This window comes from Eumetopias jubatus, unplaced genomic scaffold (assembly GCF_037043125.1).
Source record: "Eumetopias jubatus isolate StellerSeaLion01/CBP00866 unplaced genomic scaffold, mEumJub1_p1.0 scaffold_3, whole genome shotgun sequence".
Taxonomy (NCBI): domain Eukaryota; kingdom Metazoa; phylum Chordata; class Mammalia; order Carnivora; family Otariidae; genus Eumetopias; species Eumetopias jubatus.
Window position 1 is genome coordinate 188,796,322 of NW_028274809.1, and position 60,948 is coordinate 188,857,269.

At 44.6% G+C, this 60,948-nt stretch overlaps 1 protein-coding gene across 1 annotated transcript; it reads right to left on the bottom strand.

Moving 5' to 3' along the window:
• Nucleotides 1-19,169: 19,169 nt before the first annotated feature.
• On the bottom strand, nt 19,170-60,621 carry EFNB2 (ephrin B2). Its single transcript, XM_028111996.2, has 5 exons — nt 60,337-60,621; nt 38,270-38,553; nt 23,003-23,095; nt 22,154-22,267; nt 19,170-20,854 (listed from the first exon to the last, which is right to left on the bottom strand). The coding sequence occupies exons 1-5, from the start codon at nt 60,456-60,458 to the stop codon at nt 20,466-20,468; spliced, it is 1,002 nt and encodes a 333-aa protein (XP_027967797.1). The 5' UTR covers nt 60,459-60,621; the 3' UTR covers nt 19,170-20,465.
• Nucleotides 60,622-60,948: the final 327 nt, after the last annotated feature.

Here is a 60,948-nt window from a genome sequence, read left to right on the forward strand (position 1 = left end):
TGACCTGAGCCAAAGGTAGATAGATGCTTAACTGACTGAGCCACCCAGGTGCCCCTAAGCTTTATTTTTTATAAAAGTAGTTTTAGTTTCAGAGCAAATTTGAGGGAAAGGCGCAGGAATTTCTCATGTAGTGGCTAAAGGACCCATATGAGATGCGTCTTTTGCAAGTGTTTTTCTCCCAGTCTGTGCCTTGTCTCTTCAGGCTCTTGACAGCGTCTTGCACAAAGCAGAACTTTTTTTTTTTTTTTTTAATGACATCCAGCTTGTCAGTTATTTCTTTTAGGAATCGTGCCCTTGGTTTTGTATCTGAAAAGTCCCTGACAAACCCAAGGTCATCCTCCTGCTATGTTCTAGCAGTTTATACTTTTGCCTTTTCCATGTATGTCTCCGATCCATTCCAAGTCAATTTTTAAGAAGCGGAAGGCCTGTGTCTAGTTTCATGTTCTTGCATGAGGATGTCCGGTGGTCCCAGCTCTTGGTGGAAAGCCGGTCTTTTCTCCACTGTATTGTCTTTACTCCATAGAAATTTGGGTTTGAAAAGGGCTCTTTAGACCCAACCTCCAGAGTTACTGTTTGGTTTATGCAGTTACAAATAAAATCTTCTTGATTTCAACAACAATGGAAACAAATGAACAACTAAGAACTCCCGCCCAATGTCAATGCCATTGGTGATTGCAGATGGCTCAGCCGTATGCATATCCGAAAGGAAAAGTTCTGTGGGCCAGCGAGCCCGTATCCAATTCATTCCCTGCTGTGTGTGCCCACCTTTTTAAAATGTTATGAATTGTTTTGAGGAAAGTCAAATGAAAACACTTTTGCTTTGAATATGTTAAAGTGAATTGAAAAAGAAATGGTTAGTACATTATCTTTACAAGCATTCTTTTCCCTATTTCCAGAGGAAATATGTTCATTGACAAATAAAATTTCTCTTATTTCCAGTTATGCCAGTGACTCTGCAGTTTCTCCTCTGCCCTGCTCTGTTGCGCTCTGCCCCCAAATATTTCAGCACCTCCCAGGATTCAGGGCTGCATGGGCCCCCGCAGGGCTCTGATATTTACTGGGGGGTCCTTCCCCACTTGGGGCCGGTTCCCTTCCTCAAACTCTCTCTCTCTGCTTCCTAAAGGCCTCTGACCCCTGCTGACGTCCTCGTTGTGAATACTCTAACACAGTTTGGCCAAGTCCATTTCTGTAGAGCACCCACCTAGGAGTTCATGAGTGAATTATAACCCCCTTACATTCTTGCTCATTCGAGCCAGTGTGCGCGGTTACCTGAATAATAGACAATAAAGCAGTAAGACAGATTGGGTACGTAGCAGATGCTCAGCCATGTGCCGGGCGCCTCGCAGTAGGTCTCGTGCTCTCCTCTGAAGTCTCTAAGGGGTCTCTTATGACAGAAGCAGAAACTGAGGCTGGTGCAGGTGGAGGAACTTACCTCTCTGGTCACAGGGAGTGGGCGACTGAGCTAGGATTCCAGCAGCCGGTCTGACTGCAAAGCCCCTCCTCGTAACCAAAACCATGTGTTCAAGCCATTTTTAATATTGCTGCACAGTGACTTTCCTCCTCGAAGTTTTTAATTTGGGAGCTGGAATGTTTGACTCTCCTAAGTCAGCGGCATCTCCACCGGAAGCATCATATCATCTGTACTGCTCCCGGAGAAGCAAGGAGACTCCCCATCCTCTCTCCGGAAGAATGTGGGGTACTACTAATGAGAAGGCACTTGTATTTCTACCTCACATTTACTCTAATATCTTCCGAACCGTATTTCAGGATATTTGGTTTCCTTTGATAATTCAACTTCACTATAATTGGTTTCTTTGGTGTCCTATGCATTTTATTTTATTTTATTTTTAATTATAAGATATCTATTATATATTTTACAGTACCCTATTATTTGCAGGTGTACATCATGGTGAGTTGATAGTTTTGAGCTCTACATATTTTATGTTACGGGTTTTAAGATGCGGTTTTTCTTCGGGCCCCTCGGGCTTCACCAGATTGCTGAAGGAGTACTCGGCTCAAAAATTGGTCAGGAACCCCTCTTTCAGGACGCCCGGGTGGCCCAGTCGGTTCAGCATCTTGCCTTCGGCTCAGGTCATGATCCCAGGGTCCTGGGATCGAGTCCCACATCAGCCTCCCTGCTCAGCAGCGAGTCTGCTTCTCCCTCTCCCTCTACCCTTCCCTCCACTCGTGTTCTCTGTCTCTCTCACTATCTCTTTCAAACAAATAAACAAAAATCTTTAAAAAAATAAATTTTAAAAAAAGAACCCCCCTTTCTCTGCCTCCCCTGGGCATAGAACTCGCACCGCTCAGCTGTGAAGCAGTCTTCTTAAGAGCAGGCACCTGGTTTCTCCTTCCCAAAGCTGAGTGCCCCCACAGAGCTGAGGCCTGGCTTTGCAGCCGCAGGGATAAGGCCAGCAGTTTGCAAGCAGGCGGGTGTCCCCTGGGAGGGTGGCCCTGCCTGGGCTGAGTCACCGCACCCAAGGCCCTGGGAACTGACCAGTTAGGGACACTCGCCTCCCTTTACAAACCCCGGCTGCTGCTGTATTGCTCCGTATCTCATTCTGACTTCTGGTTTCCCAGACTCTGTTGGACTCCCTGCCCCTTTTCCCCACTTCTTATTCTCGAGTTTCCTTCTCTGCTTTGTCTCGTCTTCTGGGGCCTGACTCCTGGCCACCACAGCTCCCATAATCTGCTCCCTGATTAGGCCGTCTCTCTAGAAATCACCTTCTGACCGAGCCGACCCGACCTGACGGGGAAGAGTGCTGGAATAAGGTCGTCCCGGGAAGGGAAACGTGCAGCTGATGGCGAAATCGCTTCTGTTCCCAACGGGGGGAAATGCCGTGTCTTTTCTTCTTTTTCTTCCCTCTTTACCCATTTCTCCTGCCCCCAGCCCTGCCTCTGGCAACCACCCATCTCTCCTCTGTTATTGGTGAGCTTGTTTTGTGTTTGTTTTATTTCACATGTAAGAGAGATTAGATGGTACAAAGATACAGTTTTTGTTTGATTTTGTTTTCTGTTTCAGTTCACAGATCCCCAAATAATATCCAGAAAACCAGCCTGGGTGTCAAACTCCAGCCATAGATAACTGGAAAGAGGACTCATGTTGCTGGGGTGGCTCAGCGAGGGCAAAAGGGCTTCTGAGTACGCTCACCACTCAGTGTTTCTCTAGCAAGGCTACCTCCCTTTCAAGCTTCTTTAAACGCCCCCTTAGTGAGCGTAGGAGTTCTCCAGGAGGGTATGATGTGCACTGAACAAATTCCTCCGGATGACCAGGACATGACCACCATTTTCCTTCTTCTGCTCCGGCCAACTGTAAAACAGGTTCCCATTGTTGTTGAGTGACCCAGTGTCCACCGAGGTCCCCACCTTGTGATGGTTTTGCCCACGGTGGGGCGACTGTGGCCGCTGCCTGAGAGGGGCCCCGGGGTGCTGTCGGCCCCCAGCATGGAATGGAAGGCTCTGCTGCTGGTGCCCGGAGACCGACCCGGCATTGCCAAAGCTGGGCCTTCAGAGGCAAGCCGGACGTGGTACCTGGCTGGTGGTCGGCTCACTTAGACCTTTTCTGAATTGGAGTGAGGCCTTGTGCTCTCACCAGGCGACAGAGATTTGGGTAAAACTGCTCTTTATTTTGTACGTTGCTTTGATTGCAGTCCCTTGCCCAGGCAAGACTCTGATGGGGGCAGGGGAGGGCTGGGCCAAGGGACTCTCTGGAGGCCGAGTGCTATGTCCTGAATCGCGCCTCTCCTTGGCACCTTGGCACATAGCCTGAATCAAACTGGGGAGCCCAGTCTCTTTCTGGTTCTCCAGCGATCCTTTCCTACTGTCGTAGCCGCTCACAGAAGCCAGACCAGCAAAGGACCTTCAGTTAAAAAAAAAAAAAAAAAAAAAAGCACCTAGGATGCATGCCTGTCTGGGATGGAGTTCAGGCACCGGCCTAGATCCAACCCCACGTGTGAGCGACAAAGTACAGTCTTGGAACCGAGCCTCCAGCTGTCCTGAAGTTCAGTTAAACAAGACAACAGTGTTGGCTGAGCCTTTGGGGGAGGTCTTCATAACAGAGATTGTGGTTTCTATAAAATAAAGAAAGGCTTGTCAATATTCTTTCCATTGGCATGTTGTGCTAATAATAGATTATTTGGAAATGGTGTCAGTGGTAAGTAATAGGCAAAGTTATTAAGACAAAACCCCGTGCGGGCTTCTCATTTTCTTTTATGCGTTATAATTGCAATTTTTCATGGATGCCTTAAAATGAGAAGTCAAAGAAAGCAAAAACGTTTATTCTCAGTTAGGGCTTTTAAAAAAAATTAAATAATTGTTTCAGAAACTGTAGGTTTTGCAATATATGCAAATATGGAATCATTATGTTATGTATCAGAAACTAATGTAACATTACGTTATGTATCAGAAACTAACGTTACATGTCAGTCATGTCCCAATAAAAATAAATAAATAGAAACTGTATCTTTCCCTGGTCACTACATCTGCTCTATGTAAACACAACAGCAACAATAGCAATAGAAGTTAGCAGTCTTACCGTAGACAGTATTGTTTTATGTGCTTTATTAGTCCATCTAACCATCACAACAACCTTATGAGACTGACACTTAGTTCTCTTGCTTTACAGATAAGGAAACCGAGGCACAGACTGTTAGAAAGTTGTACCCATCCTAAGGCAAGATTTAAAAAAGGATAGCCACGTGGGTGCAAGAATATCGCTCACTTCGTTAACTGCTTCGAGACCTCAACTTAATGCCCATATTACCCTGACCTCCTGTGGGGAATCACACAACTCCTCTATCAGTGATTTTCAAACTGTGGGCTTTGACCCACAGGAAGTAGGAGGAAATTGTGAAATCATGTAATGAGTTAGAATTTTTTTTTTTTAAAGCATACGATAATGGTAAATGTGATCTCGTGAAAACTCTGGTTTCAGTTGTATGGTGTGGGGGTGTGCTAGGTGACGGCGTAGTGCGTAACTGGGTTACAGTCAAAAGAACTTGACAGTGTCTCCAGGGGCCGGAGCTCTTGCTGAGTTAACTGGAGGCTGCCTGAAAATGCTCAGCTGCTTCCCAATCCTGGTCTGGGCTAAGGTATCATATCCCCTTGCCTCTGGAACACGGTGACAGCTATCTGTCTGCTTCCTTCATGGCGAGAGCGAAAGGAGCATATTATCTTCATGGCATGAGCTAAACACAGCCCCCAAGAGATGAAGCTGCACACACAGCGTGATGCGCTTCTGATGATAATCGCGAGGCAGCTATGGCAACAAGCTTGCCCTTCTCCCTCGGCTGGCTCCTCCTGAGCAGATCGGCACCGGCGTTTCGCCCAGCGTCACCTTCACTAACCCGGTGGGGAGATAGCAGCTGTGTAGGAGCTAACTTATGGGGAGATGTCACAGGAACCACAGCCCTAACGGAGACGCTACTACACCCTCCCTTGGGCACCCAAGGACACTGAGCCAGAGGTTTGAAATCCTCGGGGTGATGGGCTGAGCCTTCTTCATCCTGTATCCCTCGTGCTCCTGATGTAGACGTCCGCAGGGTCACAGATCATCGTGCATTTGTGGTTTGCTTTTGGTGTGTGCAGACATTTTGAAACAGAATTTGAGCAGAACCATTTAAAAAATAAAATTAGGGTCACCTGGGTGGCTCAGGTCATGATCCCCGAGACCCAAGATTGAGCCCCATGTCGGGCTCCCTGCTCGGCGGGGAGTTTGCTTCTCCCTCTCTCTCTGCTCCGCAACCCCCACCCCCCGTGCTCTCTCTCTCACTCACTCTCTCAAATAAATAACATATTTTTAAATTAAAATTAAAATTAATAATTACTGCAAAGAAATGCATACAAAGTACATAAGTCCTACCTAGCAAGGTTTGAGACTTGATGCATTCATAATCAGCAGAGATCTGAGCTAAGAAATCCAAAGCAACCCTGAAGACAAAACTTCTGACCTAGTAAGCCCTATTGTTTCAGACTGATGTTGCAATCTGACCCGCACACTCCTTCTGGACTCAGCAATTCCTCCTGGCGTGCTGGGTGCGGCAGAAGCATGGCCTGTCCCCATCCCCAGCCCTTGGTGGGAACGGCTTTGTGACTGTGTGTTTTTGTTTCCAAGTTATCATAAAAATTGCAAGTATGAATCATTGGCAGAAAATTTGCAAGGAAATTCCCGGCTCTTACCAGGTTGGGAGATACGAAAGAGTGAGACTTCTGGCCAGGGCACCACTTTCCTGCTCACTGTCCTCTCCAGAGACGAGATGCTGCCACCCAGACAAATTCAGGGTAGGGCAAAGCTTTTCCTGGCTTTGTTGCATATCCCCTCAAACTCTATGTGTCTTCATTCTTGTCTTTATAATAATACCTGCCTGCATTTACTTAGCCAGCACGTGGTTTCACATGCTCTTAGAAAGTGTGGCATCTACGTCAAATCTCTCATTTGCAATGCTCATTTGATTCCTGGAACACTTCCCGAGGTAGGGACTTCCATCATGCCCGTTTTATGGTGAGAAAACTCAGGACGGCAGAGCTTGTGGGAGATGTCCAAGGTCACCAACAGTGAAGGTTTCATCTGTAATGTGGGCCAAGTTCTGTTGAGTTCCAGTCTCTTGTCACTCTGCTTGACTGTCCACGTTCCCAGCTGGCACCCATCAACCCAGGACAAAGGAACAGCCTGCTACATCAAAACTTTATTATTGGGGCACCTGGGTGGCTCAGTCGGTTAAGCATCTGACTCTTGATTTCAGCTGAGGTCATGATCTCAGAGTCCTGAGATCGAGGCCCACGTTGGGCTCTGCACTGAGCGTGGAGCCTGCTTAAGATTCTGTCTCTCCCTCTCCCTCTGCCCCCCCTTCCTCCCTGTCTCTCTCCCCCTCTCTAAAACCAACACAAAACAAAAAACAGAAAAAAACTTTATTACCTACTGCCTCACACACTTGGACTTCTCAGCGTTTTTGTAGGACAATGTAGCCAATGTTTCCATCTGCCCGGATGACATAATCCCTTCACCCAGTGTTAAAGCACCATTTTCTAAAAATAGGTTCATGACTCTGAAACCAATATGAAAATGGGCACACATTAGAGATTACACTTAAGGCATTAATAAGGGAACTGGTAAGAGGCAACAAACAGCTTACGAGAGAAGACACAGGACACAATTTTACATCAGGAATATTGAATGAATGAATGTGCCGATGAAGGCAAAGCCAGCCTCTTCCACAGCCGAGGAGGAAAGCCCGTCGAGCTCCTACCAGGGAGGACTCATCTCCCTGTCTTTAGTCAACACTGCATCGCTCTCAGTCATCTGCAGCTTAGAGAGTTAGAAATCGGGCAAGGGCACGGAAAGGTGTGAACGGGATAAGCTGAACGGAGTGCTCTACTCCAGGAGTCTGCAAATCCAGGCTCCCACCTGCTTCTGGAAAGTTTATTGGGACCCAGCCTCTCCCCTTTGTTCCCGACGGTCCCCAGCCACCTTCGACACGATGACAGTGGGATGGCGTGGCACAGCAGAGAGCGCAGGGCCAGTAAGCCGTAAGGTTCGCTATCTGGCCCTTTACAGAAAGCATGTGCCCGAGACCATGTCTGGTTTCCTACTGAAACCTCTTTCTTCCTCATACCGGCGAAAGTTCACAGCTTCGTAGGTTATGGAAAGCAGGTGACGAGCAGTCCAGGAATTTCCTTCAGACCAATAACTCATTACAGGAGATACTTGGTGTATTAGCTGGCTAGAGCTGATGCAACGAAATACCAGAGACAGGGTGGCTAAACCAGAGATGCGTATTTTCTCACCGTTCGGGAGGCTCAAGGCTGAGGTCAAGGTGCTGGCGGGGTTCGTTCCTTTCCGAGTGCTGAGAGGGAAGGGTTTGTTCCTGGCCTCACTCCCTGACCTGCAGCTAGCTGTCTTCTCTGTGTCTTCACATGGTCTTTCCTCTGTGCCCAAATTTCCTCTTCTTGGGAGGACCGGTCCTATCGGATTAGGGCCCCACCAATGGCTTCACTTTAATGTGATCGCCTCTGTAAGGACCCTGTCTCCAAGTACGGTCCCACCCGGAGGTGCTGGGCGTTAGGACTCCACATACAGATTTGGGAGGGGACATGACTCAGCTGACAGCGTTTAGTTCGAGGGGACTTTGTACCCTCACCACGAATACTGTGAAGATGGGCAAATCCTCTACCACCTCTGAGAATCCCACTACTGTGGTTGCGTCCGGAGGCAAACCTATCACCAAGCCACGATTTCTGGAATTCAGTGACTGTTTGTGAATACCTCCCTCACTCTTCCTTGTGTGTGGAAATGTTCTGCTCTCCGGCTACAGCTCCAAAAATGTGGAATATTGGCGGACGAGCAGGAACGTGAGCACAGATACACTCAGTGTATTATATTATTTATATTTATATTTATATTATTGTATTTCGACTTACGGTATAAACCAAGGAAGACGAGGTCTTACTTTGGGTCTGAATCGGTAACACCTTAATATAAAGTATATGTTTTGGCTTAAATAATGGAGGCATAGCCATGAGGGGCCCACAGAATTTGTTCTTTCCTTATTCTGGAAAAAAATCGCTAATGGTTTTCCCGTTCGTTTAGAGACATCTGAAGATGCTGTATATGTAATGTAACGTTAATAGTGGTGCTCCGCCTGTCCATTAGAGGTATGGGCTTAAAAAAGCCAGCAGCCCAAGTTCATGTGTGGTCATAGCAAAACCCATCACAGAGCCAAGACTTCAGATCAACAGTTTGAAATACAGAAGCACCGTGCAAAGATCATTATTAAGTGCCTATTATCTTCCAGGACTATTTACGCGTGCTATTTCCACTAATCTTCACAATAGCTCTTCAAGGTGGGTGTTAATAGACCTCTTTTCATTGATGAAGAAACTGAGGTATCCGGAGGTTAAGTAGCTTTCTCAAGAACATGCAGCGAAGAAGCGGCAGGAGCAGATCCCCACTGCCATCCCTTACCAATGCAAACTCACGGTGTTCAGCTATCTTTCAAGAAAGCCGAGACGTGATGGCACGGTATTTTTTTGCAAGAACCCTACCTTTGTGTTTCAAACCCAACCACAGTAGTGGGATTCTCTGCGCAGCTTGGCTTGAACAGGAGGGCCACGGCTTGCAGATTTTGTACAGGAAGTAGGGAAGATGTGATGAGCAACATCGCATGGAGCTGCATTCCACCGGATTCCCAGCTCGGTGGGGGGCGGTGGGGGGTGCCTTGGCTGGGCCAAGCCTGCTCTTCTTTGCAATGTGATCTATTTCTAATGTGTTTTGATAATGCTCAGTTTAAGCCTCCTGTGGCTCACATCCACAGAACACGAGCCCTATGAGCTATTTCCCTGCATGTGGAAATTGGCAAAAAAGAAAGGGGAGGAGCCTGAGAGAGAACAGACGGACTTCATTTTCTCTCTTCTTGGTTATCACCATTACCCACTGATTGTGTGTGCTGAAATAATTAAAAGCCTCGCCCAGTTTCTCAATGCCTCTAAGAAAAAAATGGATGTGCGTATGGTGTGAAACAGAGGAAGGAAGAAAAGAAAAACAAATCCTGCTTGTCTTGTGCTCACTGCTCTGGGGAACTAAAGCCAAGAGCCAAAACCAGCCACATCTGGACAGGAAAGGCATAGGTTGAATGTTACAGAGAAACTCCTATTGCCAAAAAAATAGTTCTCTATTGACTTGCTCTAAGCTGACATTTTATTGGGAAAAACAAGAAAAACGGGCATTGTCTTCAGAAGACATGAGTTAAATAAACCATGTGTTTGGTGAGCAAAGCCTTCCAACCTCTAGAATCTGTTCATCAGATTGGACAGTTGAAATTTGACAAGGAGAAACTGAGACACTAACCAGGTAGACCTCGGTGGGTGTGGTTCATGCCAAAGCCAACTCCAAGGTGTAGCACTGGGATGAAGGGGGCCAGCCAGGAGGGATGCAAGCCCAATCCCTGGGGAGGCCCCGGGGCACGTGGCCTGGATGGTGGGGAGGGAGGACAAAGCCGAGGGGCATGAAATCCACTCAAAAACAACCAAACCCTTCTCCTAAGGGCTCATCCATTTGCTCATCCTCTGCGTGAAGTCCCTGATGTGTTGACTGAGTCTCTATTTCTTAGCCATCCATAATATGTGCAGACAAGTAAGGCCCAGATGGGCACGGAGGAGGCCGAGAGAGCAGGTGTCTGTCCATAAACGGAGACCTTTGAGCCTCATGCAAGAATAGGTGGACAATCACACACGCAGCCTGACCTAGGGAGTTCCAGCTCTAAATTCGAGTTCTAGCTCTAAGGAATTTTAAATTATTGTCCAAGAAAAAAATATACTACATGCATATCTCCTCATACCCATCGCTCCTCCTTATCCGGGAACTGGAATTATGTTAGAGTGTTGGCGCCCTTTCACTGAAGACACTGAGACCGGGACAGAGGAAACATCAAGCTGTTATCAGCCATGTATTCGTCAGCAATCTTGCATGCTTGTTGGGAAAAAAAGGGTTCTTGGGCTCACTCCATAGTTCTCATGGAATCTGGAGCTGCACCCTCTAGACCTAATTGCAAGTGAGGCTGAGTAAAATAGGAGAGTATGCAAATTATATGATGAGATCCACTGTCTCTGCCTCAAGACGTATTGTGTGTAGGAGCTTAAAAACCGACTTTTGCGAGTGGGCGCTGATTTAAAAGAACTGTGGCATATTATATGGTTGTTAAAAAAAGGGGAAAACTGAATGTACCAATGAGGAAAGATCTCCAAGATGCATTATTTATTTAAAAAGCATCATGTAGAACAATGTGTATAGTGTAATCTCTATAGAGATTTTTTAAATGTGCATTTATATGTAAGAATATGCATACAATATTTTTCTGAACAGATAGACTAGATTCCGTTTATGATGGTTACTTTGGGGGATGGAGGAGGGGCTGGGAAAGGAAACATAATTATATGTTATTATATTATTATATAATTATTAATTATTTTTAATTAATATACAATATTATCTATTAATATATATTAATTTTTACTTTATTATTTTTAAGGAAACATAATTTTTACCAGATGTAGGTACAGTACTATTTTTGTCCAAAATAAAAAAGCTAAAACGATAAATTTAACAGACTGATTATATCATGAAATTCTTGTTATTCTTCTCAAGATTGATCATGATATTAAGGTTACATGAAGAGGATTCCTTTTTACTTAGAGGCTAAGATGTGGGAAGGAAGTGTCAGGATGTCCGCGACTACTTTCCAGGGCTTAGCTAAAGAATTGTGCGTGTGAGGGAGTGTGTATGTGTGTGCGTGTGTGTACTCAGAGCACGGACATAGGTGCAAAAGGGTAACTGTCGCATTTACATGGTAGATATATGCGACTTTGTTGTTCTTATCTTTCAACTTGCGCTATCTCTCTCAATTCCCCAAGTCAAAAGCTAAGGAAAGTAAAATGAAACAAAGTGACAAAAAGCATACCACTTAAGAGCAGAGAGGCTCATAGGTCTCCCGTCTTTCTACCTTAGGGTTGATGTAGATGGAGTCCAGAAGTAGCCGTAGGAAAATGCCAGAGATCAGACCTCAAAATCTGAAATCAAGACACATCACAGAAAACAGTGGTGACGATGGGCTGCCGTAGAACAAGTTCTCCAAGAGGATTTCTGTGCAAGCCCATAAAAAGCTGGGCGACCTTATTAAGCAGAACCAGACTCTTTAAACTGCTTAATGACCATCGTAATCACGGTCCCCGCTTGGCTGGCAAAGTCACTTAAAAAATTCTGTTGCCCTGTTTGAAGCACTTTTCCGAAATCTGTTGTTAAAGTCAGCATCAACGAGACTCTTAAAACACAATGCACAGGGGGGATGAAAAGCCATGTGACTCGAATCCCTTCTCTCGTGAGTCCTGGAGGTGGTGGTGACTCAGGGAGAAAGTATGTCCCTGCAGGTCATTCTTCGGGAGGTGAGGTAGGCTGCTATTCCCGCTGCGTCTGTCTCTCCCTGTGTCGGGAATGGTCACCACACACAAAAGTTTATGAGTCCTGCTCACTGCTTTATGCACAGTCTCTGATCCATTTCCCACACTCCCCAGTTCCCTGCAACCAAAACCCAGACCCCGCGCAGGGCGGTGAGGGAGCCTGAGAGAAGGAGCCACCAAGGTGTGCTTGCCATTGTCTGCCACAGTGAATCTTCGCTTCCTCCTTGGAAATGGGGAACGGTTCTTCGACCACGGCTCGGAGACGTTTCTCATAGACCCACACGTGACTGCTACATACAGTATGAATCACTGACACACACGCTCCCGGAAAATGGTGTGTTCTAGTCTTTTCCTGACCCTTGGCTAGCAGGACGGGAGGAATAAATTCGGGCTCATTCAAGTGAGATTAACATGGTCATTATTTTTATCTAAAATATTTAAGGGAGTTGATAGGAGCTTCTTATCTCTCCTCCCCCCCTTCTCGAGTAGGACACTTGAAAGGGAGAGACCCGGGCTTCTTCAGGAGCAGCCCCGCATCTGCTCGTCTGAGACGCTTACGTTGCACGTAACTTGTAGGTCACTCTGGCAACCACCCCACATGCTCAGACTTCATTTTTTTTTTCCCTACTGTTTTTGAGCTCAGTGCTAACTGCTGCTAGCAGACGTAGAGCTCTCTGCCATTCTTTCCTCAGAACTGGCTACAAGAAACCTACCAATTATAGCCAAGAAACGGTCTTTCAAATACACATACACATTGTAATGTGGGCTGGAAACCAATTGGAAATGTTTTGATTTGCCCTTTAAGGCCAGAGGCAGGCACTTAAGGCAAACTCCTTAGATGTTTGGAAGAGCAGTTACACTAAATTTAGCATCCTAACCAGCCAGTTGGCCTATATGTAATGAAAGATTGAAAAGGAAAGAAATTTAACCCGCACGAACAGAAGAGACAGGTGGATGAAAAAAAGTCTACTAACACACTAATACTTTTTAGGAAGATGCTCCCGGAATAAAACATACAGTCGTTAGAATCGTTATTCCTTCCTTTCCTACACACGTGTGAGATGTGTCATTGCTATTCGTGAAAGAGCAGGGCTGCTGAGTGGACTCTGGGCTCCCCATAAGGAGGGATTTTGTCTTCCATGTCGTCCGGCCCCCCGTACCTAGCACACTGCCGGCCATACATGCAGTACTAACTAGATGCACGTGGGATACAAACTGTGTGTGTGTTTACTGGGCAGGAGCTTCGAGGCTTGTGGATAAGCATGAGTCCGCTGGTGTGGGCTCCTGGTTAGTGTCTCGGCCCAGTCTGAGGAAAAGACTCCCGCTGAGGATGGCGTCCACCATCTTCTTCCTGCCCGCGGTCCGCACCCTCTTCCTAACCTGTGCGCGTTCACCGCGGAAGAGCTAGACAGATACTATTTGCTGACTCGTTGTGTTTTTATAAGCTGCACTTCAAAACCAGGCACGTACAATTGAGTCAAAGCATAGGAAGTGCCCACATTCCGACGGTTGGCCTCGGTGGAGGGGCAGCGGTGTGGTCGGCCGGGGGACCTGCCAGGAGCCAGGAGCCCAGACTGAGGCGCCCCGGCTCTCCCGGGTTGTGGGCTTTCTCTCAGAGTCAATGACGCTTCATCACAAGGATATAAAGGAATCCGAACTGCACTAAGTTACACATGTACAACTTAGAAACTGGGAGCTATGTTTATTGAAGCCTCTCACATCGTTCTCAGCATCTTGAGTCATAAGCAGAAGTAGCCAGATGATAAAGCACCAAGAGACCAGATACTCAGGGACCCAAGTGAAAGATGTAGCAAGCCAGGACCCCCCTCCTGTTTTGTTTCGTTTTAATTTTCCCCACTTGCTGGAGCTTAGAACTAGACATTAATGTCTACCGCTTTTTTTTGGTCTTCCTGTAAGGTTGCGTTAACAAAGCCACTGAACACAGATGATACACCTGAAGAGCAATCTTGTTGGGTTTTGCTTAAGATTTCAGTTGATTTTAAGCAATTTTTTTTTATGACATTTATCTCCCCTACTGTTCCGGGACTTTTTAAGAGAGAGTCACCATGGCTTTAAAAACAAAACACAAAAAACTCCAGTCATTTTATTAGGTATGAATGGCACTTGGGAAATAATAGCTCTATTAGCAATTAAAAGATGTTTCTCCAGTCATACCATTCTTTGCCACAGACAACAGAAGCAGAAGTATAAGTAATACAGGAGGCATACATAACAGGGATGTGTTCTAGATCCCAGCATGGAAAGAATCAAATACGAAGCAAGTGAGTCTCAAGTCTACGAGGAAGATGAAGCGAAGGTGGGCTCCCTTAGCTGGTGGAAGAGACCGCCACCCACACCTTACCCCTTGCCTGGTCCCTATTTAAATACTATGAGGTATTTAAATAGAAGTTGGGGGTCTGCTTACCGTGACCCAAACATGTCTGTAAATAAAGAAAAAAGATCTACTTGACGATTAGGAATAAAAGGCCGAAACCACAAGAGCGCGGCTTCCCGTTCTACCGGTATGTATACATTGCTAGTTATTGGATTTTTTGAATTTTCTTTCCATGCCAGGAAGGGGTGGCGAGCAGCAGAGCCCGGGGCCCCATGTGGGATCTTGTTGGAGGCAGTGGGGAGATGGTCAAGTGCAGCCCAGAGGGGGTGGGGTGTGACTGTGAACCACTGTAGGTCTTCAGAGCTTGTCCCCCCAGGGAAGCCGGGATAAAGAGCAGCTGACATGAAGGCACTTTTGTACAGTTTGAAAGGCGGGGGTTTGCTTCAAATCCTGCCGAAGTTGAAAGCAACCTTCAATGTGTTGGAGTCCTACCCTCTCCCGTTAAGGGCCCCAAGGCACAGAACTGGATGGGATGTGCAGAGAGACCACAGAGCCATGGGTGGCAGAGAGAGAGCTGTGAGCGAGGTCTCACCTTCCCTGCGTTTAACACATTCAGCGGCGATCTATGATTGGTCATAAACTGGGTTGGTATGATTTCCCTTGCGCGGTGTCCTTATATATGGGCACTTTTTTTTTTAATGAGGGTCTTGGTTGTTTTTTAAAATATAATTAACTTCATGTGGAGAATTGTTTTGAAGAGGCTTCATTAATCAATGCATCACAGCATAAAAATCTTGAGGTGAATGCATCTTGAGCTTCTGGGGCAGAGTTTCATCACTAAAAAATTGATTCATCAATCTGGTGTGCTATGTTTTATTACAAACAAGTATATACTTTTTTAAAAAAAGATTTTATTTATTTATTTGACAGAGTGAGACAGCAAGAGAGGGAACACAAGCAGGGGGAGTGGGAGAAGCAGCCTTCTGCCGCGGAGCTGGGAGTCCGATGCGGGGCTCAATCCCAGGACCCTGGGATCATGACCTGAGCTGAAGGCAGATGCTTAACGACTGAGCCACCCAGGTGCCCCACAAATAAGTGTATTATTTTAATCTCTCCCCTGTCACTGATAAATGCCCTCCCTACCCAGAAAACCGAGTAGAATAGGCAAGACTCTTCCGTTACAACACTGATTATTTTGTCTTCAAGTACATTTGTAGTGTAAATACCCACAAACATCATCCCAAATCAACTGGAAACAAAAAAGCAGAACACCCAGATTAGTGTCTTTTGCACAGTAGCAATTATGTGTCCTTTTGAGCCACCTGAAGACCTATTTGCCACCGAAGCCAAGAGGAGGGTAATCATCCTTTTGAACACCCATTAGGGAAGTGACTTTTCCTCCTCTGGGTTGTTTTTGCCTTTGACTGATCCTTCTCTGGGTTGGCTCCAGAGACTGACAGCAAGGTGCATGACAACTAGTACTGATATATATATATATACACATATTTTTTTTTTCTCCTTTCCACTGGGAAACTTTCTCCCAGGGTTTGAACAGGCAACTGTTTTGCTGACAAGGACAGTGACATTAGAGAGGAGTGGACAGCAGCGGGAGGGGAGAGTACGTGACACAGTGACTGCAGGAGCAGGCTGACCCTTCAGACAGAGAAATAAGAGCATCTGCCTGTGACAAACTCTGCGAGAAGTTTCTGTAAGTTTCCTTCTCGCCAGTTTTCACTTTATTTCTTCCTGGAGTTTGGCCTGCCCAGTTTGGACAGCTTAGTTTCAAACACCAGGTGGGAACAATGACACGGTGTCTTTGGTCATTTAAATTGCAATAAAGGTGGCCGTGTCCGTTGAAAATGCAATCCTTGGCTGTTGTGCTTTTGTTCTGGGCTGGACTGCTCATTAGCGAAATGGTACAGAGGGTGGAGCATCCCGCTTAGTCACTGGGCTGTAAATTGTGCCCTGGGACTTGGATTTGCAGTGATGGGGCGGTTAGGTGCCTCGGAATAAAGAGATGGCGCAGACGGAGCTATCATTCTGGCATCACCTGAAACTGTGGGCTCCTGGAGAATTTTTTTTTTTTTTTTTTTTGTAAGGAAAGCATTTATTCCACCAACCTTTCTTTAGGACAAGTACGTCAGGAAGATGCCACCGAGATCTCTGCTTCTAAAACCAGCCTTTCATGGGAACCTCTGGGGTGAGGGGTGGGGGTGGGGTTGAAACCTACCAATTCTTCACCTGGCTGGGGCTGTACTCTGCAGCAAGTCAGTCTGGCCTGGAGCATCTGGCTCCTGGGTTGGGGGCCTTTCTCAACCCCACCACACCTGAAGTACCTCCCTCCTAAGGATGATCTCATCAGTGTTAAAGTTTGACAGAGAACATTGGACTTTTTTCCTTCCTCCTGGGATTATTCCATGAAGAACAACGAAGCGGTCTACGGCAAACTGCTCTGCTTGAATGGAAACTGGATCAATCTGGAATTAAGTGTTGAGATAACAGAAGTGCGTCTCCTTCCTTTTCCTCTCTCACCTGAATGAGGTCACGGCTCAGACGGTGTGATCCAGGTGAAACTAGAGATGCTTTCTGGTTAGGACGCTTACTTAGGACTTGATGAAACCTTACGATAAAATATTTGTGAAATGTGAGTTCGAGTTTTATGGGGAAACCAATGGGCTTCGTGGCCCTTTGCGAGATTAACAATCACATTACGTGCATGCCCTGATTTGAAAAATGGGCACAAAAATGCCCATGGGCAGAAGGTCCCGGATAACCGTAATTATAGAGAAAACAGAGTAGAGAAGCAAATTAAAATAACAAGCAAAAAGGAAAGAAAAAAGAAAAGAAAAAAAGAGGGAAAGGAAAAAACTTTGAAGGCACTTTTTCCATAGGAAAAAAATATTTTATTTTTTTAAGAACAAATTCAGTTTGAAACAGACGTGGAATGTGACCTCACGGGTTTCGTTTCTGGGGGCTGACTGCAACGTGGAAGTAAAGCGGACTGAAAACCTAGCACAGGCTATTAAAACAAAACGAATAAAGAAAAAATATTTATAACTCAAGCATAATACTGTGTTACTTACAAATTGGACAACGAAATTTTAAATAAATATCCATGGTACATAATTACGGCACAAATATGCAGCAATTTGGCAACCTTTTATACCATTTTTTCCTCATTACAGTGCAAAGGGGGGAATGACACTGCCGTTTAACAAGCTGTAGCTAAATACATTGCAAAATTCAGATTTTATACAAAACATCTTGCTTAGACTTTATAAAAAACCAACATTGCTCTATATACACAATCTGGGTAAGAAAAGCCATTTCTGTCTTGTTTCCATGTGTATTTTTATTAAAAAGGTGAATAAGGCTACTGTAACACCCCAAATCCATATACAGTAAAATCTGAACCTATTTACAGCATCTTCACTTAAACATTATGGTGCAAATTCCAAAGTCAGGTGACTAGGGATGATAATACAAGCAAGGCATTTACAGTAACTTTTCCAAAGCTGAACCAACTTCAAATAAAGGGACCGTTGGTAGATTGTCATATTCTGCACCAGACACAAAACAGACGCACAGAACACTTTTCAATTGGTTGCAGGTAACTCTTCATCAACTCATCTGATTTCACAGTTTAGCATAGAACCAAAATGTAGCCAACCGATGAGACACACATTTGATTTCATTAAAATCAGACCATTTCCCATTTTTCCCCTTGCCCCTCTCCCCCATCCTAAAGGTTAATTTTTGATGGCTCACAAGAAAATCTTGTATGGATGCACGTAAAGGAGAGGGTAGGGTGCTGGAAAGAATCACATATGTACTGTGGCTGGTCGCCATGACAACCCTCCACAGACCTATGATATATATAATATATACTGCAGATATATATTATACATATATGTACACATGTATACCACTCACCCACTCACACATACACACACGCACTTTGGACCAACATCATTTTCAGGTTCAGGAAATAGAGAAGGAATAATTTTCTGTGACAACTCATTTTTGCAGGTATTTACTGGAGGTTTGAGAACCTTAAAATGCTGTTGCTACATTTCTTTTTCCTCCCAATGCAGAAAGCAAAGTGTTACCATGGTAACGGGACTATGTTAAAGATGTCTATTTTGCATAGCACATAAAAAGTAGGTTTCCTGTTTACTCGTTTTGTTTCCCAGAAGGGAGGGGACGAAGGGCCTGGGAGGGGGAGGGGGAAGAGCGGAGGGGGCCGGAGCTGAACTTGCCGCCACAGCCCCTCCACGTGACCCGGTGGGTGTCAGCGAACACTTGAGCCGTAAGGCAAGGGGAAACACGACACAGAGAAGAAATGCCCGGACATCTTGCCACTGTTCAATATATGGTGCGGTCACGTCCATTTCCTGGTGTTTGGGGCTTGCATTTCCTAGTCTAGGTTCCGTGAGATGCCTTCAGAGGACTGGGTTATTTTTGTATTTACTCTCGTTATTGTTATTTGGGGAGTGATGATGTTTTTCCCAGAAGTAGCTGTCCAATTTTTCTTTTTTAAGCACTGAGCGTTGGGACCACGCAATTGCCACGAGTGAATTTCACATCCTCTGGTGTGATTTGTGTGCAATCTTAAAATATATATTAGTAAAAATCTTTCACTTTCTACCCCTTGTGTTCTCTATACCTATTATAAATACGTGCTATCTTCCTTCTCCCCCTTGACATCATCGATTTCCGGCTTAAGGACTCGAAGAGGTTCGCCGTGTGCTTCACCTAGACACAGAGCAGCCGCGCTGTGGCCTCGCTCAGTAGCCCTCCCTGGGCCAGCACAGCACCTCCCAAAACCAAAGTGTCGGGGAGGCTCCAGGGGGGAGGGGGGCGGGGCAGGTGCACTGGGGGGGGAGGGGGCGGGGAATCTGACCTACCTTTTATATAAGAGAATTCCTCAATAACATCAATGATGATGGAATTACAGCCTGTTTGACCTTTGGCTTTTCAACTTCTAGGTCAGATTTGGCTCTCTGCTATTCTCCTAAATGCTTTCCCTGTGTTTAATAAAATGTGATCAGTATAGCAGCTGAGTCTGCTTTAAACATCATCCAAAGCAGACCGACTCTCCTACAGCTTCGAAGCTGTACATCTTATTGCCAGTACCACAACAGTCCTGCCCAAATCTGTCATCAGCGGCCCACTGCCCCCTTCCCTCCTGGCCTGTTCCTCTCCCAGCAATGCCCCTTTGTTCTCCCCAGCCAAGAGGGACTCTGGTTTTCCTGCACGTTGCCATGTGATCAGAGCGGATTCCTTCAAAGGCACCCTCCTCCACTGCGAGTGGTGTTGTTGCGTCTCCTACTTGCCTCTTAAAATCTCAGCCAAACCAAAGTGCTGTGCTACCTAATTGGGTTCTCCCCCACCCGACTCTGCTTCGGAGGCAGCGGCGTTGAACTGCATTTGCAGACAGCCCTTTTCCCTGGCCCGCCCCCTTCCACGAACTCCTCGTCTTCCACGGCTGCCAGCCCAGCCTGGCGTCTGGCTGCAAGGCTCCTTATTAGCAAACACAACTTCGAGAAGCATATTACCCATTCCGCTGTAGCTGTGGTTGCAGGTGCGTGGAGCAGGAGACCCCCCCAACGTGAGTGTTCCAGCAGTGATGCAGAGTGTGGAGGGGGAGCCAGAGAACGGCAGGGGGTGTGTGTGTGGGGGGGTGCCACGGTGAGGACTGGAAGCTGGACCTCTTGCAAGCCTCCCCCAGCCCGAGGTCTGTGTGTCAAGTCCGGACGCTCCTCGGGAGGGCCGCCCGAGGCAGAGACCGCATTTCCGGGCACGGCGGCCCGGGACACCTGCCCGGGAGGCTCCCACGCCTCGCCCGGCTCCCCCCGTCCAGGCGCTCCATCTCCCTCGGCTCCCCGCAGGCCTGAGTGCCGCACATGGCTTGGAGGTGGAGGGGTGGGAGGCGAGCGCTGCAGTCGCAGCGGGCCCCCGCCCTGCGCCCGGCTCCCGGCTGCCGGCGAGCGTCTGTCTCCACCACGGCCGGGGCGCTACAGACGAGGTAAGCTGTCCAACTCAACGGGGCTCTTCCGAGAAGCGGCGTTCCCGCTCCCCCGCTGTGCTCCAGTCCAGTCGAGGCACAGGGGGTCATCAAACCCTCCTCGGGCGGCAGCGGGTCAGGAAGTTTCCTCCGGGAAAGCCAAGGCACCGCCGAGTCTCAGACCTTGTAGTAAATGTTGGCCGGGCTCTGGGGGGGCATCTCCTGGACTATGTACACGGGGTGCCCGTAGTCCCCGCTGACCTTCTCGTAGTGGGGGCAGAACACACTGTCCGCAGTCCGCAGCGGGATGATAATGTCACTGGGCTCCGAGCCGTTGTTGTTGCCGCCGCGCTTGGGGGTGGCCAGCGTGCTGAGCGACAGCGTGGCCGTGTGCTGCGGCGAGTGCTTCCTGTGCCTCCGCCGGTACTTGAGCAGGAGGACCACCAGCGTGATGATGATGACGATGAAGATGATGCATCCTGAAGCAATCCCTGCGAATAAGGCCACTTCGGAACCGAGGATATTGTTCCCGGAATGTCCGGCGCTGCTGCCATCCGTGCTTGACCCTGCCAGGCGGGGAGACACAAGGGGCAGAAGGGTCACTGCGGGGCCCCAGGCGCGGCCGGCGGGGAGCCAAGCCACCCCAAACGCACAGGCAGCCACCCGCCCGCGCCAGAGCCGAGGGCTGCGCAGCCCCCACGTCAGGACAGTTGACCCTGGGTGGGCCTTGCTGGCGCCTCGCAGCCACACGCGCCACGGTCCCTCCACGGCGGGAACGGGCGGGGACACACGCAGGAAGCGGCCCCTTGCTCTCCCGCCTTCCTCCCTGGGCGCTGGCTCCGTGGGAATCTCAAACCGCCTGCACTCTGAACAGACAGGCACCGCGGCCCGAGCACGCCCGGACTGCTGGGGCCTGGGAAAACGCTCAACTCCTACCTCGTTTGTATTATTTGATTTACACCTAAAATATATTTGGAAGGTGGCAGAAACTCTCACACTGAACAGGCTGCCAACCCAAATGTTAAGCACGAAAAAAAAAAATCGCCTGGCATCATTATATGATCCATTTATCAGTTTGTCACAAGAATTTGACACATCTTGTCATTGAAAGTTAGAAATAACAACTTTCCTCCTTGACGCTTGGAGAGGGGGGGGGATATCGCTGCAGGTGCTAAACTCACACGACTACCAACCAGGCGCACAGACCCCGGGTACAAAACGGCGGAGGTCTGCCCAGCAACCGCCACATAAAAATTTCATTAGCGTGCAAACAAATACGTAGCTATCTGTTCAAGGACTGTTAAGAAAATGAAGTTAAATGACAGCCAACTTTCTCTGGTATTCTAAACTGTGGCCCAGGATCCGTCTGGTATTTTATTTTACACTGAAAATGTGAAAAAAAATTTCAGCGGTATAACCACCTGAAAAATGTGGCATTATGCAATATTTCAAGATGCTGCCACCTAAAATGTAGAAAGCGGATCAATCGGGCTCTTTGTGGATTAGATATAATTAGAGGAGGGATTAGAACATTAATTATATATACATTAACATCAGCTCTAAACTAGTGTTGCAACCGGCACGATTAAGTGTCACCAATAAAAATAACTTTGGTCTGAGTGGTGCTCATAATTGGCACCTACATCTGATGAATTCTACTCCTCTGAATGTGAACCTTTCGTGGGAATGAGTTATTTTGTTCTGACTGAGTAATTAATGACAACCAACTGAGAGCAAAGATTACCGACTCCAGGAACTACAAGTTAACCCAAGTGGTATCTAAGTGCTCGGACTCTGTTCTACCTCTTGGGACCCAAGGCGCCCGGGGCACACAGACCTATCCACACACACTCATGCTGCTATACCTGGATTTGGTTTGACAAAGGGACTTGTTGTTGAACTTCTTCCATTTGTACCGGCTTCTAGTTCTGGGCGTCGTGTTGGATCATTATGCCTGGTTGACCCAGCGGAACTTGCATCTATATGAGAAAGAATAGATTACTTACAGCCCAGGCGTCTAATGAGATCTAGCTCTAGGAGCTTTTGGATATATATCTCAAGAGGCATAAATAGCAATGAACGTAAGATTCTTTATGCAAAGTACTGTGACATACAAGAATATAATTTTCCTTTTAAAACAAAACGGTTATACTAGTTATTTCAGAGGTTTAGATTGTGAGGCCATCTGTGCAAACTATAGGGATTCTTGCATTTGGCAGGCAGAGCATTGCAGATGACATTTCAATTTAAACGAGCAAGTTGATTGACTACTATACCAATTTCTAATTAGAAGAATAATTCTGCACAATCGGTTATCTGTATGTGAAAAGGCTCAGTGAACTAAAGTCTTCTGTAGGTAAGATGCAGAAATGGGCAAAATGGCAGAAACTTACTTTTCACTCTGGATATCTTAACTTTTGAATCAAAGAGGCCTTTCGTTTTTAAGAAGAAAAAAGAGTGCATATATACGTATATACACTATATGGCAATGGACATCGTACCTGGCTGACCTTAACTTTTAGAGGAATCTCCAATAAAAGAAGTGTGTTACATTGACTTGAGGCAATCTGTCAGTGGCTCAAGGTACAGAGAAAGGTCTGCTTTCAAAACTAAGCTACGAGGGATTGAAGGCAGGCATTAACAGCACCGGCGCCGTACTCGCTGGGGGCCGAACCAGATTACAGTGGCTTCATGAAGCAGCAGATGGTCTTTACCTTGTCCAACTTTCATGAGGATCTTCATGGCTCTTGTCTGGCACACCCCTCCCTCCTGGTTATCCAGGCCCTCCAAAGACCCATTTGATGTAGCTGATTAAAAATAAAATGGACAAAACAAAAAAATAAAGAAAAATCAGGAAATCAATAAGCCAAGTTTACATGAACATGAAATGTCTGAAAACAATTTGAAAAATAAGAATTCACTCTTAGTCACAAGTTTTCTGAAAGTATGGAATGCTGAAGGCCAAACATAAGAAAAAAACAGAAAAGAAAGAAAAATGGAGACTGTCAACACTGGTGCACATATGCTATCTGGTTTCAAGCTTACTTAAGCGCTTTCTCCTTCCTTCAGAACCAACTGATTTAGTAGGTAGTCCACATACATAAAAGGGACAGCATCTTCCAAAAAGCTTACTGACTATTTCAGGGTCAAAGTCAAAAGAGCAAAAGAGTTAATACAGTCACTTTAAAACATGGTAATCATCCCACAACACCTGCTTCCTCAACTACAGATTTCCTGCTTCAAGAACAATTAGCTTGATGCTCCCCGTTTGCCAAGCATCCAAGTTCGGTAAACACTAAATGAGGAGACTCCCACACCCCCTTCTCCTTCTTTCCCCAGCCTTGTTTGAGACGAAGAAGGCAGCCAAGATTCAGGTCTTCAAATTCTGAAGTTTCTCTCCATCGTTTTGTACTGGACCAGAAATAGCAAGTGTGTTCTTATTACCGAGACGGACCTCGGGCAAACCCTTCAACCAAGCTACCTGCTAGAAGACAGCTTGACCGACAGAGGGGACCACACATGTCCTCTGCTTGGTCAGGGCCCCGCGGCAACAACCCTGGGGTATGTGGGGAGGACGTCCTGGGGCCACTGGCCTCCTGTTCACCAGCTTGATTAGCTTCCCCCTTCAAGAGGGAGGGGGAGGAAGAGGAGAAAGGGCAGAGCATTTGACCATTTTCAGTACTTTTTTTTAAAAACAGCCTATGCTCTCCTCTACTGAAACACACTGCCCTTCTGTCTCCTTAGGATGGTGTGTCCTCTGAATAGCATTGTAACTAAAGCTGCGAGAAGACAGGCTGCCAGGTACTTCACTGAGGAAGAGGATTTAAGTTACAGGTCAAGTTCCAGAAGAGAAAAGAAGGTGGAGAGTGCTAGACATTTTCATTCCTCCAAAGTTCAAGGGGCAAGGAACAGAAGTGTTTCATATACGTTTCTGCGCTGTTAAGTCATTCTCTACTTGGATTATCAAAGGCTTGTCTACTAACACTGTACTTTGCAAGGCACGGAAACAGGGACAGCATTTCTGGTAAAAGTAAATCCGAGGACATTGTTTTAATGGGTTGTTTTCCAAATGGCAAACAAGGACTTCGTGCACGCATAGAAATATGCACGCTACAGATAATTATATTAGCTGCAAAATAACGCACTTACTTACTTGTCTTTGTGTCCTTGAGTTACCAACTTTTACTTTCACTGTTCTCCTTAAGAACAATGGCTGCTTCTCGTGTGTATAAGTATCTCTTTGCTTATCTGAGTGTTTCCTTAAAGTTTACAGTCTTACAACCACACCTCCCTCCTCTTGCTGATGCTGGCACTGAGTTTCTGCTGGGAAATGGGCAACACTGCCATAATAATTTTGGGGGGTAAAAAGTAGACAGTATCTTCTGGTAGATTGTTGAGAAAATATCCGGCAGAGGCGTTAAAACAAATACCTATAAACTTTATATGTCTCTGTGAATCGAATAAAATCTGTTTTTCTCCCCATTTTTCCATCTGCTTTCCCTTTTCCCTCTAGACAGGTTCCTAAATTTCGAAGTGTCTTTTCCTCCTAAAGGCATAAAACAGTGTGGCTATCGATGACCAGGCACCATTTTGGGGAGCGCTATAATCTTCACTTAGTTATTTCAAGTTTTCTCAGTTGCTCTTTCTCAAAAATTAGGTTAAGTTCTCATGTAGAAAAATGCAGAAAGCTGAGGTCTTTATTTGGCCAATGGCTTCAAAAGTTTAGTTTACTTAATTCAAATGGAATCTCCATGTTTTCTAAGTCATATGGGCAGAAATGTGCCCACATGCAAAAGTGCACCCAAATGCAGTCAAATGACTTAACTTTTTCTGGCTAACAGCTTAACAAATATGTTAAAAATAAGATCTGAAGGGTCATGCACAGAAGAGGGGGAGGGTACAGAGGTTTGTTTATCTTAACCTTGAGGTAATAAGGTCAAAGATTCAGATCTAAAAGGAAAAAAATAAGAGAATGAATACCAGAAAGGGTAAGACAAGGTAAAGAAGTGTCCCCTGGGGAACAGAATTCAAAAGTGCTGACTGCTTCTCCTTCATCAGTTTGGAAGCAAGCACAGAGGTGCGTGTCATTTGGGTGATTCTTTTTCTTTTGATTTTAATTTGTGGTCGACGCCCTTTCTGAATATCAATGCTTTCATGCTGAGCTCCTTTTGGTTTACCCCAAATTTTGTCCAAATAACCCCCCAACGTAAAGAACTCAAAAGTATTCAAATAAACTGCAATCTGTAATTGAGATTACCCACAGACTCTAAGATGGGAGGAGAATTCTGCAGCAGGAGAACGAACCTGCTTTGCATCTTTATCAGTTGAAACTTTTTTGTTCCTTGGGTGAGGGGAAAAAAGCCTTCTGGCCCCGAGTTGCACAGAGGGAAATGGAAGCTTGTGCCTTGGTAGGGTTCTTGGGGTTCTTGGACACCAGAGGCTGCTGTTGGTTGGGAGGGGGTGGGGGTGAAGGGGGAGGGTGGGCCAGGAGGCAGAACGCTGTGATGTGCATTCCAGACTCTGCTTCATTGCCCTTTAAGTCAACTTGGGAGCAGCAAAGGTTACTGGGAGATACTGAAAAATTCATTACTACTGTTAACATGGCATCCCCAATACCTGGTTGCCTAAGAAGGGGATAAACTATATAATACAGCGAGATGTTCTGCCATGGAAAGATTTTTGCCCCACCCTCCGTTAGAAATGACCTGAGCGGTCACAGAAAACCCGGCTTTCAGATGCCAGCAACCAACAGAAACTTCAGACAGTAAACTTCGGAGCAAGTCTAAAATAATTTAGAGGGACTCGAACTTATTTTGATGCCGTAATGAAAATTAACCTCACTCTTCCTACCATACCTCCTCATCAGGGAGTGTAGGGAGTGTGGTTCTCAGTGCTGAGGTGCCCCTGAGGCCCTCCTTGCCTTGACCAAGGACCCTGACAAGCGTCCCATCCTGACTGCCCCTCCTTATGGCGGTGAGCTTTGAAATAAAGCCACAAGATTAAAGTCTGATTTCTGCCGTAACACCCAGTCACCAAGAAGCTTTAAAAAACAGGCTTAGCAACTGACTTTGAGAAACAACAAGAAATTGCTAATGCTTTGGGATAAAAATCTAATTCCATTTCAGGAGACAATGTTGCAATATTTTTATTGTTCATTTGAATGTATTAGGAATTTTTAACTTAGAGAAAGATTAAAAATAAATTGTTACCTCATTATACTTCGTTTTTTTCTTTGTCTCTCTCTGCCGGCATTAGCTAATGCCACCACAATTACAGTATTACTAAATGGATGAAATTGCATTTAATCACTTAGAGACAGGAAAAAATAACACTGTTGTACCTAAGCTTTTGGTGCCCAGACATTTTTTTTCCCCTTGGCCTAGAGGAAAAAAAATAGACTTTATAAAATTAAAAATTACTAGAAAAGTTTCTCCATCCAGTTAGAAAATAGGCTTAATAAAGATACATGGGCATTTTATGGCCTGCTTTTAAAAGCTTCTGCTTCGGGGATCTAATTGCATGTCCTAAGTATACTGAAATCACTAGATTGCTCCCCTGAGGCCTGATTTTCAGTGGGTGGAGATCATTGCTCAGCAAAAAAGTACCCTGAGTTCACACTCTCGCCTGAGAGTTCTTCACATCTGAAAACTGCACCAGCCAACATCTGTGGTTGCCCGTGAATTTGCACACGGACTTAAACTTAGCTGCAGTTCTGACTCACTGGCAATCCTACGCTGGTTATCAGAGCAGGGAAAAGAGAACCAGTGAATAAAACAGACTAAAAGGGCAAGAATCTTTTCTGGCTGTGTTTTCTAGACTGTGCCCACGGAGAGGAAGTAACAGTGCATTTTAACCTGGCTTCTTCTTGATTGTTATTGCCCTGCACCCAGGGGGCTACGCAGCAGCATTGGATTTGGGCTGTTTTCAGTCTATCACATTCGGGAACACTGTGCTAATCAGATGGAGAATTCGCTGCTGGGTTTGTGCAGATATACGAGCCTCATTCAAAAAGAGGTCAGGAATGAGGGCAGCACAAAAAAATTCTCCAGGATAATATATAGCTTCACTATGAAGCTATGAAGGAAAATTCTTGGTTATGCTGGAAAGGATGAAAAACACACTGCTACTCTGGAGGGTATTTCAAACTATTTTAAAATGTAGCTTGTTGGGATGGGGCGGGTGATTGACAGACACTCAAAAGCAAATATTTTTATCCACTTCATCAAAGCAGTCGACCAAAGAGAGATAGGTAATAAGCTATATAGGACCATTAAAGCGACAGAGTTCAGTTGTCTGCTAGGAATAAAAACCATAATTTATATAAAGCTACACGGGACAAATTTGTCTTATTTAATTGTGAAACAAACAGCATTTTATGACAATTCTCTATCACTGTCATCCTCCCTGTACTCTTCCACCATGTCAGGATATGCTGGCCCTCCTACTTTTGATTTCTTCGGGCCAGTTTTCCCACACATCGGTCTCTCGCCTTCAGCTCAACACAGACTCAGAAGAACCAGAAGCCTATCACCTGACAAACTGAGGAACTAAAAGAAGCAGAATCAAGTGAGACACATGGAAAATGAAGCCGTGAGATTCAAATAAGCATGGCACACAAACTAGGTTACTGCCTTCCAGCAGGGCTAGCAACTCTCGGAGTGTCTAAAGGAAAAGAAAAAGAAAGAAAAGAAAAAAAAGATGGAATGAGATCTGCAAGTTTGGAAAACAAGGAGCCTGATAAAAATGTAATCAGTTACTGTGAACATACAACCCAGGAAACTAAGATCTATCTCCTTAACCCCCTGACATCAATTCATATTCACAATGTGGACTACGGGAAACAGGGACTCAGTCTCCAGATCTCAATGCAGATTTAATGCCTTGAGGATGAAGAGTATCCTCTCCACATACTGAGGAGAAAGATTCCAAACATGGAGACGATAATGTTCACTGAATGCCAAAAATAAATGCCTTTTTCTGTAATTAATAAAAACTCCTGAGACAGAAACAGCTGTATAATGTGCCAAAAGGAGGAGGGAAAATTCACTTCTAGCTTCTTTTTATGTGTTTTTCTTTGTGGACTTACAGTGTAAGAGATGAAGAATGTGTCATCGTGAGTTTCCAAGGGCCTTGTTATTTTTGTTTGGCAGGATGTTAAAAAAAAATTCACCCTTATTTCAAAGCACATGGCATTTCATCCCATAACACCAAATTTACCTTGTCTTTGCTATATAAACACTTCTTAAAATGGCCTCAATTTGAAAAAGGAAACATACAAAGGGAGATATTTTCAAAGTGAAATATAGATTCACAAAAAGGTTTTGTTTTTGTTTTGTTTTGTTTTAATCCCTATTTGACAAGATAGCTCTTGCTGGCATTTGATTAACTGATTTCAGTGTGTGGGGAATAGGTCACAGTTTAAACACTGTATAAGGGACTAGTGAGGTAGAGTGTGTGTGTTTCTCACCTAAGGAAACATTGTTCCAGTATGATAAGAAGAATCACTTGAATTAAAACCACATCACTATGGTTGTGTTTTGAAATTTTAAAGCAGTAAATCATGCATTAAGAATTAATAACTGGCGTAGCCCCAGTGACTTCTACACAACACAATTAGTTTCTCTGCTAGACAGAACGATTTGGAAAAATGAATTTAAAAATGGAGTTACAATTTAGACCTTCTAAATTAGTTACATTCTAGTATTAAAATGTGAGTAAAGATACTAGTATCTTTCTAGTTGCATTCTAGTATTAAAATGTGAGTAAAGATACCAGGTATCAAATATAAATGGATGCTCTTGAATAAAAGAGTGTAATTTAATTTCCTCAGTTTCAAAGGTTCATCATGAACACTGATAGGATATTCCACTGACAGCTCAGAAATAAGAGGAGGTGTAACAACCCTGAAGCAGTTTGGCCAACTGTCTTTGTGCATTTACTGAAAGATCTAATGACACATATTACTCTGCCACTTTATGTTAATTTGGGGGAAGGCAGCGGGAGACAACAGGATACTATGCAGAAGTGCCAGTATATTCACTCTATCTCCTATTTCATAGATCCCATGAGACTTGAACATTGAGGGAGGTCAACCTACTGAGAGAACAGTAACAATATAAAGTAACAGTCACCACATCTAGAGCATAAAAATTCTATCACTGCTTACTCATAAAATCTTATAGCCATCAAGAACTGTACACAAAGATGCAGTTCGTGACAATCATTAAAGATGCTAAGAACCATAGTTACCTTTGAAACACAGTCCTGAAGGATCACTGATTACATACAACCAGGCTGAAAAGGATGGGGTAAGAAGCGTTGACTGTGTGTGCATGCATGTGCGTGTGGGTGTGCGTGCATGAGCATGCACGTGTACACACAGGGAATACATGTCAATGAAAGATCTACCCTCCAGGCTCTAGCAGTGCAGTGACATTTTTCAGAGAAAGATCAAACAGTCCTAGCAATAAATGACCAGCCCCTTTTTTCTTTCACTAGAGGCATGCTAACCACATGAGATTGATTACGGAGTGGTTTCCTCTGTTTCCCCTGAAAATACTGCTTGCAAAGCCTTAGTGTCTTGATTCCTAAGGAATTCTGTTGAGGGAAAACACTCGTTTCTAAGATTTTATGGCTAAAAGTTAGGATGATTTATGCAGGTGGAATCTTCCAGTAGGTAAAAAAAAAAATTGCAAAAAGATCTCATTAAAAAAAGTTTTCATCTAGTATGCTTTAAGGGAATTTATCTTATTGTTACAGCAATTCAGACAAAATTAACATCCTGACCATGCGATAGTCAACAGTAAAAGAACAATTACCTTTCGGCATGAGAGTCAACCTCAATATGGGCCAAAATCTACTAAAAGGAATTAGGTTTTAAAAATAGGTGGCTAGATGACTTCGATACAATGACCAAACTCATGTTAAAAAAAAAAAAAATCACAGCAAGAATGATGTAAGAGGTCTAAAGATAAAACGTTATTCCCTATTGTCTATATTAGCCTTACTTAAACATTCAGATTTGTAAAACTGAGGCTTCCTGGTCAAGAGACAGTGATAATATCTCATGGTAACATTCTGAACCATGAAGAAGCATGTGCTGGAGTGAATTATTTCTAGCACACGATCCACTGCCCACTCCTGGCTTTTTAAGTCTTAATTATTAAAATATCCGTGCGGAGATATGGAAATGCCTAGATAGCAAAGGGTTGGAGTAAAAAGTTCATGGCGGGGAGGGCGCCCATCCCATAACTTCTTGCTCATTCTACTGTCACTAATCGCATGCAATGATATTAATGGTCCAGTAATTGGGCATCTGCAGCACTGAAGTGGAAAATACCCATCTGAGGCTGAGTTCATCTCTGGGTGGTAAGACTTCACTAGTGACTGAATTAATGTTTGCTGACAGTTTCGCATAGAACACTGCAGAGGAGAAAATGCGCCACTGTCCACGGCATGAGAGTTTAGATGGACGTGATGTTATTTGCTTTGACCATCCAGAGACCAGTGGTAACCCCAATAAAGTGTCCTGTCTGAATGTGCCCTACACATGAACCTTATTCCATTCAGGGGACATGTTCTATTCTCTAGGAATCCAGAGCAATTTTCCACATGTTTGCTTCAATAAAAGAATACCTTCATCTCCTTGTTGAACCTCAGAAACGATGAAACCGGGGCTACATCACTAATGCAAAAAGCCATTTTCAAAGCAGAACTCTTGTTAGTAACACACAGCCTGGGCCCCCCTGCAACGTCATCAATCATGCTCGTGCCCAACGTGCTGCCCGCCCACCCACCCATCCATCCGTCTGTCCATCCATCCGCCTATCCATCCGCCCATCCATCCATCCACCTCAACCGTAGCACTTGTATTTGACTAAGGAAATCTGAAGTCTCATTGTCTCAGTTTGTATATTTGAAAAATTGAACATTTTGATAATTTTACTATTAGCAACTTCCCGTTGAGGGGCTTGAAGGACTTGATAACTTTTTAAAACTGCACAGTAGCATGTCTTAGTAAGACACAGCATTGATGAAAAGATCTAAAAATAAAGAGGAAATGTGAAAGACCTGACATGCTGCTATTACAGCCCCCTTCCCTGCTGACCCTTTCTCCCTTCCACCTGCTCCTGTAGGATTTTCTGAATTCAGCTCTGGGGACTACGACTGAAGTCAGTTCTAGGTTACACGATATAAAACAGGGCGCTGGCCCAACACGTTTGGACAAGCCCAGAGATCATTAGGTGTCTGACCTGTGTGAGCTTCTTCATACTGCTACGTATGTTCTGTGTGTACACGTAAGAGTCTACACTGTCACTGTGGAAGTGGGTGAGGCATGCATGTATGCACACTCCCTTTACTACACCACGCATGGGACGAACACGTATGTACACGACCTTTTGTCTCACGAGGTATGCCTCTGTATGCTTGCTGACCCAGGGGCACCATCACAGGCTGAAGATGCTGGTCTAAGGGTCCCCTAGCCCTGGCTGGAGTCTTGACTCTTGTGTTTCATGGCAGGGTGAACCGTACATGTACCATTTAGGAACTACTCAGACTTTCTAAGTTCTCCTGTTCTCAGAGTGATACAAATTTCTCTACCACCTGTTTTTGAGACTGCAAAGTGACACAGAGTATGTGAGGCCATAACACTTCCCTTTTTAAGTGATCAAACACCTAGTCTGGAATCTCAGAATTTTAGGAACAAATGTGTGACTCTTAAGAACTACATAAATAAGTTTACTCAAAGTGATCTTTTTATGTCTGTCTATGCCTCTTGGCTATTTTTTTTTAAAGTGCTTTATTTTGCTTTAAGTGTTGATCTTCAAGGTGAATATTTAAAGGCTATTAAGAAAGAAACTCACTCTCGCTCAGTCTCTAGTATTATTTGATTATTTATAAGGCTAAGTAAATACAGGCACTAGAGATATTAACATGTATTTTATGAAACTGTAAAGGCAGTTTTACTCTGGGCAATCTGTAAAGAACTCCTTTTTTAAGGAATCAGTCATCTTATTCTTTCCTTGGTGACTTTTGGGAATAAGGAAGAGTGTTCACAGGATTCTCACTACTGCCCAGGTGACACCACTGGATGTGGACAGAGCCAGAAGTTTCTCAGTCCAATCGCCAGTTAAGCAGAAGCTGAGACTTTGTAACTTAAGTGTAAAGAATGTAAGTTTTATTCATTATGAAATTGAACCAGGAGTCTTACTGATACACTCTGAAAGAGCCTTCAGTATCGTCAGAGGAGGATTTCACATTATGTTAAAAAATAATAGAAACACCACTTCTAATTATCAGACTAATGAAACGTTCTTTCCCAGCTAGTCTCAGTGACAAGGCGACCCTGACACACTTTTTCTTTTCTCTAGGAGAATACTTACACTACATTAGGATGCTGCTGAAATTATCAATAAAAATACAGTGTTTCCTTTGTGTGCGGGGGAACTGAGAAAAAGCTCTGGCAAGGTTGGTGAAATGACAAGTGGGGAAATGATTATATGTACAGAACACTCCTCCCGGTCTGTCTCTTTTGGGTCTTACAGAGGATCTGCTAACAAGCTCGGGCAATTCCACCAACAAAAAGATACATAAATGCATGTTTCTTGGTAAAGAAAGCCTAAGGACAAAAGAACTTTTATAACACTCCAAGAAGACAAAGAGCAGAGATCTTATAATTAAGTTATGCAGCATTACTGAAACTTGTAAACTCTCTGGAGTTTCATTTTAGGGATGGTGTGCAAATACATTACACTTTGTGAGTACATCTTCCCCGCCCGCTAGCTTGTAGGAAGGCATCGCTTTGCCCTTGGTCTTCCGCCTCACACGTTCTGCTCCAAGGGGACCCCTTCGTTGTACTTATTAGGAGCCAACCTTGGAAATGAGCACTTGACACGTAACACCCATTTAAACTCTATCAACCTGCAAAGCTGATACTGATACTATGCCCAGTTCACAGATGAAGAGCTCAAGACAGAGGCTGGGGAAGTTACTTGTTGAAGGGCATTCAAGAACCCTGGTCTGTCTGACTCCAGACTCCCACCTACCACACTCATCTGTCACCCCAAGTGGTGTGTGTAGATAATCCTCCAGACACCCAAGAATCTGATGGACATTCCATTACAAAGATGACAGTTGTAGGTTAGAAATAAAAATGTGTTTAAATGCTGGAATTTGGCAATTCTATACAAGGTCTAAAACATAAATCCTCACCCCAAAGTCAGAGACAGAAGTGACAGGCTGATACTGTCCTATCACTAAACTTAAGGGAAATGTAGCACACAAATTAATTCATGACAGAAAACCCATAATCATTACACAGGACACACATTCTTATATATCTGAAAAGAAACCTACATGTGAAAGGATATTCAAAAGCTCCCACAACTATTTTGCTGAGGAGAGGTTAAGGTACATCCACTATATTTCATGCCAGTTATCATACTTACTTCCTGAAATAAGTAAATTGGAAACACAAAAGGAAAACAAACCCAAAAGGAAAACACACCTAAGTAAATAAATTTAAAAATATATATGTATATACATATATATTTAACAAAAATGCAGGAAATGGAATCTGTGGTTCCTCTGTTTTGATTCTTGAAGAATAGTATTTTGTTATATTTGTATGCAAGCATTTTAATTTATTTTGCAATTTGCTCAGAAGTGAAGGTTATGCCTAAGAAACAGCAAAGCAAAGCTGACTGTGGAGGCTTCCAATTTCATGTGGTCTGATTTTTTTAAAAAATTGCTTTAGAGAACTAAACCAACGGCCTAGGAAATCGTGACTCAGTCAAACTCATTGACTACTCCTCAAGGAAGACTTTCCCAAGACCAAGAAAGGGACGGGCAGCTTGGAAAGGCCCACTGTGCATACGGCAGGGTGTACATAAAAGGACAACCTTTAATCAAACAATTGTTAGAAATGATGACTTTCAGACCATTCCACAAGTCCAAGTCTTGGCTATGGATCTGAGGTAAAACATCGTAAAAGTTACATGAGGCTACACTGGGAGGGGCCTTGTGCCCATGGCCTTCTCTGTCACACAGCTCTGCTGTGGCCACTGTTCACTTGAAAAGTATCAAAACAATGGCACTCATTTTTCATCCATCTCTGACTCACATAATTTTGGTAGAGTGATGAAAACTTCTTTGTAGGTATTTTGCAAGCTTCCATGCTGAGGTTGGATAACCAACCTACAGAACCTTCATAAGGCTGGACGTTGCAAAGGGCCAACATGCCAAAATTGCTGACTCATTCACCACTGGGTGATCGTCTCTCAAAGAAATTGTAAACCACGCACAGAAAGTGTCTACAAGAAAAGTCAATGACACAAATACGGATGAAGGCTGAGAACACAGGAATGCTCTCCTCCTATTAACTAGAGTGTTTACTGAGATAGAGCTTCCTTTGAAAATGGGGACTTGAGAACAGATAGTTATTTTCATCAACTTTAAAAACTTTTAAAGACTATAAACATAACTATAGGTTATATACAATGCTTACTATGCTTTTAAGGCAATTAAGAATCTGAATGTCATAAAGAACAGAGGGGCTTTTTCAGACCAAATGGCACTAACAAACATCCTTACTTTTGGATCATTTAAGATTAGGAGATTTGATGTTGCAAATCAGGCCTAAGGCTAATTACTGAAATAGGTCACTTGAAAAAGTCAATTCTAAACATTAAGGAAACCCACATATATCATTTTGCCACATGTCAAAGCAAATAATCATCTACGAGAAGAACTAATGAGGAAGCGTATCATTTTGTCATGTCATTTCCTAAGGGAATTTAGTGGGTACTTGGTAGGTTTAAAAATACACTTGCAATTAAAAGTTAATATTTACTTCCAAAACTCCAAAGTCCGATGACTATATTCTAAAAATCTGGTAACACTGTAAATCAAATTAAACGTCTTTGGAGAATTCATAGCAGATCCCACCCATTTCAATTGGAGAAGAGACACACTAACCAGAAATCCTACACGGGATGTATATATCCAACCATGAAATGGTTTGGAACTGCAGACCACCATCACTGGCCGTAACAACAGCAATGATAAAAGAACTTTCTAGAAGTCAAAATTCAAAGAGATAAAGTGACTTTCTCCTTAAGCACAGGCAACGGGACTAGACCCGAGGTCTCCGGGCTGCTAGCCCAGTGCTCCTGGAATCAGTTTACCTGGGGAATTATCCAACACCTGGGCCGTCCACTGACAAACTGGACTGTTCCCCTTGGGGGCAGGTAGCACTACTCCACACCATCACTTCTCTGGTTCCTGCCCGTGACAAGGAACCAGCACACAGTGATGACGATGTTGATACCCATACTCTTAGCACTGAAGGTGCTTAGACAATGGAGATTCGGAGTTGGATCCACGCCGTACTGCCGCATCTCCCAAACCAACATTATTAACGGTCTCAAAGTGAACTGAGGACCTGAGGTGTTCAAAATACATTTGTGAATCTGAGAGCTCTCCGTTACGCCATCTTGAATGGTACTCTTTCAAGTCAAGTGTGACTCTGGGGTGTATGTGAGTGATCGTGTGATGTGGAAATCGGCGACTTTTAAAAATCTTGGAATTCTCGAAGAAGCAAGAATGGAAAGTCAGCATTCACTTTTTAAACTATTTTAAAATGTGTTCTGCTCGTCTGTCTTCTTTCGAGGGAAAGCTGTCTATTAATGAGCGCTGCTGGCCGGGGGCGGGCGTGAGGAATGAGCTTCTGGCTTTTCCGAGGTTTCTGCAGTGTCTTCCCATGTCTGTGATGCGACAGAATTGCTCAGGGGTCTGGTGACAGTGTCCCTGGTTCCTGGCCAGCCTCGGAGCCCTGGACACTCACCCGGCCAGCAGTGTTCCAACAGCCTCTCACTGCTTCACACTCGAAACCTTTAGCTCTATTTTAAGAAAGAGTCTTTTATCCCAGGCTACCACGAGGTTTTACACAGTAAATCGCCACTCTGAGACGAGTTCTGGAGGCCAAGGGAGCTCGGCTACCTGTTACTGAAACTAATAATGAGTTTTTTTAAGAGATGCCAGTACTGTATAGATTAGTATTATAACTATAAATTAAATCATGCTTCTAAATACGCACCTGTCACGTATGGATGCCATGTAGTTGCTAAATGCTCACTCTGTTACACACAAAGGTGTTGCTATCAAGTGCAGAGCGTTTGCATTCCTGTATCCTACCTCAGACCGCAGGCTCAACCCACCATGCTTCCTGAAACCCTGCTTGCGCTCAGGGGGGACGCAGATTGTACAAAGCCATCTTCATGAAGTGAAGTCATAAATGAAAATAAGAGGACAGAATCTGGGTCTGGGGGCTTATCTCCAGGGAGGAGCCGGCTCGTGGACTTGGGCGGTACACACGGTTCTAGGGACAGACTGAGCAGGGCAGGTGCAGTAGGTGCTCTAGAGCGCCCCCCTCAGGCACTGTGCGTGCTCTCCCCCACCTACCCAGGGGGGCACAGCCTTCTGTGGGAATTCATCAGGTCCCTGCACTACACGTTAGTGTCCTTGGCAAACAGTCTTGCTTAAAAGGTCTTTAAAATAAATAAATAAGCAAACCACTAGGCTTCTAATAGCTCCATTGATTTCACCTAATAACTATTTTCTATTTTCAAAGATTTCTCATCATTTTGTATACTTTACCACCCTGCCTCCTTGTTTCATCCCTCAGAATGCTCTTATTTTCATTTTATGATAATTAGTCCTTTAAATCTATAATTTACCACTTTCCCTTTCTCTGTGGTACTGACTCTTGCTAAGCCACTCTGTGTCAAGTTGGCTTCAAAACAGGTTTTCAGTCCCTGGTGTTTCAGGTTTGCAGCAAGGACGAGATAATTAGACAGCTATGACCATCTTTGTTTTAATGACTAATGTAGTAAAAACAGTATATAATTGAGTACTAAATAAGTATTCGGTGAATTCCTGACTTTGCACTCTCAAGAGCGGCCAGAAGGCTGAGAAAGCCATTTCCACTGGATCACCAAGAGATGGGAGAGCCATTTCCATGGATCACCAAGAGATGGGATTGGATCACCAGGAGAGAGCAGTTCTGCATCTGCTGACGAACTGAAGCCCGTGGTAACAAACGCATGCACACTCCAGCCCAGTTATGGGCATAGTTTTACACCAAAGGAACTAAGAAAAAATATTTCATTGCTTGAGTGATATAATCACTCAGACTGCACTCTGACAAAACCCTGGGCCTGGAACAATCCTACCTTTGTGCCCACATACTGTTTGCTCCTAATGGGCATGTGCTTGGATGCGAGCACCCTTTGCCTTCACAGCCTTCTGAAGGGAGCAGTAACTCAGATGTGACCCGAAGGATATCTAGTACCTGTTTCCTGCAACAATGTGTCATATTATCATGTAGATGGAAGAAAAAGGTAATTCACTGAACAAATCCAGGTTTTCTGTCTTATTCTTCTAAATCTGGTTTTAACACGCAATGTGTAATTCTGGATTGCCTGTAACCCCCCATCCTCTGAATCTATGAGCTCCTCAAGGAAAGGGTACCATTACACCCCCTTGTTCACTGTTGAATCCCTAGCACTTATGGTTTCTGGCATAAAGTAAATACTAAATTACTAAATGCGTGAGTGAACATATGGATGGATGGATAGATGGATGGGTGAAGAGAGAAGTCATCGCACAAGATTTACCTATGAGATCTCACCAATGGTGCTTAAAAATGTTTTTGTCAGTAGAGATGCTGAGTATATTCATAAATATCCATTTATTTCAATACTATAAAAACTCTAGGAGGCTCTTTCCTCTTTGGGTATTTATATTACCGAGTACTATTGGTACAGGGTCCCTCATTCAATTAAGGTTTCTTAAAAAAAAAGGACAATTTTCAGCAAAGACTCTCACCAAATTATTCGCCACAGTAATAATTTAAAAAATTGATACAAACCTATTTAGCTTATTCTAATTTCTACAAGATAAATGAATAGAATTATACTTACATATAATGTAATAATCTCTGTTCTTCTGAAATTCTAGACCCCAGAGGTTAGGGCTGAACTCTTGAAACTTGATAGTGAATTTTACATCTTGGTCTGGTCTGGCACAGTTGAGAAGAGGGGTATTTTCCTTCTTAATAGTGCATCGGTCTGCTTGGTCTTTATCAACCATATAAACTTTATAATATTCATACTGGCCAACAGTTTTAGAGTCCACTTTGGGGCAAATAATATCCAATTTGTCTCCTATCTGTGGGTATAGTACCAGTCCTTGTCCAGGTAGAAATCTAAAAAGCATAAAATAAAAAAAAAAAAGCCATTGAGTTGATAAAAATTAACAATATCAATGATAATTACAATATAGCCAATGTCAATAATTCCAAAGTACAACTATATAAATCCACATTTGTATTTGTCAAAAGTATCTTAGTTCAGATCAAGATGGGATGAATGTATTTGGGAACTAAGCTTTAAAGAAAAAAGAAAAAAGAAAGAAAGAAACCGCTCTCCTTACTCTATGCAACAGGATCAGTCAACCTCCTGACACTCCATTCTACCACCCCCTCACTTGTAATATTTCAGTACTCCTTTGTATAACTTCACAATAACTTTTCCTAGGTGGTGAGTCAGACCTTCACACCTGTTTTTTTTTTTTTTTTTTTTAACCATCGGCAGCTTTGGTTTATTGGGCATGCCATAGAAATATGGCGTCAATTCCAGAGAAGAGTGGGTGTGCTAATACTTTGTTGTCCTGTTAGTTTCCATTTGCTGTTGATGTTAATTAACAGGCAAGTTTCATCAAGAATGTTTCAAATTACTTATCATAATTAGTCAGTCACTGATCAGACAATGGGTTTTTTATTACACTGAACAAAAGAAATGTCTTACAAACCCATAAAAGATAACCAGAAATAATTCCCTGTCGTATTGATTCAGCTGCAAGATGAAGAGTCCCCATAGTGCAAGGACAGCAACTACTGTCCCAGCTCCACAAACCTTTTTTTCTGCCTTGAGATGTATTTACTCCAATTAATTCTTAGAAGCAAATCTTTAGAACTAAGACAACTGATACAATATCCCCTTAACGCTTACAGCTAAAAGCTTCCCTCCTCTCTTTTCTCCTTCTTGGCTTGCCATGCTGCTGAAAGATCTTTCTTAATGGAGAGTTTCTCTGAGAAACTGAAACAAGAGCTTTCTAATGAACATCCATCTACAAGTGCTAACACTAACAGCACACTCAGAAACCCCATCTCGTTCCTCCCTCCCTCGGTAAGCAGCCAAGCCTGCAGGCTCATTAAAATATTAAAGCCCAAGAACAAAGCATCACATCTGAATCCTTCCAATCCAATCCTTTATTTAACCAGGGAAGCCCACCAGCCATGACAATTAATGGGTCATAATTCACTGAGAGAGCGAGCAAGGGAGCTCCTGGATGATGGGGCACCCCCAATTTCAAGCACAGACTGAGGAAACGGGTTGTGATTTATGCTAATGAATGGTATTAATTTTCTGAAAAGTGCAGGAGGTTGTTATGAACCATCACAGAACATAACAAATTATAGTACAGATTTATATTAAAAACCAATACTCTTTATGGCAGAAAAAAATGCATGCTGCACAGTGGTTTGTCTTCTTCTTTGGGAATGTGTCATTTATAATCCCAGAGAGTGTGGTCCCCCCGCTTTTTTTCCCTGAGCTCCTTTAGCAAGGACATAAGACATTTCATTGACAGACAGACAGAAAGAAAGAAAGAAGGGAAGGAAAGAAAAGTGAACAAGAATCATTTAACAAAATATTTCTCAAAATGAATTTTTTTATAACAATGACAAATTTCAGTCAAGTGTGCACCCTTCAAGTCTTTTCTAAAACTTTTGACAAATGAAGACCACCCCTAGTGAGAGCCTCTCTGTGACTTTCTTGGCCATTCATACAATTTTCTGGGGAGATGCTTTGAAAATTCAACCCCCAGCCTCCACCTCCCGAGTGCCAGCATAGTCTCTGTAGGCAATTCTGTCTTTCTTGCAGGTAAAACACAACTCTGGGTTCTGGGGAATAGACTGAAGGGCTGAATCAGAATGTCTGTGGATGAAGCTTTGTCGCCTTCACTCCTGCCCCTCAGAGTAATTCTATGTGTCCTTTGGGTTAAGAAGTGGGGGCAGGATGCCTGGCGGTCGGTATGAAGGAAGTGTGGTGACTATTACACTGCTCACCTTCCTAATACAACCTTTTCCTCATGTTTTATTCCTTGACCGTCTCAGGAAATCTTCTCTGCCTCCAAGAACCAGAGGCCAATTCCTGCCTGGGGGGCCCACCCTATGCCACACATTTTCGATCCTAAGTCTGCTCCTTTGGGAGCTGGTACAGAGCAAGCAGCGCGCATTAGCCGTGTCAGAAGTGTTCCTAAACCACAGCTGAGGTCTGCAGCCTGCAGGCCTGTGTCTGCCTCCTCTCAAAGCTCTGGTCTTCACAAGCACCAACTTTTACTTTGGACCATTTCTCCAGGGGCTTGCCCAGGCACTAGAGATCAGGATCCTTAGCTGCCAGATGGACCCATTTTCTTGTGCATCCAGTCAATTTCCTTAAGGTAATGCATCGGACCTGCCCACTCCCTCTCAGCCGCGGACGATGTCTGCGTATCTCAGAACTCTCCCACATCACACCCCATGTGTCTGGCTCACTAAGCTCTTTCTTCATTCAAAATGCTCCCTAGATCCTGTTTCCTTCATGAGAGGGTTTTTGTCTTGTCCCCCCCTCCCCCACCCCCCCCCCGGCCCCGGCCGCTTAACCAAAGGATCATGGGAGATTTCCACCCCGCCGTGTAAACAACTGCTTATGACTGTCTCTTCACTCACCAAATCTGAGTAACAGCTTCTGCTGCCACTGCTGACAGGGCTGAGGTCAGGAACCTCCCACACATGGGCCAGTCTGGCTAGGAGGACCACCATGTTTTAGACTATACTTTCAGAAGGCACAAATCATGTAAAAAGTGGTAACTGTCAGGGATGGGGGAGTGATGGATGGGGAGGGTAAGCCAAGGGATGGCTTAGCAAAATGAGAGGGAAGAGGAGAAATCTCGAATTTCAATAAGCATATTTGATATGCTCATAAAAACTCACTATTCCAAATGCCTCAAGAAGTGTCTGTTTGCTTTTCAGAATACATTTTGGCAAAGAGTAAGGCAAGGATTTGATCCTTTTCCCTGAAAAAATAATTGTTTCAAGAATTCCTTAAAAAAAGACCCAGCACTTGAGTGCTTTAAAGGTTTACTTAAGCATATATATGTATATACACACAAAAGATATATATATACATATTTATATGTAACCTGGTTTACATATATACAATATGATTTACATATAATGCATATAAAAATATATAATATATATAAACAAACACGCATATGTAAACTGGTTAGCACACCAGTCATTCAATTGATGAGATTATAGTTTCTCAGCGGATAAAGAGTGTGGCTGAGCGGAGAGCCTGAATCATGAATTTCTTGCCTACATTACCACTGTGCACAGTCAAGCCCCCAAAACCCCTTTGCTCCCCAGGAACCCTGTTTCTAAGGCAACATGAGAGCAAAAAGAGAGTCAAGAGAGTATAGTAACTAAAGCAAACCTATTTTGTGGCAGACGCTCTGAGTGACAGAAGCGTAAAGGGCTTGTGGTCAGAAGTGTACTGTCTAGCTCCCTGAGGGCAGGCAGATCCCATGTGTCTAGTTCAATGCTGAATGCCCAAGGGCTGACATATGGTAAATGCTCAATAAATAATGTACTCATTGAAAAAATATGAAAGAACAAATGGAAGGGAAGATATACACCAATAAATTTAAGTCAAATTACGTGTCATAGACTATTTGCAGATTATAGGCATGGACGAATTCTGTAGACAGGACCACCTAGTGTTGGGAAGACAGGGGTGTGCTGGGGGAGCAGGGATGAGATTTCTAAGACATCATTGCAGGCATGATGGGTGTTTCTGGAGAGCAAGGAGCAGTGCAGACAGAGCTTTTGACCCATTCTCTGGAAGGATCTGGGAGTACGGCAGTCTTCCACAATCCCTTCCTATCTAAAATGCAAGGCAGTTAGCCCCTCCAGAACCAATAATAACAAACGCAAGGCTGCTTTTGAGAACGTACTCTCAGCTAAGCGCTGATCGAAGCCCCTTCCACCACATTGTCTTGATTTAATCACTGCACACGTACGAAACATGCAAAACAGATGAAGCCCCGCTGTGCCAAACAGGAGACACGACAGGAAAAGCCCCCTTTCTTTGCACACTTTTCAGTTCTCACTGCATCACATTAGAGCATAAATCTGGTTTTGTGAAATGCAATTTTTTTCTAAATTGAGCTTTGCATAGATAAGCCACGAAGTTAAGGAAAACGAAGAGAAAGTGAATGGCCATGCAGGCTTGCAATCGTCCCGTGGAGTCTAATTCCACACCAAGCATGTGCCTACAGCGGAGGCTGCTCCAGAAGTAGTCACCTGAGACCACGGCTCACACAAAGGCGGCCATCTGGTAACCCCACCTTGCCCCAGGAAGGCTGAGAACCAATAGGTGAGGAAGAAACTGGCCAACTATGTGAAATCGGTGTTTTAATTATAGTACTACGGATGGTCTCCTGACAATTTATGAGAATTCAAAATGTAAATGAAAATAAAACAGGGTGAATTTCTTAATAACACCACTTTCGAGGGGAAAGCAATGCGTCCCATATGTTAAAAGCAAGTCAGTAACCACAGACTTAAAAACACAAGACAAAATCCTAACTGTTTTTGAAGCTAGGTCCTTTATATTGGGATTCTATTACCTCAAGATTACTGAGAGACCTTAATAAGTCAGACTACCCAGTAGAACTATGCCTTGAATATTTTGTAATATTTAGTAATTTACTTAATCCTGTTTTGATTTAGGAAGTATTCAAAAAAACAAACAAAAAACCCAAAAAACACAGAGGGAGAATTACAGTGGTAACCACTGGCTCATTTAAAATTTCTAACCTGGCTATCCACGGTGGAGGTCAAATACAGATTTCTTTCCATGTGATGAAATAACATTTATCTTCTAACCAAAAGGAGCACAGAGTTACAACCCATACTACACAGGTGAGGTTGTTTTTGTGAAACTCTACCCAAACAAAGAGTAGTGATAGGCATCATTTCATAAAGTCTGCTGGTGTCTAATCCAAAACAAAAACCAAAGAAGGCCTACAGTGCTTCATGTCCTATAGAGGACAGAGAACAAAGCCAGGCCACTTTCCTTTCTGAGCCAGGCTACTGAAGGGCAGAGCAGTCAGTCACCTGCTGCCGTCCTGGGAGGGAGAATCTTTCCATCAGGAGACTTTGGCTCAGGGCTGCTTCCTCGAAGTCAGGGCTGGGTCTGTGCTGCTCACTGCAGGTCCCCCCCACCCCCCGACCCAAGAATGGTAAGAGAGGGTGCCTGCTGAGCACAAACAGGCAACTCCTATGGTTTTCCCCAATGAGTCACTTCCAAGCAAGACAATAGATGTGATGACTCTGAATCAAATATGGAGACAATACGGAATAAAAGAGTTAACCTGCCTGAAATGAAATGATCTGATACCAGAAAGTTTTTATCTTCTGATTACCTATCAAATGTAATCCAAGTTTTTTAAAAAAAAGTTATTCACCACACCAGACTCTAATACTTCCCACAGGGAATACTCTGAATCGATCTAATAACCTAAATTAGACATTAATATTTAGTAATCTAAATTAGATCTCTAATAATCTAACTTAGACATTTCAACATCATATTCATTATTGTAGAAACTATTTATAATACAGTCCTCATGCGACATGATATTCTGTAATGTTTTAATCCACACTAGGAATCCATGCTTTAAAACAAAAAACAAAAAACAAAAAACAAACAAACAAAAAAACAAAAAAAACCCTAGCGCAATGCATTTAAAGCTACTTAAGAGCTCAGGGGTCACGACACACAATTTTCTCTGACAGACCAGAACATCACACATGTGATCTCAGGTCTGGATTCCTCTGTTGACTAGTATTGCATTACCAGGTCTTGGGGGTGCTTGAGAAATCAGATGGGGGCAGTGGGTGCCCCATCAACTTCTTACCCTGGCCAGATGGAGGAGGAGGGTCCCCGGGAAGCCGGCAGCTGAGATTAGTTTAGGGATCGCTGTGTAGGGGGGACCCATAGCTGCACTCCCAACCCCACCACAAATGGCCCATTTTCTCCCCTACCCGCTCCTGCATTTGTCCCTGATTGGGACACCTACAGCTCAGGACAAACATTCAGTGACTTCTCATGCTTTTCTTCAAAGTCGTCCAAAATTAGCCTAGAAGAAAGGCCAAATCGCTGAGGTGCTCCGTTGATGCTGACAGAGTCTGTGAAAACATACACGGAAAAACAGGAGGCCTGGTTCTCCCAAGGGAAGGAAAATATGGAGGTAAATGATTGAAGGATATGCCAGACCACCATATACACAAGAGCAACTCAGTAAGCGGTACCCGAATGCGAAGTAGCAAGCTGACAGAGAATAACGGAGGTCAGAAGAAGACACAGACAGGAATGACCAATGTCTATGTCTAAACAAATGACCCAGTCAGGCAAACCCCCCTTTAACCAGACACAATGACAGTGCTCCTAAGTTAAAAAGTGTCAGCTCAGATCCAGAGCCGTTTCCATTTACTACTAGGTACATAAAAATCAATTTAAAAATCTAGTATTTCTGCATGCTAATGGATGGCATTATCATCCACCTGAGAACAGGACCCTGGTGCTCATTAACAGGACCAGTGCCAATCCGGCCACTATGTAAACTGGGGGGACAGGGGACCCACACATGATATTCTACCTCTGGAGCACACTGTGGAGCAAAATAAGATTCATAAATGCATAGGTGCTACCTTTTTCACTGAGGATTGTTTTTATTTTTCTTCTCCAAGTTACATCAGAGTATACGATTACTGTAAGTACGTGGCTAATTTCAATTGAAAACATACATATAGATACAATGTGTGGTATGTGATTCTGCTTATTCTGACAACACGGAAAACATACACAGATGATCAAACTTGGGGCTGTTACCTGAGACAGCTTTGAGATACTGGGTGGTGGACCCAGCGTGATTTTTAGCTTTCCATGTTTTTCGGAATTTTCTACGATAAACGTTAAATGCTTCTGTGATCAGATGGAACATCATTTTCAGTGCAGTTTCAAAGAACAAATGATATCATGTTCCTGAGCCATCTTTCATAATTCTGGTTTTAAAAATCAGCACTTAAAATATTTAAAACCTGTAGACGTTTTAACTTTTTTGATGCATTTCCTTTGAAATAACTAAAGTTATTATGGTTGGAACTGTGGCCTACGTAACAAATCAGCTTCTGAGTCCACAAAACCCTAGTAAAATAAATGAAAAATACAGGATGGATACAGTTTAGGCTTAATCACTGCACTGGAAAAATCTGGAAGTTGGCTAACATTTCAGGGGATCTGAATGCCGGCTTTAGGAGGAGGTTCACCCTAGCAGTTGGCACCCAAAATCATGTCCTATCACAGAATAAGCTTATTTGCAGGCCAGAGTTCTATATTACGTACACTTTGAGTTTACTATATTTTGGAAAACATGCACTTTTCCCATAAAATGCTTCTATTTTACTTTAATTAAATTTCAAAGGCTTCAGGGAAGAAGAGCAGTCCATTTGTAAATTAGTCCAAAATTCTGAAGGAGGAGCACTCTGCAGCTGGTTGGGCTTTCTGGTCACCTGACAAAAGATGCAGGTTGCTCTGGATAAGCCCAGACCCATGACCCTGAACCTCACCATGCACTGGGGGCCTCCTTCCACGTCTCTAGGGCACTAGAAGAGCATGAACACAGAAGCCCACGATTCCTTTCAGAAACACCCTGTGCACTGGGGAACAGAAATACTGCAGAAGCAGGACTTAATTCGTATGTGAATTTCATAACCAGGAGGGATACTCCTCGGGTATTACTTCCGTCGAATACTACATTGCTGGCACAGCTTAGTAAGAGCCTCTCTCTCTAAATGCCCCAAACAGAAGAGTTTGTTAGAAAGGGAATAAATGAAAGCAGGGCCCACAACAGACACAGGCAATATCAAGACCCTGAGAAATACTTGGGAAAAGTTTCCTTTTTGTGGATAGCACTTTACTGCCCCCTTTTGCACTTTCCCATCAGAACAAGATTCTGCACAAACTTTCTCTGAAACCAGAGAGAGAGAGTGGGGCGTAGCTACAGGGTGTCAGCTTTATACAGAATTAGGTCACCAGATACCACCGCTTGGAGTAGCAAGTAATTACCTTAAAACTTGAAGCCAGCGCACCACTACCTTCTCAGTGGCTTTAAACGTTCAAGAAATAAGGTAGTAACTGGAGGCTTTAATTGACATTTTCTGCTTTAATTCGAAAGTGTATGGGGTGCTGGAACAATCGCTGGTTTTCACAGGTGCCCCTTCTTTCAAAACTTTTCTCAAACAAATATCTGCAACATGAACCTGATTTATTCAAGGAAAAGAAAAGGGGCATAAAAGCAGGCTATACAATCTGGGACCATTAAAGTGTTATAAATCCGAGAACTAGGGGGTGTATGGGGGAGGGGGTGCATTTCAAGCTTCACACCAATGACAAGCAAAATCTTTTCCAGAAAAAGAAAGATGAGAAGCACAGAAATTCAAAATGCACTGTGAGCCGATGGGTGTGCAAACCAGTTTAGCAACTTTTCAAGGTGAGGAGCAACAGTATTTGTGCCTCTTTGTCTATGCACACACTTGAAAAAAGTAGTAAACTACAGTCTAAAGGAAAGTTTTATTTATAAAATCCTAATCTGAAGAGCCAGGGGCCTCACTCTGGCCAATGACCTCGCCTTGCATTTGACAGTCTGTGTGTAGCTGCTGTGTGCACTTGTATTTAAACTTAATCCATTTCCCTGTCATTCTACAATTACTGCACGAGTCAAAATAATATTAAGTTTCACAGCCTACAATGCTGCACAATTGAATGAAAACTGACTCCTTTTGATGTTAATCTTGTTTTTTATTTGTGACATAATGCTCAAACAGTGGTGGCTAAAGTAAGTTTTATTTTAAAACACTCAAAGATAATATTCCCATAGTTTACATTTTCGTTGAGGAAAATAACACAAGTTATTTAAGTTTTCTCTGTTCCGCTGTAATAAAAACTTCCAATTCACAGGCCAGCCTAAAGCCAGCTGAGGTTGAAACAGGTATCTTCACGCACTGTTCATGATGAGCACCAAGTGCTAAATAGAACTGTTCAATCACTGTATTGTACACCTGAAACCGTTATGTTAACTATACTGGAATTAAAATAAAAAATAAAAGAAAAAAAGAAGAGCTCTGCATCTGTAAGTCACACGTTCAGTACATGACACACAGCACCATTTTCTTTGCACGGGTTCAAAGAGACTAGTTGATCCCGGCTGTGGAATTAAAAACAAAAAGCAGCCACCCACCTCAAAACAAAACACAGAGGTTTTTATTTATGGAACTGATTTAAGCACCCCCCCCCCCCTCAAAACTTTCAGAAAAGTGAAGTTTGTGGCCAGATAAGGCCAAACTCGGGAACTGAAAAGAGTTAAGGCTGGGGAGCCGGGAGGCGCGGTGGGAAAGCAAGTGAGTCACTCCGGCCAACTCTGTCTGTCGTGCTGGCTCATCCACGCCGGCCCCATTATCGAAACGGGGATTTCATAACCCGCGGAGGCAAGAGACGCGGCGAGCTTCTTTCCCAACTGTGATTTGTTTGCACCTGCACGGTCTTGTTCCAAACCATGCTTTTAGCAAGAGTCTATAAAGGAAGGTGGAACTCTTGTTATTTATAGGTGAGGCTCCCGAGAGAAAAGTGGCTTTCATAGAGAAAGAAATTCAAGGGGCACTTCCAGGTGGCTCTCGCGATAGAAGTGTGCAGATCCATTTGCTCATCTGCCTGAGTGGGCACGTCACAGGGCTGAAAGGTACATGTAACTCACAGGGGAGTGGGCTGGCTGCAAAGGAATGGAGTTGAGATCTCCATGCACAGCAATGGGCGTCTCTTTTCTAGCAAGCCTGCCCATTCCTTTCGTTCCTATCATCACACTTTTTTTAATTCCAAAGAATCTCACCTATTTAGAAAAACAATTCACCCATGTTTTATGGGTGAATGGAACCTCTCCCCTTTGGTGGGGAAAACAGCACTGAGAGAAAGAGGCACACCAAGGGGGTCCAGTTCCTGCTCCTCAAGCTGGAGTGGGACCCTGGGACAGAGCCTGTTATGTTTCCTGCTGGACTCCAAGCCGTCCAGCCCCGTGCCTTGCACAGAAGGGTGCTCCATGGGTGTCGGTGTGATTACAGAATGAACACTTTGGTAAGTACGGTTGAAGAAGAGACAAAACTCTTAGTTCTCTCTTGATATAAGAACACATATAAGAACAGCTTCTCCCTGCCAGTCAAACATAAGCCTGCCAACAAAAGTTACAAGGCTGTGCGCAATCATTTTACAACCAACCACCTAAATGCCTGCCTCCGGCACACTTCCCCCTCTTCCCAGGCTCAGGAGCAGGGTCAGGGACGAGTCTGCTGTGCGTAGGACAGGAGATATTTTCCTGCACCTCTCATGGCTTTGGGAAAGCCCAGAGAGGAGGGAAGAGGAGGGAAGAAATAAAGCAGGCTGCCCATCAGCCAGGTCTGTCCTGCTGACAGCACAAAAGAGTCAAGCCTGACTGGCTGGAGACTTCCACACAGATCACCCCCAAACTGTCTCCTATAAAAATGTGCGTGGGGCGCCACTGTAACTGAGGACAGTATAGTTCCTGCTCAGTCACTACGAGCAGCCTGGATAGAGCCTCACCAAGACACAAACATGCACAGAAATTAAATACTCTTAAGTTATTCAAACAGGCTGTGACTGAATTAAACTGAAGGGCACAGGGCTTGGAGAAACTAGGAGGGACGCCGTGGGTCCTGAGCTCTAAAAGGAAGGAAGACCTGGCTGTCACCGCCAGCTGGCCGCTTTGTCAACAGGTAAGCGGACACTACGTCCTGGAGAAGAGGCAAGCAGAGAGGCTCATTCTGGAGGCAAGAGGACCCCAGGCTGCTAGGCTTCCTGAAACAAACTGCTCCAAACTTGCAGAACATCAAAAGCCAGATGGGATATACTGAATGAATCCACAGGCAAGAAGCCAGAATCCCAGTTTGCTGTAGAAATAGGCCTGGACTTGATTTGAGTCTTCTCAGCTCTGACAAGCTAGAAGCTGGCACAGATCCCAAAATCCAAAATAAAATGGCATTTAATTGTGACTAGACTCTAAAAAAGATGTCATACTACCTCCTTAGCTTGACGCATGCTCAGCACCTAACCACATGCAACTCTCCTCGAAAATCTGACCTCTTTTTCTCCCCAAAAAACCATCAAATGTTTAACATTTTAAAAGGAAGATGTTAATAGTCAAAGGAATAACACTCAATAAATGCATTAATATTACATACTTTCATAAGTGTCTAGTTTCCATTGAGTAGAACCTCGTTATCAAAGATTCAAAGGACCCATCGAGAACTGCATATCCGTCATAGGAAAGGTTATAAATAACAACTGACAAAGGGAAGAATTACACCTCAAACTTTTTTAATCCATCTTGTATGCATGGTTTTCCACGAACGTATGTATGCTTAATTTAGTTATTCGATTTCTAATCACTCCACGCAATAGCATAAGAGAGACAGGCAGAGAATTAAGGGGATAGGTTCTGGAACCAGAGTAATCAGGTTCAAATGCAGACCGTACCACTTATTAACCATAGGTCTTCGGGCGACTTAATTAATGTGCCTTGGTTTCCCCATTGATATTACAGGAATCATAAAAGTACCTCGCTCAGATGGTTACTGTGAACACCGAATGAGTCAGTTATTTGTTAAACTGTTAGAACAGCATATGGCATACGCTAAGTCCTCTATGACTTTTGTTAAATAAACTGCGTCCACCAGGTGCGTTGGTTTCGAAATAAGAAATAACATGTAACATGAACACAAATGAGGCTACTATGTCGTCCCTACAGGCTGCATTCTTCTGTCTGTTCAACAACACAATCTCTTACTGTATCCTGTACTAGAACACACAAAGTGGATTCAGCCCAGGCTCTCCTCAGTCCATGGTGGGGAAACAGATTTCTCCGGTGTTATAAATGTTACAACCAAGCATTAGGTGTAGGGAGCAGAGGGGAGAGCATGGAATTTGCAGCAGAGGGGCAGATAAAATGCTTCACTTAAGAGGAAAGGTTTAAAGGAGGAGTAGAAGGGTGGCAGGTGAACAAAATCAACAAAACAAACTTTAAAAGGTGAACATGCCATGTTGCAATCTTTATTAACATGTCATTTTTATTTATTCTTTGTATATGGTAGGCAAAATGAACCATAGCCAGGCACACAAATATTCAATTAATTTTATTAACAATAGCGGACATTTATTGCTTCATTGTGCCAAGCTCAGAGCTAAACTCTTTTAATCCTGACCACAATTTTATTACTCTTTTATTCAGCGCTATTAGACTACTGCCTCCATTTTAGAGTCAGGATAACTGAGACAGAGAGGGTACTCCCCCTAGTTACACAGTGAAAAAAACCCGGCTGTGCTGGGTTTGGGCTGGAACAGCCAGATTCCAAAGCAGGTACTGTTGGCTAAACTAAAATAGCATTTGCTTGGTCGTCTTTGCTAAATCGATTTGCCTGACCCTTCCATTATCATCACATGCATCTGAAAAACCCATGGGTACTGCGGATTCTCATCTTCACAAAGGTAGCTGAGACCACTGGGTTAGCTATCCCACAGGGTCGATTTGCCTCACTTGTGGGATCTCCGAGCTATGCTCAGACGTCTGAAATACTGTGGATGCTTACAGACGTGTACTCGATACACACGTACTGCTCATGGCTGAACTGTTATTACTTTGACTTGCTTATGACGGTGTATTTCAGGGACCTACTGTAACCATAGTTCCGCCAGGCCTTCTCGGTCCCCACCCTGGGACTTAAGTCTCTTGAGGGGGGAGATTGTTCTATCATCAGAACCTAGTAACGGGCCTCACAGTTAACAAATGCTTGTTGAATAAATCGATGCTTTACCGGCTTCTCAGTGACCCAGACGATCCCCTATGGCCTCCAGCAAGGCAAGAATGGGGCAGAAAGCAGCAAGACAAGGACCACCGATTTCTTCAGAAATTCCAAAACAGCCTTGGAAGGTGATGAGCTAATGCTGAGCCGTTTCCAAGGGGAAAAAAAAAAAAAGTTAATTTAGGGCAACGGTTCTCAAGGTGTGGTCTCTGAGCAGCAGAAGCATCAGCTGAGGGCTTGTTAGAAATGTCAATTTCAAGTCCCACCCAGACCTCAGGAATCCGGAACTCGGGGGTGGGGCCCAGCAAAACCCGGTTTTAACAAGCCCTCCAGGTGGTTCTGTGCCCTGAAGTTCTAGAGCCGTTGCTCTGGCAGGGGGCAGGGGGGATCTCTAGTAACAGGTGACAAGTTAACACACCACAGGCAGCCATAAATATACATCCAGATTGTGTCTGTTCATTGGACTGGTCCTTCCTGGATGTCACCACTAGCTAACAGACAGAGGCTGCCAAAATACAACAGCTCTTGTCCCAGCCTCTTAGGGACCAGGAGGGCAACGACGGGCATTAAGGCTCGCATATGAATCATGACACTACAGTGTACGATGTTCTTTCTAGACCCCAGGTATTTAACTAAAGTGCTGTGGGATTACAGAGAAAAGATTTAAAGAAATTATGTTTGATCTATGTCATAAAGAGGGCACTTATCTAGGGGAATTTGTAAACTTTATTAGACAGTCCACACCATTTTCCCATAGACCATGGGGGACTCAGGGCTTAGAAGAGCTTATTTGCATCTAAAATGTACCCCGACTTTAGTTCTGGTAGTTAGGTGAAAACTGGCATTTTCTAACTTCTTTGGCAGGCCCATTCTGAGCCTGGCCCTGAACATGACTGGTCCGGCCCCACTCACAGACAGTTCTAGTCCAGGGCAAATGTTTCAAGCCACAGTGAGCCAGCTCAACTCGCAGGAAGAGCAAGGACCAAGATTCAGATGCATTTCACTATGCTGTGCCTCCGGTCCTCAGATGGTGGAAAGGGAAAGGCACACTTCAGACACTCTGAGGTTAGGGACCCTGCAGGGAGTGTGGCTGGGGAGCACCAGTGGGCAGACAGCAGGTGTTGCACCCGAGAGAGAGAGAGAGAGAGACAGACAGACAGACAGACACACACACACCAACACCAACTACCAAACAAGCCAAGGCCTTAGGACCATCCGTAATCCCATTCCTCCAATACAAACACGTTGACTCTACTGGTTTCAAAGATGAGAGTAGCACTCATAATTATTCTGGGGTGATATGGGAGGAATCAGTGCATGAAAAGCACAGGGGAATGCCTTGGGGGCCATAGGGACTTGCCCAGCAAGTACTGGGAGACCTATATACAAGGACTGTAATTAAAGGATGCAGCTGAACTTAAATTGAGAAAATACATTAGATTATTTAATCATTTCTATATAGGAAACATGAAGAACCTATAGTAATGAAGAAAACAAAGTTTTCAAAGCAAAGCCGATCATTGGGGGTTCATTCCGAGCATCCTGAATGTCTGCCCACCGCTGAGTTGTTAGAACCTTCACCTACCCGTGCTTTTAGAGGAACAAAACAGCAAACTATTAATACTTCACTACAATCCTTCTTTTTCTCCCCTTCATGTTCTGCGTAGAGAATTACTAAAGGCAGAAACAACTTGTTTTTCTTTAATGTAGTGTTCTCCTACTATGTTTTGTTTTTGTTTTTTTAAATCAGCAAGTATGCAACTCACCAGTCACAAAATGCTTTGAACTAGAATTACACGTTTGAATTTATACAGGAAAAGGAACGTAAAGAACCACTGGTGGTTCTCTGCGGGAGCACGAGATACAGGTTCACCTGGCATCCAGTGTGCACGGAAAACACTTCATCACCGATCACCTCCTTCTTCCCCTGGTGCATCCGATCTAACCATCCTTATCTCCAGCACCTCTGCAGTCCGTTTCTGCAGGGAGACCGGGATGCTGAATGCTGCGGGACGGTCAGTAAACTGGAGGCCAGACTCCCCTGCTTCTTTCTCTAATCACTTTAACCCTGTTCCTAGTAGAAAGCTGGAGGCCAGGGCGATTCAGCGTCTTCTTTTGTCATTTGCCTGCCATAAATATGCACCAGTCTGCATTTGAAAAGCTGAAGGAGGCCGCAAGCTTGCTGGACATTTATCATGCTCTGTTCCCTGTTAACAAGCAAATACTTTAGCTGAATGGGCCATTAGCAATCATTGTCAAATGTAGAATGCAAGGTGCTTGGATGTGACCAGCTTGTAAATTAGGGGGTGTCCCTTCTCTTTGGTGAATCTAGACAAGTGCAATGGATCTTTTGATATAGGTTACTGAATTAGACTAGAAAGGAAGGTAAAGTTGCTGGCACTGGGTATGGCAAGTGCATGGGCAATCATTTTTAAATGTTTTGGATCTATGAAAGCTACATTGTAACGACCAGAAAAGCAGGCAACAAAGGCGATGAATCCTTGCCCCAGAGGGTCGAGTCAGCTGAGTATTAGGAACCATATCAACGCAATGGGTCTGAAAGAGAATACTGAGATTTGATGAAGATCTCAGACACAGAACAAGTTAGTCTAGAAAGCCCCCACGTTGCTGTTAAGAGAACAGCAAGGGCAACTCCCTTGATCCACTCCATCAAGACACCGGGGGTGTTTGTAGTGACCAGTATTGTCCATGTGTCTTAAGAGTTTTCAGACTCTCCTAAGGAAATGCTGAGACTTTTCTAAAACGCCAAGTAGGAGGCAGTAAAGCAAATATTTCCTTTCTGGCTTGACCCAATTGTGGATGTCACTCCACATGTAACCCAATCATGGTTTCAATGGCTCATTTTGTGTAATGACTAAAATGGAGAGTGTGGAAGGCAAAAACAAAAGTCCAGTTGATTCACAAGCTTGTTCCAGACAGAGGGCAGTAAGATTCCAGGCATGCCGATTCTTTTTTGGTTTTTTACTTTAAAGCTGAGCAGTGCTAACATTTTCTAATCCTGTCTTTACACGAAGGGAGCCCATCCCATTCAACTCCAAGGTTAAGGCTCACATTTACGAGTAAAATATAGAGCCCCTTGGTTTGGTCATATTAGATTACCGCTGATTTGAATGAAAACAACCCCCCCCTTTTATTTATTTTATTATATATTCTTTTCCAGGGCGGGAAGGACAAAACTCGGGGAAGGGCAGAGGGAGAAGGACAATGGGTACTGTTTACCTTCACTTCTCCCACGCGGTGTGAGATGGCGCTGGGTCTGAAACATGGCTACAGTCCAAAGGTCTCTTTCTTTGCGTGGAGCTCCAGCCCTACCTTCCCCTCTGGTCTCTGTTCCTGCCCAGCATGGCCCTGCCTGAAGCCCAAATGGATTAAGGCGAGGACCGCCAAGTGCAGCTAATCCTACAGAATGGTTACTGCTGTCAGGCCAGGAGTTAAAAAGGAAAATCTTGCAGGCCTTAACAACTGCAGTGATCTGAAGTTTTAATCAGCCCCGTATCTCAACCTCTAAAAAAGGCAGCCAATGAAATCTACCTTCGCCATATTATCTGCCACCAATGAGCAAGAACTGAGCAGCTTTTCTTTCCTGCTTTCACCATCCCGGGCCACAAGTAGGGCTTTCATACTTTCTAATCCGAGTTTCCAAGTCTGTGTGGTTCTCACATAATAGCCAACAGCCTGGAGCAAGGACCTTCGCTTCTACACCCTTTTCAGAGACGTGTCATTTCCAACATCAAGCTAATCTATATGTTGCCATGGCTTCCCCCTTTATCTGCCTTTCCATCTTATGAACTGCATGGATTTACCACATTATTTTTATCTGAAAGACAGAAAATGGTGGTTTTATTGCCATACAATCAGATTACTGCCGCTAGTTTCTCTATGCCTTTTTACCGTACTTCAATCAAAAGGGATCAGTTTCTTTATACTCTGCCCTTGATTTACATTACATCTGTAAAGACCTAGTCTGGGTTGTAATCCCCTTATTAACTATGACCAGGGTTGATTTGCCTAAAAATAAAAGCAAATTGTGTCAGACCCTTTCACTTTGTTTTTGATTCGGAACTACAAAATGGATTACTAAAGAAATCTTCAGAGTTCACACGGCTAGCGGAGCACTGAATTTAAAACAAGAATTAAACAAGTTAAACAGGGGGCCATGTCAACGGTTTACATTTTCCATCACGGGAGAAGGGCTGAGTTGCTTACGCCTTTGTATTCTTTGGCTTTGCAGAGACAATGAAGCCACAGGAGCTTTTCCAAGCTGTTCGAACACTGTCCCATTCGCCACCCGTCCTTCTTCTTCGCCTTCCTTCTATCCCTCTCCCAGCCCCATTCTAATCCCACCCCTAAAAAAAAAAAAAAAAAGTGGGGGGGAGCTCTTCCCTGAAAGAGCTAATTCCTGACCAGAAGCTTATAGTTCTATGGGTTCTGCATATTTTAATCAAAATATTTTAAACAGTTGAACACTCCTATTTAAGGCTCTACTCCGCTACACAAAGGCTGAGCTCATAAGCAAATCTATGTAGATGAATGATAAGTGACCTGAAAAACAGGCTCTTTATGTCAGCTGCTAACGAAAGCAGAGATTAGGCCGACAGGAGTACCATTTTCATCATTATTTTTCTTATAAGAGCCCTGCTTTTTGTCTACTTTGTGATGGAACAGTTTAAGAATAAAGTTTTCGTAAAATGTTAAAGAAATCACCTTCCTTAAAAAAAAAAAAAAAAAGCCCTTTTGCCGAGGGTCTACGGTCCGTATTTCCTTTCCCTGCCACTCCCATTCCTATGACGTATGATTGCAGTCATGCTGGGAGCTCAGACCGTGTCCCATTAGGCAAACGCTCTGAGAAACATCACACTAAGGTAGATGTCACACTCAACCCCCTGGAAGCTACCCAAAGCATCTCAGTGGAAGGCAAGGTAGCCCGGATTTAGTTGTTCCAACTGCCATGTCCCTCTGAGGATAATGATCGCACTGACCCACCAACCAAAGCATTGCTCAGTAAATTTACAGACAAGAGGTTTTACCATAAGTAATCCAAATATACTGATTATTCTTCAGCTAACTCCACCTGGAGAGAACATTCCAATCTGTAGTTTTTAGCTGGTCTGGGGATGATGGCTAATTCACCTGTCCTTCTACTTTGCCTGCAAGAGTCAGAAACGTTCAGGAAACTGGCAGTCATTTGCATTTCTTTACATTGGTAGGACAAGTGTCAACAGCTACGCTTTGTGAAAGATTTAGAACCAAGTGCTTAACAAATCATCTTAACCTCCAGCTCCCGTTTCTGAGGCTTGAAACTATAATTGCCGAGGTTAAAAAGTGCAGTCCCTAGACACACGATTCCCAAATAAATTCTCTTCTCGCCTGAAAAGAAGGCGACCAAGCATGTTGTGAGCTATCACTTCAGCTCCGTCTTTGTGTTCTCCCTGGCTCGGTTGTCCTGTGAAACGACACTCCATTACCTCTAGTTTATCATCCTGACAAAATGTGAGGAATGTGGATGGGAAAGGACTAACAATTCCACCCCTGGTGCTTTGTGCTTTTTTCTCTCTATATTAAAACCGACAAGATTAACCCAAACGCAAACTGTGGAGCATAGTTCAAGGGGCTATTCAATCAGTGTTGAATGTGCATTTGTTTACCTACAAAAATAAGAATTTCAGACACAATGGAAGGCAGGCTGGCTTATATATGGTATTGAATGGACTGTTCAAACAGCACTATCCATTGTAGTTTATTTTATCAATCTCTGACAGGTCCGTATTTATTCAGAGCCTGACTGTGGTGGGGCCCACGTATTATAGGTTATCTGGATATTATCCAGCCATTCTTTTGTATCAAGTCAATCAATACCAGGAATTCAGTATTATGCAGGGAAAAAATGACATGGGAAAAGCAAAATGCTTTGTTAACTAGCTAGTATATGGTGCACTGGAAACATTACCCCTAGACAGAAGAAATTACTGCTTGACTGAAATTTCCAACAAAAGTCAGTGTAATTAATTATAGAGCACCAAACTAATACAGCCTTGCTCACTCGAAAGTGGATATTTTTTAGAGGAGGCAACTATTTGTCATGCTTGGAAAAATTATTCTACATCAGTTAATTGGAAATGAAAGCCAGGCTTTGCTATTCTCCGCCGAGTTGAAGGTGGGGGGGGGAATAGGCTTCGACAACCTAACGGGACCACAACTGAGGCAACACCACTGGAGCCTGATGTGAGTAATCCATCTCGCAGGGTAGTTGCTAATGTTTCAGCACACAGAACTTCTTTTGATTGCGGCATAAACTCTCAGGGATGGGCGCAGCAGATAGTGTGATTAAAGTAGTTATGGAGACGGTGAATTTACAAAGGATTTTCTGGACGCGGCATCCAAACAGCTGCTCCTGCTCCCTACATCGACCACCTGCTAAAAAAGCTGACCTCCAAATGAAACAAATCTAATAACTGATGGCGGCTTCATTACAAGTGAATTGTTCCACAGTTCATAGGAATTGACGTGAAACCTCAGTTGCATCTGATCACCTTCCTGCCACATCACTTTCAGGGACTGAAACTTTTCCCTGGAAATAAATATGCAACTTCCCCAAATAAAGCAACCCTTTGGCACTAGGGGTTTTTATTCATTCCCCAACTTAGAAAAGGCTCTTTCATATCACTCTTCCAGGAAGAAATCTTTCTGATCTCTCGAGCTAGCATTCAGCTGCATACTTTCTTAAGCAGACCTTTTCCAGGGACAAATTATCCGGTCCTCCAGGCAAGCCATTATCATGAGAATTTTAAAAGAAATTCTACTCTTGAGGACCGGAGCAATCATGGCAACAGAAACTTCATCAGTGCAGGGTGGCAGGCTTCTCCAAAATGCAGGCCTCCAGCAGGTCTCCAAGTCTGTGGCCGCAGCACAGAAAAACCGAGGAATGCTGCTCATCAGGACCGTTCGTAAAATAGCAGTCACCTCCCCCACCCCAAATACATTAGGAAAAGAAGATATTAATGTCCGTGCTGGCAACAGTTACTGCTCTACCTTTTCTTCCAAGTAGGTATTTTCTACTCTGCCTCCTGATCACACACCAAGTAGTAAGTAGTTAGCGCAGAGATACATACACGGAGCTGAGCAATGGACGGGTTAATGGGAATGTCTTAAGTGTAAATATTAAATCTTGGTGGTGGTGGGGGGGTAATCAGCCTCCCCAAACAATCCGTCAGCGAAAGTGTAAAGCGGAGCGGAGCAGACAGCCTGGGGGGAAGAGGTGAGAACTGGAGCCGCGAGCATTGCGCGTGGAAGAGTGACCTCTGTAGGCGCAAAGCGAACACTGGCTGGCCTCTTCCCGGCCCGCCCAGCCCGGGCTCCCCAACCGCCTGGACCGGCACTTTCCCGCACCACCTGGTGCCTCACAATTCCGGACCGGTGTAAGGATGTCACTGCAACTACTTTCTCCGCAAACACAAACCTTACATCAATCAAGGAAAAAGAGTGGTCCATACAAGACTGGGCTGCATAGAGAGAGGCTGCAATTAAGTAACTTTTAAATACGAGCCGTGTTGGAAAGTGCCATCCGGCATCATGCAAGAATGTGTTTAATCCGATTTACAGCTGTGACGTTTCTTGCCCTTATCAAGGGGAATTCTTGGTAAAACATGTTGGTGAATTTGAAATTTACCACTTTTAAAAGAATGAACATAATTCTTTAATTAAAATATAATTTGTAAAATCAATTCCCCATCTCTTTACTCCTAAATCCATGGCCAACTTGCTTGTCTTCAGTTAGGCCATTGATTTTCCCTCTGATCTCAAACGCTTACTCCAGGAGCCAGCCAATGCCTCCACACTTTTTCCAAGTTTCCAAAGGCTAAAAATTCAATGATTCTGTAAAATATTTTTGGACCTAACTAGAAATGTATTCCAAGAAGAAGCTAAGATGCAAAACTGAACGCACAGGTAACTTATTAGGAGCCATGGCCGTACATGCTTACCGACGAATCGCCTCTTCTAAATTCTCAATGTATTCTATTTTGGTAGCTCATACTGGAAGTTAATCTCCACGAGGCCTGTCTTTCTCCTAGCTACACGGTTTGGTAAAAGCAAGTCAGATCCAAGGATCCCATTCCTGCCCAGGCTCCCCGAGCGCCAAGGCGTCAGGAGCCGTATCGACTAGGCAGGGCCTGAAGCTTTTGCAGAAAGCGTCCTTAAAATCAAGTCAACTATCTGGACCGCACAGAGTTCGGGGCCACTAGTTTAGAAACGAAGGGAGAAGCCGACGCGCAGAGGGCTCAGACGTGCAGAGGGGAAACCGAAGGCCCGTCTCCCCGGCTGGCAGGAAAGGGCTCGCCGCCCGAGTTCTCCGGCGGAGCTGGCGAGCTCCCCGCGCACACTCGGGCAGGCGGCACGACGCCGAGGCGCGCGGGCTCCGGGGCGCTGCGGACGGCGAGAAGCGACCACAGGCTCCCTTCTCCGGAGTGCGCTCCTCTGCCCCGGGCTCAGCGCCCCCGCCCGCCTGCGGAGGTCCGACCGCCCTGGGCGCTCGAGAGCGCAGTATCCCCGCCGGCCCCTACGCGCCGGCCAGCCCTGTTTGTGGCCATGTTCTCCGTCCTCGAAAAGAAATGAGGGTCAGGTATCGCCATCGGACACTTTCCCGAACATGACACCCGAGCCGAGCCGCCAGGGGTTTCCCAGAGCCCCGGAGCTCATGGGGAAAGGAAGGCGGGGAGGGAGCCCCTTAGAACCGGCGCTCTGGCTGGAACGCCGAGCGAAAAGAGTTTCGTCAAGTAATGTGGCGAGGGTTGGGGGACAGGGAACTTGGAGTGGGGGGAACCGGGGTTCCAGAAACAGACTCCGAGGCTCCGCGGCCCAGCCCTTCCCCCCCCCCCCGGACGGCGCGACGCGGCGGACCCCAGGCGGGGACCGAGGGGGATCGCGGATGCCACTTACTTGGAGTTCGAGGAATTCCAATAGATGGGCTCTAAAACTATCGACCTGGAAATCGCAGTTCTGCATAAAACCATCAAAACTCCCCAGCAGTACTTCCACAAGGAGTCCCTCCTCGCGGCCATGGCCAAGCCGCTCCCAGCGCCGCACACTCCGGACGATGGAGGGACTGGGCGCGGGCCGGAGCCCCAATCCTCCGGGCAGGCAAGGGGGAGACCGCAGGCAGCTCCGGGGCGCGCCGGACAGCTCCAGCCGTCGCCGAGGTCGGGGGCGCTCCACTCGGGGCCCTCAGGGTGCGGGGCGGGAGCGCACGCGCTGGGCGCGGCGGCGCGGCGGGCTCGGGGCTCCGGGGCGCCGCGCCGAACGCAGCTCTGACGGCAGGCTCCCGTGCGGCTCCAGGGTGCCGGGCGCGGGCTGCAGGGAGGGCGCGCGGCCGGGACACAAAGGCGGAGAGACGACTCGCGCGGGCGGCGGACGCTGCGCCCCGAGCAGGCCGCCTCGCACTATAGATCCAGGGGGGCGGGCAGCGGCCCGAGCGCGCGGGCGCCGCGTCGGCGCGGTTCCATGTCCCAGGGCGCGGAGCGCGGAGCGGCGAGGGGCGCCTCCAGGCGCGCG

What these genes read in the sequence shown, in the direction of transcription:
- EFNB2 (XM_028111996.2), bottom strand. Translation starts at nt 60,458, where the DNA reads ATGGCCGCGAGGAGGGACTCCTTGTGGAAGTACTGCTGGGGAGTTTTG. An exon ending in TGGAATTCCTCGAACTCCAA is followed by an intron (nt 38,554 to 60,336) that starts GTAAGTGGCATC and finishes TATGCTTTTTAG; the next exon opens with ATTTCTACCTGGACAAGGAC. An exon ending in CAGAGATTATTACATTATAT is followed by an intron (nt 23,096 to 38,269) that starts GTAAGTATAATT and finishes ATTTTTAATCAG; the next exon opens with CTACATCAAATGGGTCTTTG.